The 72,089-nt window shown below is 38.8% G+C and overlaps 1 protein-coding gene across 1 annotated transcript; it reads left to right on the forward strand.

The window, feature by feature from the left end:
• The first annotated feature begins 14,565 nt into the window (after positions 1–14,565).
• On the forward strand, positions 14,566–28,109 carry LOC122638349 (two-on-two hemoglobin-3). The gene is made up of 4 exons (XM_043831267.1): positions 14,566–14,743; positions 14,830–14,963; positions 27,572–27,716; positions 27,847–28,109. Exons 1-4 carry the CDS (start codon positions 14,607–14,609, stop codon positions 27,944–27,946), a joined length of 516 nt encoding a protein of 171 aa, XP_043687202.1. The 5' UTR covers positions 14,566–14,606; the 3' UTR covers positions 27,947–28,109.
• Positions 28,110–72,089: the final 43,980 nt, after the last annotated feature.

Consider the following 72,089-nt stretch of genomic DNA (forward strand, 5'->3'; position numbering starts at 1 on the left):
GAGATGGTTGAGTTTGCATGTTAGTGTGACCACTAGACTCCAAAATAGAAGATGGTGCCTGAATAGGTACCTCTTCAGATTTTGATTCATTGATGAATTTATTCTCTATAAATTCCACATCTTTTAATTCAACAATTATGTTAGAATCCAAATCCAAAAGTCTATATGCTTTTGAATTTTCAGCATATCCCACGAAAACACTTTTAAGTGCTCTAGGACCTAATTTTATCCTTTTAGGATCTGGTGTTCTATAAAAGGCTAAGCATCCCCCACACTTTAAAATATCCAATGTTAGGCTTCCTTCCTTTCCATAATTCATATGGACTTGATTGTATTTTCTTAGAAGAAATTCTATTACTTATATGACATGCAATTAATAATGCCTCACCCCACAAGTTATTTGGCAAACTAGCACCTGATAACATAGCATTTACCATATCAACAAGTGTCCTATTTTTTCTTTCAGCTATGTCATTTTGCTAAGGTGTATAGGGTGCAGATCTTTGATGTATTCTCCCATATTCTTCACAAAATGCAAAAAAATCATTGGAAAAATATTCTCCACCTCTATCACTTCTAAGGATTTTAATCCTTTTATCTTTTTGGTTTTCTACTTCTGCTTTATACCTTTTAAACATGTCAAAGGCTTCATATTTAGTTTTCAATAAAAATACGTGTGAAAATCTTGTACAATCATCTATAAAGGTTATAAAGTATCTTTTTCTTCCTCTAGTTAAGATGTCATTAATTTCACAAATATCAGAATGTATTAATTTCAAAATTTATGAATTTCTCTTAACATTTGGAAAAGGCTTCTTAACCATTTTTTACTGAACACAGACTTCACATTTATTTTTATTTTCATGCTTATAAGAAATTAAACCTTGTTTTGACATATTTTTCATGTATCTAAGATTCAAGTAAGCGAGCATGTCATAAACCAGAAGAACAATCAATCAAGTAAGCAGAACTAAAAACCATCTTATTAATACTGAGCTTGAACATCCCATCAATAGAATAACCCTTTCCCACAAAGACACCCCCCTTGGACAATATCATGTTATCAGACTCAAGAACAGTTTTAAAACCATTCTTACAAAGCACACTAGCAGAGACCAAATTCTTACAAATTTCTGAAACATACAATAGATTCATTAACTTCAATTTCTTCCCAGAAGTAAATTGCAGTTCAACACTTCCTTTTCCCAGGACCTTAGTAGAATTGTGATTCCCCATTAGAACATCTTGTCCTACAATGTCCTCAAAGGTCTTGAACTATATCTTGTCATTGCACATATGAACCGTTGCTCCTGAGTCAAGCCACCAATCTTGAGATTTCACCACACTAGCCATATGCAATTCAGTAATCATACCAATGTTCATCATTGCGACTAGATCTTATGGTGTAGATTCAACAACATTTGCTTTGTCTGGAATACTACTGTTCTTCCGATACTTGCAATCACGAATGTAGTGACCCTTTTTTCACAATGAAAACATGCTCTGTCTTTCTTGTTTTTGCTGTTATTCTTGAAAACTCCCTTCTTATTGATCTTTAGTTTCTTATGAAACTTCTTAACTCTACTTTGTTCAACAGTGTTCACTTTAGAACCAATGATCAAGCCATCACGAATTCTAGTCTCTTCCTCAATTCGTAGATGCTTTTCGAGTTGTTCAACAGACAAATCTTCTGTCATATGAAGAAGTTTCTTTCTATAATCATTCCAACTGGGGGGAAGTTTAGATATAATCGCCCCACTTGGAGTAAATCAAAAACTGTGATTTCAAGATCACAAAGTTTTTCTACTATAACTTGAAGATCATGAAATTGATCTATAATACTGACACCATCACTCATACTGAATTCAAAATATTTCATGGTGAGAAATTTGCTCATATCTATTTTCTCAGTTCTGTATTTCTCTTCAATCTGTTTTCAAATTCTATATGATGACTTGATTGGCTTGTAGTAATCATAGAGATGATCTGAGAGACTATTTAGAATATATCCTCTGCAGATTAACTCATCTTCTTCACGCTTACTTCTTTCTTTCTTCACAGCATTAGTGTCTTTATTAGACGGTTCTAGCAATGGTTGCAACACAGAACTTAGCAAATAAAAGATCTTCAGACGAGTCAACATGAACACCATCTTATCTTGCCAGTGGGTGTAGTTGGTGCCGTCAAAACGTTCGAGTTTGACAAAGTCTGGGGACATCATCATCTTCAAAGCAGCGTTATCTAATCCTCCTTCTATGGTAACAAACTATCTCCTTTAAATTTTTAGGAAAAACTTTGTTTGAAGAAGAAAACTTCAAACTGCTTTGAACGCGATCTTGCTATCTTAAAGGAAATATTTGCCCCACACGACAAAATCACCTTCAGAAATCAACAAAGCAATAAAAATAAAATACAGAACTCCTTTTAGAGATACTGAATTGCAAGAGAGAGAGATATTTCGTTTGAACACAACACTTCTATTTTATAGAAGTGGAGCACCTCTTCTGAATAGACATATCTATTTATTTTGTATTTAGACCATTAGATCAATTGCCATTCGATCTAACGGTCCAGATTAAACCAGAGATGAACTTGTTCATAACAGTCATATCCTATCAAACGTGATTGTAGGATCTTTTAATCCAACAGATCTGATCATTTCCAAAAAATCAACGTACTAGATCAGATCGCTTGCATCCCGTGCGTACGCCACTAATGCCTCTACAGCCCACTGCCCACGCCGCACGTGTACGTGCGTGTGCATGTGCGAACAGCTACGCCGTCCTCGCATATACACCGTAGAATGTCTCCCTTTTTCGATTTAATGCAAGAGATAAAGAAGGTAATATAATAAATATCATTTATAACTCTTGTAGTTTCCAATGTGGGATTAAAACACTTTGCCCAAAATAACAAAGTATTTATTTAATTTCTCATTTTATTGCAATCTATCTAACAAAGAGTCTATCTGAGCATTGTAGTGATTCAATGCCTTAGATTGATCAAACCAATCGAACAACCAATCAACAAAACTGAATGAGTAGGATTGGTCAGGTTTAAGACCCAAGGGGGAGATAAACCAAACAACTCTTGCCAAGGGACAAAGAACAGTAGCATGAAGAGTAGTCTCCTTGTCTTCACCATAATTAAAACATTTGCCATCAACCCAAGCTCTCTTCTTAAGGAAATTGACCCCCACTGCAATAACTTCCTTACAACATCTCCAAATAAAATTTTTTATTTTTGGAGGAGCTTTAATTTTTGAAATTCTATTCTAGAATCAACAAACTCTTGACCTTATAATATTTAATATCTTTGAAAGGATTTTTTTTAGTAAAGAAAAAAACATATAAAATTAATTAAAGAGAAATATTGAGACATTATGAGAAACAATAGTTCAAGTTCTAGTAGTTCTAGCTTTAACAGCCAGATCATGAGCAATTGCAACTACATTTCTAGCCTTTTTGTCCATACAAACTAAGAGAGATTTATCCAGAAGTGATTTAATGTGCCATAAAATAGTAAATGCTTCCCATGGCCATTGATAAGTGTCATGTGCTATCCATTATGTCAGCTCTTCGCAATCATTCTAGATGTTGAGACGTACGTCGACCAATGAGTCTCGTTCTTGAAGACTTTGGAGCAACCTCCATAGCTTTGGCTTCTTACGCTGGCCTTGTGTACCAAAATCCATACTAGCAATAGTGAAACAGTTATTAGTAGTAATAACCGAGGCCCACCATGCCTCCCAGTCTCTTTAACAAAACTACCATCACAGATAATAGTAATAAATGTTGGTTTAGCAAACTCAAGGTTATCTTCATTGATAACTGAGATAACAACACTAGAGAGATGTCCATTGGAGAAATAGATGACAAGAGATTGAGGTCCGAAATCCAACGATTGATATTCTTCAAGATATTAGTGTGATTAGGGTGGAAATTGGTAAACAAACACTGATTTTGAGCCGACCACAAAAAATACAAGTGATAGAAACAATTGAAAGAAAAAATGATTTATCAAGTATGGGTGAAAACCTAGGGTTTAACATATTAGATAATAGGTCAAGAAAGGAGGGTGCTTGGAGATACTCCACTTGCAGCCTCAATAAACTTGCAGTCCAAATTCTTTTTGAAAAATGAGAGGTTAAGAAAAAGTAAGGAGTTGTAGGAGATGAACAAGGCCGTATGAAAGGTGAATGTTGTATGGGAAAAAAATATAGGGGGATGGATTTGAGTTTATTGGAATCAGAGAGCATTAGATTGGGAGGGGGATCGCTGACAGGGTTAGCTGCATGGCTCCTATACTAGCGCAAGGGCATCTAGTAGGGATGAGATTTTTCATTTCACGAAGGATAAAGCGATCATTTCACCCTTAGAAACATGCACCATACAGCCTAACAGCCTTCTTTTTTTCAATTTTCTTTTAGTATGTAACGTGGTAGGGTGAGAAGTTTTAGGAGAGATTGGAGAGATTTCAAATAACCAATAGGAATAGAACATGTATTTATTATTATTATTATTATTATTGTTAGGGTTAGGGTTTTAAGCACAAAGTTGCTTAAAGCATTACACCCTGAGTATCTAGTTTGGAATACCCAGACTGCTGCCTCCAGCTAGTATATATAGGGAAACTAGGGTTTAGGTCAGATGGGCTAATTACTAGATTGCCCCTTACAGCCTGGGCATTAACACAAGTAAGATTATATTAGAACATATGAAGGGATATTACATAAATACCCTTATAATCTCCTCCTATGTTCTACATATATCCATTACACATGTATATGAACCATTGTTCAATCAGTAAATGAATCAATATAAATTGAATAAATTGAATATCAATAATTCAATAAATCAAATAAGAAATAAGTAAACTTCAAGAAATAAAACTAGGGTTTTAGATCAAGACTAAACCCAACAATAAATCCGAAGTTCCACATGCAAGTGGCTAAACCAAAAGAAATAATTAAAAGAAAAAGTCCTTACAATCCATGTGACTTTACTCATCAAGTAAGTCATCGTCATCGAGATCCAGATTCAACCGTTCTCCTCCATCTTCGTCATTTTCTGTAATTTGTCAAATATGAATTTCATAAGATATTATGAATTCAACCATTTGCACAATAGTATCTAGTTCAACAATAAGAACTTAGTACATTTCATATATGGCTGAAGGTAAATCAAAAAATAATAAGCATGATCATCAAGTTTCTTTACAAGAACTCGATCCTATATAGTCTCTATCATAAGGACCATACCATGTTTTCATTTGGAATACTGTGTTCGTCATATCAGTCATAGATTTATGTTGTATCATCAAATTTAGAATGGTACACCATACTATGAAAGACATGTCATCAAATTTGGAATGACATAAAGACTAGCACAATATCATTGAAACATATCAGACATTTTTCATATTCCTTTGTGAAATAACAAAGTAAGGAGACTTCATATGAAAATTTGCTACACCATCAAGTTTGGAATGATTTTACAAACCCCCATACTTAGTAACCTAACTAAGTTATCTGAAACATGTAAACTATCCCGAATGCTTACCAAGGCTAGATGAGATTCGAATAATTCAAAATAATACTGGGTTAGGTTAAGACCTGACTAAATGGTCTTTAACCCCATCTCCCCTGTAGTTTTGAATGTTTGATCTTTGTTCAATCTCTTTGTAAGGGCATTTGTCGTATTATCTTTCGATTTCACATCAATCAAAGTGATAATCCATTGTTCTGTTCTATAATTCAGTATGGCCTGTTTCAGCCTGACATGTCGCCTCTTACCATTAAAGAGTGAGTTATTCACAATCGTCTTTGTTGCTTGATTATCACAGAATATAGATATAGAGTTTAACTTGAAACTCCTCAATGGAATATCCATGATCAAATCCTTTATCCACTCTGCTTCATCTCCCGCAGAAGCTAGAGCATAAAGTTCCGATTCCATAGATGACAGAGCAATACTAGTCTGTCTCTTGGATTTTCATGCTACAGCTGCTCCTCCTAGTGTAAATACATAACCACCGGTGGATCTACTGTCTCCCAAAGCTGAGCATCAAGATGCATCAGAATATCCTTCCAAAGTTGGAGGATGTCTAGTATAACATAAAGCATAACGTTGAGTACCCTTAAGGTATCTCATCAGCCTCGATAGGGCATCCCAATGCTCTTTTCCAGGATTACTAGTAAAACGACTCAGCATGCTTATCGTAAAGGCTATGTCTGGCCTAGTGCAACTCATTGCATACATGAGACTACCAATCAGTTTAGAATAATCTAACTGATTCACGGTGTCACCTGTGTTAGGTTTCAACCGTTTTTTATAGTCATAGGGTGTCTCAATCGATTTACAATCACTGTATCCCCAACTAGAAAGTAGCTTCTCAATGTAATGAGTCTGACTAAGGGTGATCCCTTGCTCACTGAAGCTTACTCTCATCCCAAGAATGGTGTCTACCACACCAAGATCTTTCATATCGAATTCTTTGGACAAGGTTTCTTTAATGTCACTTACTACAGAGAGATCAGAACCTAGAATCAACATGTCGTCTACATACAAACAAATAATCGTGATCGCGTTTGACTCAGACAAAAAATAAAGGCACTTATCCGAGTTGCTGGTTTGAAAACCAAAACTCTTTACTGTCTTGTCAAACTTCTCATGCCACAATTTAGGTGCTTATTTAAGACCATAGAGAGATTTGTTTAATTTACAAACTCTTTTTTTAGAACCTTCCATGACAAACCCTTCAGGTTAGTTCATGTAGAGTTCTTCTGTTAGGTCTCCATTAAGGAAAACTATTTTTACATCCATTTGATACACAACATAGTGCTCAATAGATGCTATGGCAAGAAGAATCCTTATTGTTGCCAAACGACAGACCGGGGAGTAGATGTCAAAATAATCTATCCCTCTCACCTGTTTATAGCCCTTAGCTACTAATCGTGCTTTATACCTGGCTATAGACCCATCCGGATTAAGTTTCTTCTTCAGTACCCACTTACACCCTATTGTCTTGACCCCTCTAGGCAGATCAACAAGGTGTCAGGTCTCATTCTGCATTAAAGAGCTCATTTCCTCATCAATGGCTTCTTTCCATAACAGTGAGTCCCTAGATCTCATCGCTTCCTTATAGGTGGATGGATCAGCCTCTAAATGGTAGGTCACAAAATCCTCACCAAAATTCTTGGGTATTCGATCTCTAGTAGATACTCTTCTAGATTCTTATTCAATAAGCATTGTGGGAGTAGTATCATAAATAATTGGTTCAGATTCCAAAGGTGATTCTGTAACCACTTCAGTCAAACCAGGTAAGGTCAGGCCTTTATCTCTAAGGAATTTATTCTCAAAGAATATAGCTTCTATCACCACATTGATTGATAGATCCAAAAACCGATCTGCAACACTGTCTTCTGCACAACCTAGATATACACAAGTGTTTGTTCTAGTTTCCACCTTAGGTCTCCTAGGGTCTTGTATCCTAACATAAGCTATACAGCCCCAAACCTTAAGAGTGTCATATCTATAGGGATGATTATGCCATAGTTCATAAGGTGTAGAAGTCAGTTTTGAATGTGGTAGTCTATTTAGAATGTGATTTGCAGTCAACACTGCTTCTCCCCAAGAGCAAGAGGGCATGCCAGCTGTCAATAACATGGAGTTTAACATCTCTGTTAACGTCCTATTCTTTCTTTCAGCTATGCCATTTGATTGAGGTGAGTCAAGAGCAGTAGTTTCAAGGATTATGCCTGCAGAGGCACAGAATTCCTTGAACTCTGTCAATTTGTATTATCCTCCCCTATCACTTCTAAATCTTTTTATTTTCAAGTTCAACTGATTTTCTACCCATTCTTGAAAATTTTAAAATTTTAAAATGTTTCATCTTTATATTTTAACAGGTATAAATGACAATATCTAAAAAAATCGTCTATAAATGTTATCAAATACTTTCGACCTCCTCTAGTTGTGTAGCTTTTAAAGTCACAAATGTCAGAATGTATAAGTTCAAGAAGTTAAGTGCTCCTAGAAATCGGTCTGAATGGTTTTCTAGTTATTTTGGTTTGAGCACACACTTCACATCTGTTAAATCTAATTGAAGTGTCTAATAGTAAATTATGAGTTTTAGCTAGTTTGAGCATTTTTCTATAGTTCGCATGTCCTAACCTACAATGTAGTATTTTGGGATCAAGTGAATTATGATTAACCTGGTTTATTGTCTCATTAGCTAAACTCAACCTAAACATACCATTCAAATTATAAGCACATCCAAAATAAAAGGAGTTAGCAGACAATGTTACTCTACCACTACTAAAAGTAATAGACATGCCAGCATCAAGCAAAATTCCAATGAAAATTAAATTCTTTTCAAAATCAGGAAAGATTTTAACATTTTTCAAAGTTAATATTTTACCTGATGATAGAACCAGGTTCGTTGTCCCTTGTTGAGCCACTTCCACGACGTCTCCATTTGCAACAGTGATAGTCTCTACTACTTGAACAACATCAGTGAGCAGGTCCTTGCTATTGCAAACATGACAAGTCGCTCCGAGTCTAACCACCAATCTGAAGATGTACTGGCCAACCCCTTACCCTTGCCAACCATGGCAATAAAGTTAGTAGGCTCAGTCTTGTCCACCAGCATGTGAACTTCCTTCTGTGGTGTGTCAGTGTTCCCTTTCTTAGGACCCCTACACTCAGATGCATAGTGACCCCACTTTCCACAGTTGCGGCACTTGCCCCTCTTTTTAAAATTAGTCTTTTTAGCCTCCAACTGTTGGGGTTCTTTCTTAGGTGGCTTGGACTGCCTAGGATATTTCTTGGGTTGTGAACTAAATTGGCAGATGTCTGTTGTTGTTTCACCATCTCCAAGTTATTCCTGGCTCTGTTCTCATCTTCGATTCTAATGAACCGTTTGAGATCATCCAGCCCCACTTGTGTTTTCTTTCTGTGCATCTCAGTTTTAAAGGAATGCCAGGTAGAGGGTAACTTAAAGATAATTGCACCCACTAAGAATGCATCAACAACATGGATGTTTTCTTGGTTCAATTTTGTTCTCAAGTTCTTAAAGTCTGTTACTTGTGGAAGTATCTCCTTATCTTCTTGAAACTTGAAGTCCATAAACTTGTCAACCAAGTGAGTTTTTGATAGGTCCTCCTCCTTTTTGAATTGGGCTTCTAGGTTTTCCCAAATCTCTTTTGCAGTCTCATATTTACTATAGGTCTCTGCCAGCCTATCTGATAGGCAGTTCAATAGGTAGTATTTGCAAAAGTCCTCATCACTTATCCATTGGGCTTCAGTTAGGTCCGTACAATCAGAAAACTTATTTACTACAGTGTAGAAAATATTGAGGTACTTCAATCCAAACTGAGTCCTCCTTTTCCAAGAACTAAACTCAGAGCCACTAAAGCTTTCCAATTTGATCATCTCAATCGGAACAATGTGTTTCTCCATTATTAAGTGATTTGTTTATATGCCCAAGCAAAAAATTCAAATAAAAAATAAATGCTCAAGGAACAATCACACCTGAGATGGAGAACACTAGATTTATTCGATGGAGAAAAAGATAGTGACGATGCAGTGGCGTCGACAATCGTAATGTGCACCCTAGTGCTGGCAGGCACGGATCACTGGCTGTTGTTTGATGACGGCTGCCAATGCGATCGTTGGCAACTGATGATGGCTACTGGTCATGGATAGCTAATCGAAGCCAAGAGAATGAAAAGGGAATTGAAAATATAAACTGTACTGCTCACGGACAGGCCACTTGAAGTCAAAACAGTGAAAGGAGAGTTCGTAGAGGATCATCTTTTCTCTTTTTTTTTTCCAATCCAACGAATCAAAAACCTTCACAAAAGTTGCTTTTGACTTTCTCTAATCAAATAAATGCTTTGAATAATGATTCTGCCAATACTAAAACACTTGTCCTTTTGATTTTTTAATATATTTTTTTTCAATCAACAATCAAATAAAAAAAGGAACACCATGATTTGTCTCTTTCACAGAATAGTAAAATCCAAATATCGATCAAATAAGAATTGAACAGAAGCGTGATTCCGTATAAAGTAGAAGCTTTGATCGGTGCCGTTGACGAAAAAGAAAACAGTAACCGTGAATCTAATAACCAAAAACCGATCGAGTAAAACTTCAAAGCCGATCAGAAAACCAGAATTGTGAATCCAAAAAATCCAAAGCCGATCTTGATCGCAGGGAAACGAAAATCCTAATGCTTTAAGATTGTTAGGGTTAGGGTTTTAAGCACAAAGTTGCTTAAAGCATTACACCCTGAGTATCTAGTTTGGAATACCTAGACTGCTGCCTCCAGCTAGTATATATAGGGAAACTAGGGTTTAGGTCAGATGGATGGGCTAATTACTAGATTACCCCTCACAGCCTGGGCATTAACACAAGTAGGATTATATTAGAACATATGAAAAGATATTACATAAATACCCTTACATCTTGCACTAGCGCAAGGGCATCTAATAGGGATGAGATTTTTCATTTCACGAAGGATAAAGCGATCATTTCACCCTTAGAAACATGCACCATACAGCCTAACAACCTTCTTTTTTCCAATTTTCTTTTAGTATGTAACGTGATAGGGTGAGAAGTTTTAGGAGAGATTGGAGAGATTTCAAATAACCAATAGGAATAGAACATGTATTTATTATTATTATTATTATTTTTTGGAAGGTAAGTGATGAATTAAAAAAGAAAAAGGGTGCTGTTCTTGTGCCGCATCGCAGGCTGCGTCTAGGCACATGGGGGTAGGCGCAATGACCACCCTGCCCCCCTGCACAGGCTACCCATTTACCTAGGTGCAGCCTGCGCTGCGGCATAGAGAACATTATCCCAAAAGAAAATATCATGAAATAAATGCCAAGACAAAAGAAATAAGACATCAGTTTTAGGTTTCACTCCTTTATATGTTAGCTAATTGGTCAGGGATCACATTTGTTTCTTGGTTGCATAGGAAATACTCCAAGAGACAAAAGAAATAAGACAGTTAGCTGAATCAGCCTTGACTATAACAATCAAAGAGTGTGAATCAGTTTCGAACCAGATACTTTGTAAAATTCCAAAATTTAACAATCTTAACTGTTTCATAAAAAAGCAGCTACCTTAGCTGAGAAGTTTGATGCTCTCCCATGATAACTAGAGAAAGCTCCTTGGGATCTTTCTCACTCATGAAAAATGTTCTCAATACCATATGGGCCAGGATTATATTTCCTTTGACGTATGCATTTATTAATTTTTTTTCTTTCAAAACAAGGTACTTGAATTTGACTCGCATTTATTTTTGTCATATGAGGTTAGTTAACATGTTTGAGCAATAAGGCCATTAGGATTATGAATTGAGTTTAGGAAAAAGTTTTCATACACGGTCGTATAAACCGTGTATGTGAGAGGGTATCTCACAAAGAGTTGGAAAAGTCATAAATCCCTACCCATTAATTAATGCCTTGAAACTCCCACCCTCTCACATACACGGTTTACACGACCGTATATGAAAACTTTTCCCTTGAGTTTATACATGCCCTTAGTTTACTTGACATGCTTTTTACCATTAGGATGACAGAAGATAGATTTTATGGATCCCATGTGATAACATTGCTAATTGGTTAATATAATGGAAAAAAAACAGGGAAGGCTTTAGAATTTCTTCAATAGGTTGTCGAATGGCCTGTGCCTAGACACAGAAGCACGCGAAAGAATCACACTGCCCCCATAAAAAGGTAAAAATCTAGTCCAAGATGATGCTTGTACATGTTCCCATTAGCCAGTATGAGCGTACAAGCTCTAGAGTCCGAGGCAACAATCTCTTTCCTTATTTAATTATTTTAAGTTTATTATTGTATGTAAAAAAGATAGGTCGGACATGTTGGTTGCATACTATGTTTTTTGTTTTTTATTTTTTGCATCAATTTTTTTTTTTCATATTTTGTAATAAAAAAGTTTTAAAGTTAATATAAGGTATAAATTTAGTTAATATAAGGTATAAATTTAGTGGATTTTTAAAAAATAAAAAAATGAGTATAACAATCCATGCAACCTCCTTTTAATATACATGTATAAGGTTTTGGGTACTTGGTTGGGTCCCATTGGTCTAATTGGCCAATACATACTATAAGAGACCGATTGATACTTTCAAACTTCAAATCAAAACCCAACCAATTAATAATTAATCAATGGATATTTTGACTGGTCAAGTTCAGAATTCATATTTGGATTAAAAAATATATTAACCTCACCCTCACTTAGGGGTGGACTGATTGAATTAATCAAATTGGATTTAATTTTTGGGGAAGAGTTCTATGTGGGGAACGATGCACACAGAAGCATCAGCAGGGTGGACATTTTTGTCTTTCATGGGGTAGGGTAGTCATTTTGTCCCCTCTATATCTGGACGTAGGGGCCACACTCCCCCATAAAAACCATTTCCCCCTAAATTTTTTTATCGATTTGGTATTGATTTTGATTTTAAAATTTTTTTAAGAGACCAAAACCGATCACTTGGACCTAAATTAGGAAAAATATGAAAATCTAAAAGGCTGATTAAAGTAGTAAAATTCAATATTATTTTTATACTTTTTATTTATATTTATATTTATATATTTATATATACGAAAAAACAAGACTGAACCAATTTAGAAAGACCAAAACCAATGAGGCTGGTAGCTATTTGTTTTGGTTTTTTTTTTTTTGGGTAAACTGGTCGATCACCTTTGGTCGGATCCAATATATGAAAAATAAAAAACTAACCACCAACCCTTCCCATAAAGAATAAAAAAAAAAAAACAAAAACTTATCCACCATCGTCATCATCATTGTCATCACCATTTTCATCACTGTTGTCATCATCATTACCATTGTCGACATGAGCCCTCTAAATGGTTTTTTTTTGTGTCCCCTTCTGATAGGATCATGTTAGCCGATCACAACCTCTTTAATAAAGGGTGTTTACCGTTTCGGTTATACTTAAACGGTTCGATTCAGTTTATGATATAATAAGTATAAATCGAAACCAAACAGAATACTATTGGGTTTCAATTTTCAAATCAAAACCGATAATTATTTGGTTTACATTATCTAGTTTTTTATTTGATTTGGATTTGAATTTAACATTTATAACACCATATAAAACACATAAAAAATCTAAATCTTTGGGGATCAAATAGGTCTATCCCATAAACTTCAAAACATTTCGATATACAGTTTACCAAAAAAAAAAAAAACATTTTGATATACATAGAATCAGATCTCCAATAGCACAACAATAAACCCATCAATCCACTCAACCGTAATTGCACTCTAAGATCATGCATGAGGAACTTTCATGTGGCCTACAGAAAGCACAATCGTTGACAACACCAACTCAGCCACTAATAAATTCGATTAACAATTCTCGTCCTGATTCCCAATAGACTTAAGGAACGAATCGTTATCACCTCCAATTCCTGTCTGTTCCAATTTCCTCCAATTCCTCACATAGGAGCAGAAATGATCACCTTATCCCCTGCCTGAACACACTACCCAAGGTGGGGTAGGGTGGTCATTTTTGCTCTTATGTGAGGGATTGAAAGAAATTGGAGTGGTCAGTGAATTGGAGGTGATAAAAATTCCTTAAGAAACACGCAACTCTGAGAACAAGGACATTTTGAAAATGACAATATATACAAGGAAGCCACCCTCTCAGTAGAGGACTCTAAGGACTATACCTAATTCCTTGAGTACTATTTTGATAGGATCTCTCATCTTCTAATTCTGATACTAGCTTTCTATCTTTGAACCCTTTAACTGTTGTTTTATTTTGATATCTGACTTAGGCATCAGAGAATCCTTGCAGAGTTGGTTTCGGGCCATTCCTCTGCTCTGTCTTCTGGTTATCTTGTGTGCAGGCTTGAATTAGATTGCTGGGGAAAGATCTTGTCGGCAAAACATTCTAACTGACTAAACAAAAATTTATTCTGTAAAAACCCATCAGATCTGAAAGTTCACAAACACAGTAAACATCTCTTGGAACTCACAGTTAAAGAAGGAAGAACCAAAAAGACGAAAGAGTGAAAAAGGGTTGCACTCGAAATCAAAGAGTTTTCAATTGGATTGATCCATTCAAGGTTAGGTTTGGTTTGATTTGGTTCGATTTGATTTACAGTTTTATTCGGTTCAATACATCGTGGGTATGACCGTATAAGTGTGTAACATTCATTTTCATGTCTTTCTTGTTGTCCACACAATGTCGACATTATGTGCTACACACACTGCAACGGAGTTCAGAATTCAGATACGATACGTTACGTTACGTTACGTCCTATTCTGATTTCCGCCCATAGAAAAAATAAGATTTAGTTAATAAAATTCCGCCCATAGATTTCGAGGTCCTCAAATCTCAATGCCGGAAACTCCTCTGGAAAGCTATACTCTTCCAGTCTCTGACTCTCTGTGAGTCTACGAATTCAGAGGTCAGAGGAGGAGCCAACCACGATAAAGTGCGTGACTTCCACGCGACGCCCACGAGCTCTTAGTCTCACTGCCCAGGCAGAGCCAGGTATAATAAGCCAGTCGCGTGGAACGCATACACTGTGAGTCACCAAGATGCAATCTCTTCAGCAGAAAGCCTCTGAATGGAGCCGAGTCGATCCTAACGATGCCTTTGCGATCGATAACACAAATTTATTCGAGAAACTTGGTCTTCAAACCTTCATTGATCTCTCTACCAATTTTTATAACAGGTTTTTCTCTCTCTTTCTCTTCATCTGTATCTTGTTTTATTGTATTTAATATTTGCTGATTCTTGGTGAAATTTTGAATAAAAAAGGGTTTATGATGATGAGGAAGAAGAGTGGTTTCGTTTGATTTTCGCAAACTCGAATAAAGAAGACGCAATTCAGAATCAGTATGAGTTCTTTGTACAGAGAATGGGAGGTCCTCCTCTTTATTCTCAGAGGAAAGGTAATTCTGTTATCTCAAATTTGTTTCTAGATTCTTATGTTTTGTGTTTGTTTTGACAATCTGATGATATATGGAAAATTGGTTGTGGTAGCAACGAGTGTAGTAATGCTAGAAAGTAGTCTTTGGCAGTTTGTATCAATACATTTAAGAACTGGGCCCTTTCAACTGATTGAGTGAAGTAAAAAAAGATGGAACCCTGGTTGAAATCATGGTTTCTGAACAGTTGTTAGAACCGTCTATAATGATATGGAATAAGAACAGTGCTAGGCATAGGACCAACCAATTTTACCGAATTCTGGCACCTTGCTGTTTTATGACCCTGTCTATGTTTTGCTGTTTGGATAGAAGAGTATGCGACTGATATGCTGAATCTTGAAGCCCATATTAGCTACTTTATGGTCTTCCATTCTAATACATGTAATACCATATTGTTGATGTCCAAAATTAGTTAAATGAAAATGATTATCACATCATTATTCAGTGAGGGAATCATTTAATGCTCAATCTAATGATGAAAGGGTGAGAATTGCTTCGAAGTGAGGGGTGTTTAAGGTGAGTTTATTTCTTCTACTCTTTCAGAATTTCATCGTTTATCTTCTTATTCTATACAGCTTTTGTGTAGCACCCGCAGATTGTGTGCTAGGTGTCCTTGTAGAGGACCTGCAGAGACAATATTCTCATCATAGAATATTTCATCTCAAGAAACTGTCACATCCCCAACGTATGTTTCTAGTGTACACAAGAGTACAAGACATAGACTTAGTTCCTCATTTTCACCATCCACCTTCAACCACTCAGATGCAGCTGTAAAGGGTTTCTTAAACGAAGATTTTTGAGGGTTTGTGGTTACTGGCTGGCAGAAGACCGACCAAAGGTACAGCAAAAGCAAGAAGAAATACAAGGGCCAGGGGGATATTTTGGTGGGTGGTGTTGGGGGGGGGGGGGGGGAATCATTCCACTGGTAAACTTCCATACTGCCATGGGTTGAACTCAATAGATCTGACATCAACCTCATCAATGTCATCGGAGCTATATCGTGCTGCTGTGTACTTCCAATTATACTGGTACACTTCCAATTTGAAAGGAAGACAAACTCACAAGTCGCATAGATCACACAAAATTAAATGAAGAAACCATAGGAAACAGAGTAGAATCAGAAAATATCAACCAAGTACTAAGAAGATGGCTCTCTCAATAGCTTGCAATTGCCAAAAAAGGAAAGCCAATAACTTACATGATCGATCTGCCGTGTAGCAGGTGTGGATTTCCCCTCGACGGCATTGATCAGATCTTCATAATTACTCTCAGGCACTGTAGACCGTTTTTTGGCCGCCCCAGACAATGAAAACCAAACCTTAGGCCGTAGAACAGGTGGGATACCCTTCCTGATGAGCTTCTTCAAGGCAATAGTATTCGAGAGGACTGATACCGTGTAAGCTCTGTACGTTGTGTTTGGAGACAGCAGTCGTGTCTCCAGCTTGCCGCGGATTTCAAGCCAACACACATCCAATAGCTCAGCCACCTCTGAAAACCTGTAACATTACAGAGATGAATCATGATTTATGAAACCCTAAGATAATTCAACACATACGTTGAAGGAGGCCATGAGATTTTCTCGAGAGAAAGACCTGGATTCAGGGTCTGGTCTCCATTTCCAATACGTTGGGGTATCTCCCCAAATAATGGAAAGCTCTTTTGCTGCAATCATATAACACTTCTTCCCACTGCATTTCTCCAATGCAAAAGTCTGCAATAAGACAACAATAAGAACTATGTTGGCTACATCTACGCTATATTACAGATCTTTGTACAGAGAATGGGAGGTCCTCCGCTTTATTCTCAGAGGAAAGGTAATTCTGTTATCTCAAATTTGTTTCTAGATTCTTATGTTTTGTGTTTGTTTTGACAATCTGATGATATATGGAAAATTGGTTGTGGTAGCAACGAGTGTAGTAATGCTAGAAAGTAGTCTTTGGCAGTTTGTATCAATACATTTAAGAACTGGGCCCTTTCAACTGATTGAGTGAAGTAAAAAAAGATGGAACCCTGGTTGAATTCAGGGTTTCTGGCAGTTGTTAGAACCGTCTATAATGATATGGAATAAGAACAGTGCTAGGCATAGGACCAACCAATTTTACCAAATTTTGGTACCTTGCTGTTTTATGACCCTGTCTATGGTTTGCTGTTTGTATAGAAGAGTATGCGACTGATATGCTGAATCTTGAAGCCCATATTAGCTACTTTATGGTCTTCCATTCTAATACATGTAATACCATATTGTTGATGTCCAAAATTAGTTAAATGAAAATGATTATCACATCATTATTCAGTGAGGGAATCATTTAATGCTCAATCTAATGATGAAAGGGTGTGAATTGCTTCGAAGTGAGGGGTGTTTAAGGTGAGTTTATTTCTTCTACTCTTTCAGAATTTCATCGTTTATCTTCTTATTCTATACAGCTTTTGTGTAGCACCCGCAGATTGTGTGCTAGGTGTCCTTGTAGAGGTCCTGCAGAGACAATATTCTCATCATAGAATATTTCATCTCAAGAAACTGTCACATCCCCAACGTGTGTTTCTAGTGTACACAAGAGTACAAGACATAGACTTAGTTCCTCATTGTTGTTTCATTGCCAAGGGTTTATGGATAATCGGGTTACAGATCCAATATTGTCCATTCAAAACAATTATGATCAATCCTTGGTGAAAATAAAGAAAGATCAGCCCAGGATTCTAGTATCAATATCAGATTGGCAATCCAATACTGATAAAACCATTTTCATTGCCCTGTACTTAAGAGACTAATGGAAAGATTTCACGCATATAGGAAAGATCTACATATGGTCTTTATTGATTTATAAAAAGCTTATGATAGAGTTCCTAGAGAGTTAATTTGGCAAGTTTTAGAGAAGAAAAATGCTTCAAGTAATACATGGACATAATTATAAGATATGTATCATGATGTAGTGACTAGCGTAAGAACTGAGGGGACATGGTAGTGAATTCCCAATAACGGTTGGATTACACCAAGGTTCAGCTCTAAGTCCATATTTTTTTGCACTAATCATGGATGAGTTGGCTAGAGACATTCAAAATCAGATCCCTTGCTGTATGCTTTTTGCAGATGATATTGTTTTGGTGGATGGAACAAATATGGAATAAATGCAAAGTTGGATTTATGAGGATTAACATTGGAATCAAAAGGTTTTAAGATAAGAGCACAAACAGAATATATGATATGTAACTTTAGTAAGAATAGGACTGAGAGTGGGGTAGTGAAAATTGATGATAGGGAGCTACCGCAAAGTGATAACTTTAGATACCTAGGTTCAATCATGAATAAAGGAGAAATAGAGGATGATACTGTTCAAAGAATTAGAATAGGGTGAATGAAATGGAGTGGTGCATCTGGAGTGTTGTGTGATCGACGTATTCCTTTAAAACTCAAAGGGAAATTTTATAGAACAATTACACAACTTGCATTGACGTACATGGCTGAATTTTGGGCAGTAAAGGAAAAACATATAAACAAACTTCATGTGGCTGAAATGAGGATGTTGTGGTGGATGAGTTTTAAACTAGGAAAGATGAAATGAAGAACGAACAAATTAGAGCAAACCTGAGCGTTGCCCCTATTCATGATAAATTGTGAGAAACTTGTCTGAGATGGAATGGACATATGCAACAGAGGCCTTTGAATGTTCCAGTTCAAAGAAGTTATTTCAAATTGAATGAGCCAAAAGAGCTAGAGGTAGACCTAAAATAACCATAGAAGAAGTGGTGAGGAAAGACATGTATAGCTTTGGACTGGAATCGTGTATGGATTTGAATAGAGCGAACTGGAGAAATAGGATTCATGTAGTCGACCCCATTTTGTTGGGTTTAGGCTGAGCGAGTAGTTGTACCTTTAGCATGTGTTTTGCAATTTTGAGATGGCTTGGAATGTCACCTTTGCCATCCTGTCTAGCCTTATTCGCATTGCTGAAGCTTGGTCTTCTAGCGGTTTTAATTGGAGAGGCTGAATTTCATGGAGCCTTCCTGCTCATTTTGCCATTGCCAGTTCGGTTGGAGAGGAACCTAAGAATGTTTCATGATAAGTTTTCCTAGGGAGCAAGGCTCAGGGTGAATGTTCTTGCCTTGTTTTTTTGATTTGGCTTCAATCCTTTTAAAATTTGGAGGAATCATTCATTTGCCTTTGTAAGCCAGTTGGAAAACATTGTTTTCTTGAACTCCTTTTTGTAGAACATTTGTTATTGGAGTTCACACCTTGTTTAGGAGCCTTTTGTATCCTTTTCTGGCCTTTTCCCTTTTCTAATTAGGGAAAATTACCTGTACACCCCCTGTACTTTGCTTAAAGTAATAATAAACCCGAGGTTTCCAAAAACCAGCTTGTACACCCCCTTGATATAAAAAAAAACACAAAAGTAACAGTCCGTTAGGAACTCAACGTTAAGTGATGACATGAGATATACTTTGGACATGAAATGACTCTTATACCCTTTCATAACACCCTTAACAAACCAATGACCATTGTCTTCCCCAAACCTCACCTATCAGCCCTGTCACCGTTCGAATAATGAATGAATGAAATCCGAGACGGAAATCAGGTTCACCTTCTCTGAAATTACTCTTGAATCTACGGGGCATGTGGCGGAGGTACCTCATACGACCAGTTCCGGTTGTCTTCTTCCTAATGGCCTTCATGCTCCAATTATCTGAAATCACGATCATAACCAACAAGAGGTAAGAGAAAATAAAACCCAAATCAGAAGAAAAACCAGAACTTTTGAGGTAAACAGGAAAAGTAAAACATGTATGGAAGAGATCATTAGAAGTCTGGCTTACATATCTTAATACGGGCAAGGGTCACCGCAGGATGAAAGCTGCGGTGTCCGCACCTTACACAAAGCGTGAGTGCTTCCTGTGTAAATGGTGAAGAGATGGAGTGATTCGTGGTCAGTGGTGAGTTCTTGCATCACCCGATCTTCATGGGACTACTCCAAAATCAGCTCAAGAGTTTGGTTACGAGCAGAAAGGCGTGCTTAGGATCCCCTACCGTCTCCTCATCTTCGAATGAGTCCTTGAAGCGTTAAAAGATGGAGATGAAACCAGAGACCTTGAAGAGCTCCTCCGCTCTTTCTCTACTGATTTCCTCTATAATCTTCTCTCTTTTTGCTCATCTTTTTTTTTTTTTGCTTTCTTTGTTTAATTTTCCCTTTTCTCTTTTGGGAGATCAGATCTTTGTGCATATATACTCTCCGGCCATGAAAAGGTGGAAGTGAGATTAGGGTAATTTTCCCTTCTAATTAATTACCTTGAAAGCTGTCCTTTATATGAGAAATGGCAGTGTTGGTATTGCTTCCTTTGGTATCTATTGGAGGCTTACTATTTATTTGAATTCTAATTGTAAATGATTATTTTCTTTCTGAAATTGAACAGTAAATTTTAAATTGTTGTACATACTGATTTTGCCTCTGTCAAATGGTAATATATAACATTTAATACTAAAATATCATAGCCATTATGATGGGAAAGTACTGTTAAGATCCTCAACTTATGGCTGTCAACATCTATTCTTTTAAGCCTTGGGATATTCTTAAATAATAAATTTAGTGAAATTATGGGGGAAAAAGTGACGTTTAAAAAGGTTATTAGAGGAACAGAATGAGAAATCAAATAATGTACAAAAAAAAAAATGTACAGCTATTGCTCTTGAATGTTATTTCTGTTAAAGAATTTGAGCCTAGTCAATTTTTATGTCATATTTTTTTTTTTGTTAAGGGGATTCTTCAGTTATCCATTGAAATGAATCCAACATGATTTTAGCATGTTGTTGCAAAAATTCTGGCAGGGTATCAGTTTGGACTGAATTTATCTCCATAAATTTGATTTAGAATTGGAGTTTGTGTAGAGGAGCTTGGTTGGAGCTTCTAAATGATTTTCAGTGGGTTTTTCTTTTTTTGATAGAAATGATTTTTCAGTGGCTTCAAAGTTTGGTGTTTGCAGTAAACCCCTGGAAGGTGTGAAGTTTCAACTCAATCTGCTTGTGATTCTTAGAGCCCTGCAAGTGTAGTGCAGATTTGGTAGACCCAAAAATCCTCTCGCCCATATTTGATGATTTGAAACCTGATCCAATTATAGTCTACATAAACCTCCACTCAAATACTCTTTTGCCTACATCCCCTCATATCCATCAACTGGCCTTCAAGGTCCAATCCAGCTCGTATGTACCACCATGTGGCTACCATTAAACAGCTAAGCCAACCACATTACATATTCCATCATATTGAAAGTTCCAGCTTCCCATGTTTCTTCACCATCATCACTCCTTCCAATTGTAAAAATCCTAAGACCTCATTTTAGGCTCCCTTAAAAATAGAAGAAAAACATAAATCTCAACATTGATAAAACTGATTCTTGGTTGAGAAGCTCTAGGCTCTAACAGATACAGCAATTGAACCCTTTCCTTTGACATGTTTGGATTCAAAACCACGGTGGTCTTGCTTCATCTTCTAAATGGAGGCCCACCATACAATTATGTGGTTATGGCCATTCTATATCTACACCTTATCCATGATCTTATGTGAGGATGAGCAGAGGCTGATACGACCTGAAATAAAACCACCACCCTTGTCGTTTTGAACCATAACTATGAATTTCTTATGGATTGCCCAAAGCATTTGCCCGTCTCTTTGAAACTCCTTTTTTTTATTGAAAAGAGATCCTCCACCATAATGTCCCACTAGATTGACAAGAAATGTGTTGTGCCGGTTATCCCTGTGAAGGGTTCTCCATTTATGCATCAGCCAAGTCTTTGTCTCTCAGAAAGGTATATTTCAAGTCTATGAGATGGTTGACCTGTCTTGTTTGCTGATTTGGAACCTTTAAATACTGCATTTTGCCTGACCATCATTGCTCTGCATGGGGAAATTTTCATGGTGCTGACTTTTGGAAAAGTCATACTGTAGGTTTATTAGATGGTTGAACCATGTTCTGTTTCCTGCAATGGGAATTTTGGATAAGCCACATTTTGCCAGATAGGCACTTGTGTCATGCACTGATTTTAGGGGAATTTTATGGTTGGTATTAATGTGTTGTCCTGGACATGCCAGGGATTCAGGGAACCTCTTCCAGCGGTAAAGTTATTCCCCTCTGCTCCACTATTCTCTTAGCACTGTGACATCTGAGATACACTAGAAAGTTGGAAGGACGAGACGGGAGTGGGTGGGGGTGTTACATTTGACAAGACTATATTATCATGTTTATACTATTTATAGTCTACCTGTTTTAGAGTTTCTTCTACATGCTCTTAGACATATTATGAGGCATTCTTGGAAGTCACTTTAACCAGTGGTGGGAGGAACACGGTTGTTGAAGATGCGTTCACTACCGTTTCACCTAAAAGCTCAAACTGTTAGGGAGGAGCAGCATCAATGTATACATTAACACTCCCCCGCATGTGCAGGCCAAGATCCCATGGTCCTTGCACGTGGAGCTCACACGGCATTTCCTTCACATGGCACAGAGGAAGAAGAAATGTCAGGAAAACTCTTCCGATGCACTTCCTAGGAGTCGAACACTTGACCTCCCTGCTTTGATACCATGTTCGCTACCCTTTCACCTAAAAGCTCGAACTGTTAGGGAAGGGCACCATCAATGTATACATCAACAAGGTGATTCTCAGCTAGTCATTCTTGGCTTCAACTCACCTTTTGTTGGGCCTTGCGTTTGCTTTATCTTATTATGAGAGCCAGGTTTATGAGCTCTCAAGTGGAGCTTTCCCTTTCTTGGAGGGATGCAATCTGCTAATTCCCTAGCCTCCCTAGCTGATGAAATGGCTGTGGGGAAGGGCGACTGCAGATGCTTTGTATTTGGGTTCCTATCCTATATTCCTATGATATCCTATCGTATCCTGGAGCCCCTCATTGAGAGTCCTAGCCTTCAGCCTTTGTTGTTGTATTTACACCTTGTAGTCAGCTGTTCTTTTGGAATAATATACATTTGTTACTTCTCCCCCCACCCAAACCAAAAAAAAAAGAAAAAAGAAAAAAGTTTGTGAGGGTTTCATCTGCTATAATCAATTTCTAATCTCTTAACCACAATCCCTTGTGGATTAACGCTGACATGTAAATGATACATTATGAGAATCCTGAAATAGAGGTAATGTATATGTTTAGAGTCTTGAAATTGATTTTGATGCTGGATTTTGTGATGGACACCGACTTGGTAAAGCAAGTATCCTATTGTGATAAGTTTCAACCTGATTTCATGAGTTCCCTATTGTTTGGTTAAATTTGTGTATTCCTGGTTGTTTCATGGGCAAACAACAACAACTCAACCTTATCCCAACTAAATGGGATCGGCTACATGGATCCTTGCCCTCCAATCAGCTCTATTCGAGGTCATACTTAATACAAGGCCTAAGATATGCATGTCTTTCCTCACCACTTCTCCTAAGGTCATTTTAGTTCTGCCCCTGGCTCTTTTAGTTTTCCTTCAATCTGAATTAAATTGCACCTCTGTACTGGGGCATCCAAAGGCCTCCGTTAAACATGGTCATATGACCACCTCAAACAACTTTCTTGTAGCTTATCATGTATCAAATGTACTTTAACATAAAAATATGAGATTATATTGTATCAACTGTAACTTTAACATGTACTTTCTTTTTCCTTTTGTTGAGAATGGGCCCTTGTGCTGTGGGGGTACAAGGGTAGTTTGGATAATTTACCATGAACAGGGAGATTGTCCCTATCTTGGTATCATAGTTTGATTCCACCGTTTTATGTTAGTTTCCTAGTTAGGGTTAGTTTCTTATAATTTTTAGTTTTTTGGTTGTCAAGGAATGAGTTTCCTATTTTGATGTAATTGGTTATTATTATAAATACAAACTGTGAGAGAGGAACTCAGTGCATCGAGTTCTCTTCTTTTCTTCCCCATCTCTTCTTCTTCTCTGGTTTTTCCTTTTCTTTTCAGGATTCCTAACATGGTATCAGAGCTGATGCTTTGAATCGATCTGGTTTCAAAACGTTGCCGGTTTGAGAGTCGTTTAAAGGTCTCCGTTATGGTGAGCAGCCACAGACATGCAATGATTCTGTTGGAGAAGATGTTTTTCGTTGGTGTTGTTTGAATTGAACCAGACTGCTGGTTTATTGTCTTGTCCGTTACGGTAAAAAATAAATAAATAAATAAATATTCCATAACCTGCTGCTATCACTGAAGTTGGTTTCCTATTTTGATTTCTGTTTAAACACCCATCATTTGGAGGTTTCATACCTTCTGGTTCATGCTAAGGGTTTCTGTTTACTGTTTAGTTCGTTCGATTTACTGCTACGGGTTCTTGGCGTGCTAGTATTGCTGATCTGGGTATCGATTGCACCTGTGATATGCTGCTACTGGTTTTCCGCCTTGATTGCTCCTGTGATATGTGCTTGGTTACTGCGAGTCTCCTGCTTTGATTCATTGTCTTTCCCCTCTGGTTCACGCTGGAGGTTGGTGGGTTTATATGCTGATTGAACTCGTCATTGTCACTGCTACTGTGGGGTTCGATTGCTTCGATTGATGGAGTTGAAGGTGTCTTCTTGGTATAGTGGTATTTCTGTTGCAATCCTAATAGAATTCTTCGTTGCTTCCTTTGATTTGATCGACTCTTGAGGTTGAAGATGGTACTGTTGGTTAAGTAATCTTTAATTCCTTATTTCTAGTTCTGCTTCTTCGTTTATTCACTTTGGTCCTTATTTTATTTCCTCTTTCAAGTTTATCCCTAGTTAATAATTGGTAATTCCCCTTGTATCCTTTTCTTTAATCTATCAAGTGACCCTCCTCTGATGGGTTAATTACAGCCATGCCATCCCCTTCCCAACTTTGAGATGTTCACAATTCTGTTTGGCAATCCCATTTTCCCCCATGTCTCTTATGTCTTGTTTGGAAAATCATCTTGACCCTTTGGTTCCTTAAGTGCTGTTTGGTAGTACCCATTCCTTGTGCATTAAATTCTGCTTAGCTTTTCAGCTTTAGGTCCTGTTTGGCTGATGTTCTATTACTATTCTCTAGGGTCCAAACCTTTGGAATGCTTACAAGATTGCCATTGATTTATTTATTTGGCTATTTCATACAGTTGGATGGGCCCACAAGCAATCACCTCGATTATATTCAAGTCTGTGCAAGTTCATGGTTATTTGACTATACATGGTTGGACTGGTCTGATCCTCTTTGACATTAGTTCCTGTCTTATTTGTCCACATGTAATGCTACACGTGAGGGGGAGATTGGAGATTATCTTGGTGATTATTAGTGCTTGTGGTTATTGCGTTGCTCAAGAATTATTTGGAAAATTTTCTGATTTATCTGGCCATCAACATGATGTTTCTACATGGTTGAAGACTTATTTGCTTCGGTTACTCATTCTTGAAGAGTATTTTTATCTATACGTGTCATCTGCTCGTATCCACAACAACATTAAGAGTTTGTGTTTGGTTTAGCAACAGTACAACTTTTATCTACTTGGTCCACGGCTGCCTTATGCCGAGTGGTTTGTCAGCAACCATATGCTGTCTTTGTGTGGTCGGTCAGCAACCATATGCTGTCTTTAATTAGTCGTTCAGCAACCAGATGCTGTCTTTGTGATTTGGGTCCACATTCTACAAGCACTGAGGTGATGTACAAGTACCGCAGTAGTACCTCTGAGACAGTAGCCTTTTGTGAAATGGTGCCTTTGAGAGAGTTGCGAGATTCTTCTTGTGATGTAGCTGTTGAAGCTGCACTTTTACTTGTCTTCTTTGGGAAGATGCTTATCTATTACCTGTCTTCCTTGGGAAGATTTTGTGATGTTGATGTTACTGTTATATGATCTTTTGATATGGAGTTCTCTACCGCTTATTATTGCTCGTTGTTGTTTGGTTCTATTCGACACGGTTTCTTTTACTTACTATTGCTGATTAATGGTCATTGTGCTTGAGCTGGTGATGGGTTGCTGGGTAGTGCTACAATTGTTACCTTGAGCTTTTGTTTCAAGCTGGATTTCTTTTTGCTGTATGTGTACTCCAGCTTGAGGGGGAGTGTTGAGAATGGGCCCTTGTGCCATGCGGGTACAAGGGTAGTTTGGGTAATTTACCATGAATAGGGGGGATCGTCCCTATCTTAATTTGTTTCCACCGTTTTATGTTAGTTTCCTAGTTACGGTTGGTTTTTTATTATTTTTAGTTTCTTGGTTGTCAAGGACTGAGTTTCCTATTTTGATGTAATTGGTTATTATTATAAATACATACTGTGAGGGAGGAACTCAGTGCATCGAGTTCTCTTCTTTTCTTCCCCATCTCTTCTTCTTCTATCGTTTCTTCTCTGGTTTTTCCTTTTCTTCTCAGGATTCCTAACACCTTTGTACTACCTTACATATATTGTGTAAATTAGGGTCAGGCTCAGCTCAGGCTGGGTAAAGGTCAGCCCAGTAAAACTTCAGTTTAGGCACCAAAACCTGAGGCCAGGTGGGCCAAATTTGGGCTTGTCTGCGCTGGATCAGCATCAGGTTGACCCAGCCCAACTGAGCATACAAAATACAAATAAATCTTTTTGACAAAGTTACAAATCCCAGACCTGACTGGCTGAATCAATGATATGCCTAGAGAGCAGGCTAGTTGGTCATGACATGTGCTGAACCACAGTGGACAACAATGGGGTCTTGCTAACCAGGGTAGTCCAGGCCAAACTAGGCTGTCCTGTACTGTGCCATGAAGAAATAAGGCTAAAAATATTTGGGATATGTACACCCATGCATGCATGAGGGCTGTGATGAGATTTAAAAGGGGTTGGAAATGAGAGTAGGATTTGAGTAAGAAAATTACAGAAGAAGGAGGTGGAGAAATAGAAGAAATGATGGTCAATCTGCAGGGATTTCATTATAGCTGTTGCAATTTCGGTGTGTAGTTGCATCACTTGCATGGAGTGGTCACCAAAAGGGAAGATCAAGGATGAAACATTTACCCATTGTTTTTACATTTTGGTTCTGTCTCAACTAAGCATCCTAACTGGTTTTCCAAGTGTATATGTATTTGAGTTGCTGAGTTTATTGGGTTACCAATTTGACCCACCGTTGAATGTGGTTGGATCAACTTGCTCTTTTTATCTTTTTTGTTTTTTTTTTTGGGTGTCCAGTTTTAATTATAACAGTGGGTTTAGTTGATTGAGTGTTTTCAGTAGTCTTAAGAAAACCTTTTGGGTACCTTTTTTCTCCAGAAATAAAAAAAGATCTTTTGAGTTTGTAAGTTGGATAAAAATGTTCACTGGTTCAAGTTGCCTCTGATTTTTTGGGTATCATGCGAGTAATTAACCACTGATTTGAGTCAAGAAGGACGTGAGTTTGTATCCTTCATCTCCATGAATGTTGGTAAACTGTTATTATTTATTACTATAGTTTTTTTGATGAAAAATATTTATTACTAAAGTTCGAACCAACATCCTTATATATTCCTATCCCAGTAACATGCTGACATGAAGAGCTCTTCCATTTGGTGATAGGTTAAAGATATGGTCAAATATAATGGATGAATTTTATCTTTTGCAATATGGTCACAAATAATGGATAATTTTTATATTTTGATGGTGTTTGGCAGGTCATCCTGCCCTGATTGGACGTCACCGGCCTTTCCCCGTCACACATAAAGCGGCAGAGAGGTGGTTACACCACATGCAACAAGCATTGGACAGCATCTCAGAGATTGATGCAGATTCAAAAATAAAAATGATGAATTTTTTCAGGCACATGTTCATCCCCCCACTCCATCTCATTTCATTGATCCTCGTATTTACTTGGTCTATCTTTACTCCACTCTTCATTTATTCTCCTTTTCCTCTAAAATAACATGTTTTTTTTTTTCTTTTTTTTCAGGCATACTGCATTTTTTCTTGTTGCTGGTGATGAGTTGAAAAAACAAAACCAAGGAGTCCCTCCCTGTAAACATGGGGCAAGCAAGCCAGCTGCTTCATAAATTTTTAACTGTGGAATCTTCTCATTCCCACCACACATAGACAAGATAAGTTACTGTAATTTATCCTACATTTTCATATCTTAAACTTGTATGATGGAAAACATAATTCATAATCTTCCCCATCAAATAAGTTTCAGAAGCTTACATATTTCCTTTTGCTTCCCTCCTTGAATTGTAAGGGTTCTGCACTACCAAAAATGCATACCTGTTTGTGTATTAGCTCAAACACTGGAACTGTTCCCTCTTCCAACCCCATCCAATAATGTTTTGGAGAATTTAGCTCGTCTCCAGGGAGGCGAGCGCCCAGGGTGTTGCCAGGGGGCATCCAGTGGTTGAGCTGTGCCGCACACATCTTGGCGCACACCTAGGGATGTGTGCGGCACAACCCAATTGCTGGCAGCGCCCTGGGCATTCCTTGCTCCCTGGAGATGATCCTGATCTTGTTTTGGATAGCGTGGGCTCCTTGGAGAATGGCCCTCACACAACTCATTGTGAAGACTTTGATGGGAAAAGTACATTTCAGAGGGAGTGCCTGGTGAACTTAAATGAAGTGGTTAGGCCTTGTGATTGCTTATAGATGCTTGGCCGGTGGGTTTGGTGAGGGAAAGAGAATTTACTGGTGATTGATGAATTCGGCTCCCTTTCGAAGTTGCAAAGGAAACAAAGGAAATGGGAAGTGAATCAGATTAATACGAAAGTGGAAATTTTTGTGCTCAAGATCTCGTGTGATGATGTTATTAGCTCTAAAATCTACTAAATTAGGTTATTAAATTTCATTTTATTTTGTAATCAAATTCCATTGATTTAAAAGATAAATTAAATTTTACATCACGTTAGTTCCACCTAGGGATGTAAACGGTTTGCCTTGGATACGGATCGGATGTGATTGGATCTGGATATTCCTTGACCGAATACGGATACCTTTAGACGGATTTGGATGTAGATAAAATTCGGATTTTCGACCTTCAGTTTATATCTCTGCTTTGAGTAACATCAATCTTCCCACTAGCGGATACAATTCTCTCAATCCATATCTCTTAGATCATAATTCTCTTTTCTTCATATTCTAAAACTTGTTGAATTTTCAAAAAATGCTCAAGATCATTATTTAATTAATTTTTTATTATTAAGTATTCAAATTTTTTTTTAGATGGATTTTTTTATTGGAGTATTTGGATATTTTTTTCGGTTATCTTTAAACACGGATGCAGATTAGATTTGGATTTTCGATTATCCATTTACATCCTTAGCTCCACCTTGTGTCTATCTCCTGCTCCCTCCTATAAAATGACATATCTATCTTTCTAACGTGGGAGGATAGAAATAGACACATGAGGTGCTAAAATAAGTTATGTAATCGGATAGGGAACTCAATCTTATTTATTAAAGGGTGCGTCTGTTTGTAACCAAGCCTTTGTAACCAATTTTCTTTTGCCCCTTTACAATGATGTGGCAGTTATTTAAAGAGTCTAAATATGTAAATTCACAAGATCTTTCATAATGTCAGTTTAAAGGATAGTTTGGGAAATTCTCAACATCTGTACATTCTTTTTCGCAGCACTCCGGCTCGAACTCTTCTTCCTCGTTTCCGACATTGCAGCGTTTGTGGGCTGGGGGTGGGGGACATTTTTTTTTTCCTTGGATAATTATCCTACGTCCTTTCAGAACTTCAGAAGAAATCACTTCTGGGTGCAGACATTCAATTAGGCTATCCAAGTCCATAAGAAAATTGGAACGTTGTTACCAAGTTTTCCTTTCAAAAGCAAATCACAAAATTCCAGAATAAGATTCCGGCCTTCGACTTTTACGATCTCTATCACCCACGATCCTCGCAGCGTTTATTGGTGTGTTGGGCTTCTTTTTATCCTGGGCCCTAGTGCTGCTCTTGGGATTCTCAGTTCCTCCAATCAAGAATTTTGTAGGAACCAATTTCCTCAAATTCTCATGCTTCTTTGACTCCCTTCATTCAACGGCACCACCCAGACCACAAATCACTCCTCCTAGAATCCTTCCTTGTTTGACCACAAGGACTTGGATTAGGACAGACAGTAGAAGGAAAATTAGTACTCCCCACTTCGTGGTTCTCAAATTGGTGTTCGAACCACATCTTTGCCAAGGCCCTTAAATTGACGAATTGGATTGGTCTTCCGGTCGCAGTCGCGATTCTTCCATATCCCAAAGGGTATTCTTTATCCATTTAACCCATTGTATGTTCGGGTCACTCCCTTACCCGAAAGAAGTCCCAAAGCCTGCCATCTCTCGCCTTCCCACGATTCTTGTTCGATCTCGGAGCGACGATTTGAGCTTTAAAACGAGCTTCAAATCAAATTCTCCTTCCCCAAAGTCAGTTCTTCTCCTACCGAAACCCAACCGATTCTATCAGGCAAAGAAGTTGAGAAGTCGCAGAAAGCAACACAAAAAAAGAAAAGATCGAGACCTGTTAAGAAAAAGAGGGACTTGAGCAAAAGCTTATCAGACCTTGAGTTTGAAGAGCTAAAAGGGTTCATGGAGTTTGAAGAACTAAAAGGGTTCTTGGATCTGGGTTTTGTTTTCTCTGAAGAAGATAAAGATTCAAGTTTGGTTTCTATCATTCCTAGGTTGCAGTGATTGGGGAAGAAATCTGATGAAAAAGAGAACCATTGACGAATCTGCAGTTTGGTTTCTATTATTCTTGGGTTGCAGAGATTGGGGAAGAAATCTAATGAAATAGAGACAAACCATTGACGACTCTGCAATTCCAAGACCTTATTTTTCGGGGATCTTCAGAATCGAATTAGTGAAAAGAACCCATTAATGAATTGGAGATTTCCTACTTCCGGTAACGAAATCGACATAAAAAATCATCTCAGATGTTGGGCTCACACACTTGCATCCACTGTTAGGTGAAGAGATATGGTCTACGATTTTCTCCTCTGTTTTCCCCTATTCTTATCTGATCTCTCTACCAAACAAACCCAAAGCAAGCTTCTTTGTTTTACCGTATTTGGTTCAACAATGTAATTTTGTTCTCCAATTTACTTGTACTATGAATAAATTAAAAAGTGTGAAAATTCTATAAAAATTTTGCATTTCAATTTTGAGATCTTATCACTGCTCAATCAGTGTATTTAATCGAGATAGGGTTTCCCCTGTGTCGCAGAGAGAAGATTATCCAAGATCTCCGAGTGCAAAGAATCTTGTTTTACTTCCCCTGTACCAAGAACAAAAATGGGCCATCGCCGTCGCCGAAACCCTTGAAGAAGATGCATTGGCTGGAGTTCAAACATGGAAGATGCAATGGCTCGACTTCAACCAGGAAGATGGAGGTTCGCAAAAGAGGAAGAAAAAGACGACCGAGTGTTTTGAGGATTTTGAAATTTAATCGGGTCGGGTTGGGTTCGTCAAACGAGAGGGTGAGGAGATCCAAAGAGGATTTATTAGACTCTCTCTGGAATGACTGTTGGATGCACCCCTAGCCAGGTGGAAGGATCTTAGAGGGGTGCTGGACGGTCCAGCTCCCGCCACGGCTGGACAGGAGCCAGATCCGGACAAAGAAGGGGAAGAAATCGTTTGCAATGGCAGGTTCCTGGGTTCTTGGGAAGCTATCCCACCGCCGGAGATGCAACATCTAAATCTGCTTTGAATGACTTTATTACCCCTCAAATTACAGTTAAGACTGTAGATTTTTAATTTTAATTTGGTCAGATAATTGTACATTCAATGAAATGACACTTTAATACCCACCCAAACAAAATAGCAGCCATCTGGTGTACGGTAAAAAAGATTTAAGTTGTAACCACCCTGGTTATGAACAGCTTTACCCTTTATTAAATAGGAAAAAAAAATCTGCCTGGATGCGCGCCCCAACGTTCAGGCACATACATAGTTCTAATTATTTTTTTTGGAGAAAGAACACCACACGGTCTTGCAGTTCATGTCGCCCCGCGCCTTGACACAGGGATGTGCAAAATGACTACCACACTCCTGATCATTTATGGGGTTCTAAGGGGATACGATTGTCATTTTGCGTCCTTTGTATTAGGGCACAGGGGTGGCATGAGTTGTCCGATCGGGTGGCGTTCTCTTTCCCTATTTTTTTAACCAATTTATTCTTTAAAAAAAATATATATTTCTACTTTCTAGTCTTTTTTTTTTTTATAAAGTTGTTTTCACCCTCACCTCTACAACCAAGGGATGAAATCTTTCTTTGAACGTCGAGGGTGGGGGTGATCCTGCCGATGAAACCTTTATAACGAGGTTCGATTTGCCATGTAAAGATTGGGACAACCAACCTATATTTGAGAAAGAGGAAATGGAGTTGCGATTACCACTTCTATTGGAGTTGCCACTACTATTTGATTCTTTATATAAAAGTAAGACGTTTTCTTCACTAGGTCTTGGATCGGAGTTTGTAGGCTGTTAAGCTAGCAAACGTAGGCAACATAACAACCTGACTCAGGGCAAAAAAAAATCCAACCTTGATCCGCCCCTTAGGGCTGGGCCGAGCTAACCTTGATTGGCCTTGACCATGGGGGGCGGAAGGGAGATGCATGGGCTTGCTAGGCTAGGAAGAAGAAGAAGAAAGAAGAAATACGAGGAAGAAGGACAACAAAAGAACCAAAAACAAAAAGAAGAAAGAATTGGAAGAAGAAGATAGGGTCAGATTGGGCTGGGCCTAGTCCTCAACCCTTACCCGGCCCACCCTGACTCAGGACCAAAAATTCTCAATCTTCACCCACCCTTAGGGCTAAGATATCTCAACCCAAGTCCTGTTCTAGCTCAGCCCAACTTGCACCGACATAAGGAGAGAGAGGGGATATCGACCGAATGTACAACAACGCAAAAAAAGGGCTAGGGAATAGTGATCAATCATGATTAATGAGACATTGAGACAGCAATAGAGCACAGATTCTTATCTGATTTATGATCGTTCCAACAATTGAACCCTTCCTTAATATTTTTCTTGTAATATTTGTACTTGTTTTATTTATCCTCGAAATCGTTTTTTATTTTTGTGGAGTTCGGAATCGACTAGGAAACTTTCCAGATGAAAGTTCGGAATTCGGACTCGATTAGGAAAGGCGCGTCACCGACCTTCCACCGCCAACGTATAAAAGCGTAAAATAGAAAGTCTTCATTGACCGTCCGATCAACTCCACTGTTTAAAATCTGATCCGTCCATAAAAAACCTCTCCGCCTATAAATACCAACCCTTCCGACCGTTGCTCTTATATTCGTTGTCTTTCTGTGGTTCCTGATTTCTCTTTGATTGATTCCGGAAGATGTTGATTCGATTAGGAATTCATGGATGGTTATTGTTTCTACTTTGCTGTTCAGGATCTGATAGGAATTGAAGCTCGGATTTTTATGTTTGGGTCGACTTTATTGATGCTTGGATTACTAAGAGTTTGATAGAAAGGGTGTCTCCATTGGATGTTGCGATTGGATTTATCTCTGATTTAATGATCTTTAAATCAGTTTTGAGATTTTATTTTGATTTTCAGCAGGTTTAACGGTCTTTAAATCAGCGTTAAATCATTTAAATTACTTCTTGTTCTTATTCAGGTTGGCTTGTGAATCCAGGACTTGATTTTGAGTGGATATATGCTGCATAGAATGACTATAAAGATCTGTACGGTGGTTCTTCTTACCCAATCTGAGAATATAATCTGTTGGTACCCTTATTTATTACGTCGTTGTTTTGTGGGATATTAGACCTAATGGTTTGGTAGATGATGTTACATTCTGGCGCGTACAGAGATCTGATACATGGCACTTGATTTATGATTATGTGGTTAATGATATTTGCCGAGGGAGACTGGGGTCATTGTTTTTGAAATATTTGAGTAGGTTTACGGCATTGGGTAAAGATTCTTTGAACATTTAGGGTGATGTTTAATTTTTTAATTTGTTTCTTTAACAGCCTCCAGATTGGGTATGGCCGTATGGGATCCCAGAATGAATGCGGCGATGATATGAGGTTCCGGTGGTTCTTTTGAAATTTTGTTGGGTGTATTTTGCTTTGATTATTGGTACACCGCTCTGTTGAAGCATGGAATCTGCTGTTCTGAACCTCTAGGAATGTGGATGGATTTCGACATACGTGCTGTTTGCTAATTCTACAAAGGATGACTTGACTTTTCTCCCGCTACTTTCCCCCCTCTATTCTTCATCCCGTCCCTTGATTATGATTCTTGACATTGAATTTTACTAATTATGTTATAATTTTCATGTTTAATGGTTTTCCATATTCTTTGATATATGAGTGTTTACATAGTGATGCACAAATAAACATAACAGCGATGCACATAGAAATATAACTTTTGACACCAGATTGAAGATTATCTGGTTATAGAACAGTATTAATAGCTGAGGGGGTCTTTTTGAGGACTTCAGACACATCCTTGATTCCACGTTTTTTAATATATTTTGGGTTGAATTATGATTTCTTAATGATATGATCTTCAATTGGCAAACCATTGAAATTGTTTCCTCTATTAATTACAGTTTTTTTTTTTTTTTTTTTTTTTTTTTGATTCTATACTTTGTAGACTCTTAACTGGTGCAATATTGAATATGCTGCTCCTTTAGGAATGGATGAGAATATGAGATTGAGAATAATAATAATGGTTGTTGGCGTGCTCCTATGATTTAGGGACCTTTCTCCTTTATTCCCCCTCTTCTAATGTCCAGTTTTGTTTTATTTGAAGGTTTTGCATATTTAATGCTTGTCTTTACTCATGTGTATATTTGATGGTTTTAGATTTGATTTCAAAGTTCATTAACTTCTAGACCTTTATTATGTCATTGTGTGCCTCATGTATGGGGATTTTTTGTTGCCTCTTAACAAAATAAGTGGATTTATACCATAAGGAATATGTCCTTTTTGTTTTCCATGTTTCTTGTTTTCTCTGGTTACTAGATTGGTAATAATAGTTAGAATATCAATTAGGTTTTAAAATAATGGTTTGAACTTGGCATATCTACAAGATAACTTTGCACCAGTGGATTTCTTGAAATGGTTCCTAGTTTTTTTTTTTTTTTTTTGTTTTGTTTTTGTTTTTTAAATTACAAATATATTTCTGTTGATGTAGTGCAATATTTCAGGTTGGGATGACAAGTTTGTATTTTTTATTTGCATTGAAGGGAACTTTCTTAGTTTCATAAGCGACTCCACTATTGATTTTCCTCTGCACCGCCCTTCATTCATTCTCTGTAGTTTTGTCACCATAAAATTAAAGGGACAAAGTTCATGGGTTGAAGTTTGATTCAGCAATTATGCTCGTAACTGTTGATTTTTCTGTTTGAAGTGTTCAATTATAGGGGGGTTTCAATATGATTTTGATTTGATTAATCTCTGATTATTTTTTAGGCAATTATCAGTTTTTCTTTTGATTTCATCTGGTTTACTGGTATTTAAGTCGGTGCTAAATCGATGAATTTTCTTCTTTAGGGATGGTTGTGAATTCAGCACACTGCTATGGGTGGATATGAGCTGCATTGGAAAGAGTATAGCTTCCTATATTGCCATTCTTCTTCACTAGTCTTTGATTTTGGTTTGTTGGTGCCTCGACTAGTTACTGATGTTTTTGAAGCATGCCAATGATATTTCTTCTTGAGTCATTGGTGGCCCTTACTCCCTGTGCGGATGCTTTAAAATTTTTTGCAATATGTAATTGCTTTGTTGTACAATAAAACAATGGTTTGGTCTACGATGGGGCATATGTTTTAAAGTTGATACATTCTGAGGCATGGCATTCAATCGATGGTTGTGCAAGGTTGGCTGAGGGCTCTTTTTGAGGAGATTTGGAACTTCTGTGTTTGACAAGGTTAAATGGGTGGTTTTGGAGTTGGATTATGAATTTTGTATTGTTTATTGATATTAAGTATATCTCGGTCATTGGAAGTGGTTCCTCTTCAGGTAGATTAATTTTGATTTGATTAATATTTGATTATTATTTAGTCAATTATCAGTTTTTCTTTTGATTTTCATCTGGTTTACTGTTATTTAAGTCGGTGCTAAATTGATGAGTTTACTTCTTTAGGGATGATAGTGAATCCAGCACACTGCTTCGGGTGCATATGAGCTGCATTGGAAAGAGTATAGCTTCCTATATTGCCATTCTTCTTCACTAGTCTTTGATTTTGGTTTGTTGGGCTGGTTACTGATGGTTTGAAGCATGGCAATGATATTTCTTCCTATGTTATTGTCGGCTCTTACTCCCTGTGCGGATGCTTTAGAATTTTGTGCAAGATGTAATTGCTTTGTTGTATAATAAAACAATGGTTTCGTCTATGGTGTGGCATACATTTTTAAGTTGGTACATTACCATGCATGGCATGTGTGAGGTTGGCTGAGGACTCTTTTTGAGGAGATGGAACTTATTTCTGTTTGACAAGGTTAAATGGGTGGTTTTGGAGTTGGATTATGAATTTTTTATGGTCTATTGATATTAAGTACATCTCGGTCATTGGAAGTGGTTCCTCTTCAGGTAGCTTGATATATTGAACCTATATTGTAACTTCTACATTCAGATGTCATGTTTCAGAATTGTTCAAGATTTTGAAAAAGCTGGCTTCCTTGGAAGTTCTGATTGGGTTTATTTTGCCTTGGTAGTTATCTCATAGTTCTCAAGTTATTGAATGTTCTGATGAATACTTCCTGGTGTTGCTCCAAAATACGTGGATATGTACTACAAAAAAATGGGTGTACCTTTGTTATGTCCCCCTAGTTCGCTTCCTCTGGTCCCCCTTACTTTGTGGAGGACTTTTCTAGTTACTGGATGTAGTGGTTCTCAGTTTTTTGAAGGTTTGCTAGTACTGGGCACTATTACCTAGTAACATCTCAACAAGGTGTTCCATTTTCTGTAGTATTGCGATGCAAGTATGTCCCCCTAGTTCACCTTCTCTCCTCCCCCTTACTTTGTGGAGGACTTTTCTAGTTACTTGATTTAGTGGTTTCTCGGTTTTTTGAAGGTTTGCTTGTACTGGGCGGTATTACCTTGTAACATCTCAACAAGGGGTTCCATTTTCTGTATTAATGTAATGCAAGTGCGTTTGAGATGCGAGACTGGCTGTATGTGTTCGAGATGCAATGCCCGAATCACTTGTGGGTTTCTGTTTAAGGAGCTTGGTGAAAGTATTTCATTCTCTCTCTAATTTTATGTTCTCTAAGCAGCCTTTATTTTCATATTTGGTTTAATTTTATCAGTTGTTTTATATAACTGAATATAATTTGATGGTGCCCTAATTTGTCAGTTGTCACTAAGGTTTTCATGTGTGCAAGACATCATTACTTTGTGGAATATGAAACCTAATTTTTCATATATGATTCTTGGAGTGTACATTTTGACGAGTGTAGAGATCCGGTGTATGACACACGATTAATGGTTACGTGGTTTAATGAGATTGGTTGAGGGGACACTCTTTTGTAATATTTAAATTTAAATAGGTTTATGGGTTAAGTTATATTCGATTTTGTGACATTAAAGATGAAGTTGAACTATTGGATTTGTTTCCTCTTCAGGTTGGGACTTGGATCCCTGAATGCTTATTGTTGGGTTTTGCTACAAGGAAGAGTTCCCGTCGGACGCATAACTTTGATGCTTTAAAATTGTACTAGAGTTGGGGAAATGAGGGCCCCCTTTGAAGTTTTTGCTTGTGTATTCTGCTTTGGTTATTGTTACACCAATCTGTTGAAGCATGGCATTTCCTGTTCTGTTCCCTTTAAATGAATGGATTTTGATACATACATTAACAGCTGTTCGCTAATGTTACAAAGAAGGCAAGTGACCTTAATCCCTCTTACCTTTTTCCCACCTTCCTTTCCCTTAATGTTGAGGAATTTGTTTTGAAGACTAATGCTCGTGGTTATGGAATGAGATACAGATTTGATTTTTCTTTCTACTTATTTATCCATTTTTTTTAAATTTTAGTGATTATGTTACAATTTCTTAGTTTTCCCGCCTTCCTTTCCCTTAATGTTGAGGAATTTGTTTTGAAGACTAATGCTCGTGGTTATGGAATGAGATGCAGATTTGATTTTTCTTTCTACTTATTTATCCATTTTTTTTTATTTATTTTAGTGATTATGTTACAATTTCTTAGTTTAATGCCTTTCCAACTTCACTGTTCATCTTGACCCATATGTGAATTTTGTTTGTTTTGACCCCTTTGGTTACTTCATTTTTGCAATGCAATGTCTTGCTTTTTTCGCTATGAGGTCTAATTGTGTGTGTTAAGAATGTATGTCGAGCATCTAGGAATAGTGTCTCGATTAAAATATTTCCTGTTCTAATTGAGATTCCTCTTATGCTCACTTTTCTATTTGTAATTAGGCTTAGTCCTAGTTAGTCTATGGTTAGTCTAGTCCTAGTTTGATTTCCTATTGTAACTATGTTTCTATTTTGTGATTCCTTGTAGGATTAGGAATCCTCTCTATATATTCTGATTTAATATAAATAAAGACATTGTTGTGGGGGTGGGGGGGGGGGGGGGTGCTAGTTTGATCCAACAAAACATCTCTAGGCAGTCCTCCTTCCCCTCCATCATTTCTCTCTCCCATCACTCTCTGTTCTCTGTTTTTATTGTTCTATTCTGTTACATGGTATTCTGATTTAATATAATTAAAGACTTTGTGGCGCTAGTTCGATCCAACATCTCTAGGCTGTCCCTCCTTTCCCTCCATGTTCTCTCTCTCCTATCACTCTTCTTTCTCTGGTTTTATTTTTCTAATCTGTTACAGTTTGATTTATGATATAGTGATTTCTTAGTGATGCACAAAAGAAACTTTACGGCGCTAGTTCGATTCAACTTCTCTAGGCAGTCCCCCCTTTCCGTCCATCTTCTCTCTCCCTCTCTCTCCCATCACTCTTCTTTCTCTGGTTTTATTTTTCTAATCTGTTACAGTTTGATTTATGATATAGTGATTTCTTAGTGATGCACAAAAGAAAACTTTGCGCATGACACAGGATTGAGCAGTGAATGGCTAATGAGTCTAGTTGAGGTTGTCTTCAAGAGGACATCAAATTCATCCTTGTTTCCACATTTTAAGTAGATTTTTGGGGTGAGTTATGATTTCTTATTGATATAATGGTCTTAAAGTTGGCGTTGAATATCTATAGTTGGACTATCCTACAAGGTCATGCAGATGTAATGCATCAGAGTTCAAAAAAGGAGGTTTCTTTCAAATTTTGAATGGATGTTTTTTTGCTTTGTTTAGCTACAAACTAATTGTGGGATCTCTTTCTGAATCTATATTTTTTGGAATCTAATTGGTGCAGTATTGGATTCACTGCTCCTTTAGGAACAGATGGAATTGGGAACGCGATATTAATGGCCGTTGGCTCATGCCCCAGAATAATGAGTGACCTTTCTCCTGTCAACTTCCCCCTTTCTCCTCCCCCTTTTTACTGTTCAATTTGGATTTATGAATTTATTGTTTTGTAGATTTAATGCTCGTGATGTGGCATGTGGCATGTGGCTACGATTTGATGCTTCTTAACACGTATGTAATATTATTTGAACTTTGATAGTTTTAGTTTTGATTCCATAGTTCATTGGTTTTTAGAGCCATCTTAATAAGTTATTGAGTGTACCTTGAATAAGTGGATATATACCCTGGGAAATATGTGACTTTTTTCATGTTTCCTTTTCTTAGTTCTTCTCCTTCCCCACCCTTCAGTTTTTTTTTTTAAGGAATTGTCTTGTCTAGTTATTGGGTCAAATGGCTTCTCAGTTTTAACAAGAACTGCTTGTACTGGGTCGAACTGTAACAACTCACCAGGGTGTTTCATTTCTGTAGAATTGTGAAGCAAGGCTGTGTGTGTGTTCAAGATACGATGCCTGAATCACATTTTGTTTCTGTTGGAACAGCTTGGTGAGATGGATTTCATTTTCTCCCTGATTTTATGTTCTCAAAGTAGACTTTATTTCTGACGGTTCAATTTTATTGGTGATATATTTCTAAAAATAATTTGTTGGGTGGTGTCCTTACTGAAGGTCTGATGTGTTTGGGCCATCCTTACTTCGTTGGATATTGAGGGCTACTTGTTTGTTTTATGATACTCTCAGTGTACATTCTGATTGGTGTAGAGAACTGATGCATCATTTTTTTCTGTTAGGTTGGGTCTTGTATCCTGGAATACTTATTGTTGGATTTTGCTACAACGTTAGCATTGGACACATAGTTGTTATGCTTCAATATTGTTCTGAAGTTTGGAAAAAAAGGGTCTCCTTGGAAGTTTGGTGGGAGTATTTTGCTTTGATTATTGCTATACCAATCTGTTGAAGCATTGAAGTTGCAGTTCTGTTGCCTTGGGAATGGATGGATTTTAAAATAGAATTAACAGCTGTTTGCAGTTCTGTGACCTTTCTCCCTCTACCTTTCCCCATTATTTCCCTCAATTTTAATTATCGACTTAGAAATGGTTTTGCAGACTAATGCTTGAGATTGTGCCATAAGACACCGGTTTGATTTTTCTTTCTCCCTATGTAATGTCCCTTATTTAATTATAATATTTTTTCGATATCTTAGTTTAATTGTTGTCAATTTACTTTATTCTCTGTGCTTCTACAGGGATTTGTTGGTCTCCCTAACGAAAGAAGTCGGCATAAATGACAGTGCCTTCTCTTATCCCCTTAGTTTTACTCCCTTCCTTCCCTAGTTTGTAAGTGTCTTGTTTTTCTCTAACAATATTTAGAATTGATTGTACGTCTTTTTAGTTGTCTTTAAAAAGGTTTTAAGTTGTTAAGTATATTTTTTGTTTATGGTTGGTTGCGATTCCTAGACAGGTATGGATGTAGGTGAGTGGCATAAAATGAGGATACCTTTCTATAGTGACCCATCTATGAATCTTGTTTGTTTTTGCCCTGATTTTGGTGCTTCGTTTTTCGCAATGCATTATGTCATTACTTTGTTGGAGAGGAGGCCTAATTTTTTGATTTATGATACATGATGTCTATGTAGTGGGATGTACATAGATACAAACGCATGACAGAGTATTGAGGAGTGCTGGATGGTAAGTGAGACTAGCCGGGGTGTTTTATTTTCTGTAGAATTGTGAAGCAAGGCCATATGTGTTCAAGATGTAATGTCCAAAGGATACGTGGTTTCTTTTCAGATTTAGTTCAATTATATCGGTGTTATACTTTTGAATATAATTTGTTGGTACCCTTATTTGTTGTTGAGGTTTTGATGTGTGCAGAACGTCATTACTTTATTGGAAATGAGACCTAATGGTTTGGTATATGATATTCAGTTTGTACATTCTGATTAGTGGAGAGACATGGTGGATGACACTTGATTGATGATTATGTGGGTCAATGAGATTGGCTGAGGACGACATTCTTTTGAAATGTTTAACAGGTATGGGGTTGATTAAGATTTGTGTTCAATCTTGTGATACTAAATTTGGTGTTGAACTGTTGAATTTGTTTCATCTTGTGGCACCAAATTTGGTATTACACTTGATTGATGATTATGTGGGTCAATGAGATTGGCTGAGGACGACATTCTTTTGAAATGTTTAACAGGTTTGAGGGTTGATTAAGATTTTTGGTCAATCTTGTGATACTAAATTTTGTGTTGAACTGTTGAATTAGTTTCACCTTTTGGTTTGATTTTGGATCCCGGAATGCTTATTGTTAGGTTTTTGTGGAAGGATGAGTTTTCTTCGAACATGTAGTTGTCATGCTTCAAAATTGTTCTTGGGAAACAGTGGTTCTCCTCGAAATTTTTTCTGGGTGTGTTTTTCTTTATTATTGTTACACCGGTCTGTTGAGGCATTGAATTTTTGTATCTTTTCCCTTGGAAATACATGGATTTTCTGTTGCCTTCTTACAAAATATTAGTGGACATATACCCTGAAGAATCTTAAGACTTTTTTCTTCTCCGCCACACTCACAATGTTAAGGACTAGTCTAGTTTGGATTAGTTGGCTTCTCAGTTTTTAGAAGAACTGCTTGTACTGGGCAGAACAAGATAACATCTTACCAGGGGGTTTCATTTTGTGTAGAATTGTGAAGCAAGGTATTTTTTTTCTCTCTCTAATTTTACTTTACCTAAGTAGATTTTATTTTCTGATTCTGTTCAATTTATCGGTGTTATATACGGATGGATATGTGATAGTTTGGTATATAAATCTCTCGAGTGTACAATCTGATAAGTGTGAAGATCTGGTGCATGATGCTTGATTGATGCTTATGTGGTTAATGAGATCGGCTGTGGCGGATGTTCTTTTGAAATATTTAAATAGATTTGTGGCTTTGTTTTTGTTTGATCTCGTGATGAAAGTTGGTGTTGAACTATAAAAGTTTTTCCTCTTCAGGTTGGTTCTTTCAGCCTGGGAGGCTTATTATTGGGTTTTTCTATGAGGATAAGTTTTTGTCAGCCACATAGCTGTCATGCTTCAAAATTGTTGAAGACCCCATTCTTGGACACGAGCTGTCTTGCTTCAAATTCTGGAGTTTGAGGGGATTCTCCTGAAATTTATTTTTGCTTTGTTTATTGGTACTCTGGTCTTTGAAGCATCGAATTTGCTGTTCGGTTCCCTTAGGAATAGGTGGATTTTGGAACGGTTTTAACAGCTGTTTGCTAATATTTCAAAGGACAAGTGACATAGCTGGCCTTCCCTCCCCCACTTTCCCTTCTTTTTCTCATCCCCTTTCCCTTAGTCGGGACAATTTCATTGTGTGCCTCATGTATGGGGATCTTTCTTTTGCCTTTCAACAAAATAAGTGGATTTTTACCAAAAGGAATATGTCCTTTTTGTTTTCCATGTTCCTTGTTTTCTCACTTCTAGTTGCTTTCGTAGTTCATAATGCTTTATTTGGTTACTAGATTGGTAATATTAAGTAGAATATCAATTAGGTTTTAAAATAATGGTTTGAACTTGGCATATCTACACGATAACTTTGCACCAGTGGATTTCTTGAAATGGTTCCTAGTTTTTTTTTTTTTAAATTACAAATATATTTCTGTTGATGTGGTAAAATATTTCAGGTTGGGATGACAAGTTTGTACTTTGTATTTGCATTGAAGGGAACTTTCTTAGTTTCATAAGCGACTCCACTATTGATTTCCCTCTGTACCGCCCTTCATTCATTCTCTGTAGTTTGTCGCCATAAAATTAAAGGGACAAAGTTCATGAGTTGAAGTTTGATTCACCAATTATGCTCGTAACTGTTCATTTTTCTGTTTGATGTGTTCAATTATAGGGGGGTTTCAATATGATTTTGATTTGATTAATCTCTGATTAATTTTTAGTCAATTATCAGTTTTTCTTTTGATTTCATCTGGTTTACTGGTATTTAAGTCGGTGCTAAATCGATGAATTTTCTTCTTTAGGGATGGTTGTGAATCTAGCACACTGCTACGGGTGGATATGAGCTGCATTGGAAAGAGTATAGCTTCCTATATTGCCATTCTTCTTCACTATTCTTTGATTTTGGTTTGTTGGTGCCTTGGCTGGTTACTGATGTTTTTGAAGCATGCCAATGATATTTCTTCTTGAGTTATTGTCGGCCCTTACTCCTTGTGCGGATGCTTTAGAATTTTTTGCAAGATGTAATTGCTTTGTTGTACAATAAAACAATGGTTTGGTCTATGATGGGGCATATGTTTTTAAGTTGATACATTCTGATGCATGGCATTCAATCGATGATTGTGCAAGGTTGGCTGAGGGCTCTTTTTGAGGAGATTTGGAACTTATCTCTGTTTGACAAGGTTAAATGGGTGGTTTTGGAGTTGGATCATGAATTTTGTATGGTCTATTGATATTAAGTACATCTCCATCATTGGAAGTGGTTCCTCATCAGGTAGATTGCTTTTGCCTTGATTAATCTCTGATTATTTTAGTCAATTATCAGTTTTTCTTTTGATTTCATCTGGTTTACTGGTATTTAAGTCGGTGCTAAATCGATGAATTTTCTTCTTTAGGGATGGTTGTGAATCCAACACACTGCTACAGGTGGATAGCATTGGAAAGAGTATAGCTTCCTATATTGCCATTCTTCTTCACTAGTCTTTGATTTTGGTTTTTGGTGCCTTGGCCGGTTACTGCATGCCAATGATATTTCTTCTTGAGTTATTGTCGGCCCTTATTCCTTGTGCGGATGCTTTAGAATTTTGTGCAAGATTTAATTGCTTTGTTGTGCAATAAAACAATGGTTTGGTTTATGACGGGGCATATGTTTTTAAGTTGATACATTACAATTTATAGCATTCAATCAACGATTGTGTGAGGTTGGCTGAGGGTTCTTTTTGAGGAGATTTGGAACTTATCTCTGTTTGACAAGGTTAAATGGGTGGTTTTGGAGTTGGATTATGAATTTTGTATGGTCTATTCATATAAGTTCATCTCCGTCATTGGAAGTAGTTCCTCTTTAGGTAGATTGCTTTTGATTTGATTAATCTCTGATTATTTTAGTCAATTATCAAATTTTCTTTTGATTTTCATCTGGTTTACTGGTATTTAAGTCGGTGCTAAATCAATGAATTTACTTCTTTAGGGATGGTTGTGAATCCAGCACACAGCACACTGCTACGGGTGGATAGCATTGGAAAGAGTATAGCTTCCTATATTGCCATTCTTCTTTTGTAGTCTTTGATTTTGGTTTGTTGGGCAGGTTACTGATGTTTTGAAGCATGCTAATGATATTTCTTCTTGAGTTATTGCCGGCCCTTACTCTCTGTGCGGATGCATTAGAATTTTGTGCAAGATGTAATTGCTTTGTTGTATAATAAAACAATGGTTTTGGTTTATGATGGGGCATATGTTTTTAAGTTGATACATTCTAATGCATGGCATTCAATCAATGATTGTGTGAGGTTGGCTGAGGGCTCTTTTTGAGGAGATTTGGAACTTATCTCTGTTTGACAAGGTTAAATATGTGGTTTTGGAGTTGGATGAATTTTGTATGTTCTATTGATATTAAGTACATCTCCGTCTTTGGAAGTGGTTCCTCTTAGGTAGATAGATATCTTGAACATATATTGTAACTTCCACATTCAGATGTCATGTTTCAGAATTGTTCCAGATTTTGAAAAAGCTGGCTTCCTTAGAAGTTCTGATTGGGTGTATTTTGCCTTGATAGTTATCTCATATTTCTCAAGATATTGAATGTTCTGATGAAATACTTCCTGGTGTTGCTCCAAAATACGTGGTTATTTACTACAAAAAAATGGGTGTACCTTTGTTATGTCGCCCTAGTTTTCCTCCTGTCCTCCCCCTTACTTTGTGGAGGACTTTCCTAGTTATTGGATTTAGTGGTCTCAGTTTTTTGAAGGTTGCTTGTATTAGGCACTATTACTTTGTAACATCTCAACAAGGGGTTCCATTTTCTGTAGTATTGTGATGCAAGTGTTTTCAAGATTCAAGGCGGTATGTGTTTGAGATGCAATGCCCAAATCACTTGTGGGTTTCTGTTAAAAGAGCTTGGTGAAAGGATTTCATTTTCTCTCTAATTTTATGTTCTCTAAGTAGCCTTTATTGTCAGATTTGGGGTTTAATTTTATCAGTGTTCTATAACTGAATATAATTTGATGGTGCACTAATTTGTCAGTTTTCACTAAGATTTTCATGTGTGTGAGACATCATTACATTGTGGGATATGAGACCTAGTTTTTCATATATGGTTCTTGGAGTGTACATTTTGATGAGTGTAGCGATCCCGTGTATGACACTCGATTAATGGTTACGTGGTTAATGAGATTGGCTGAGGGGACATTCTTTTGTAATATTTAAATAAGTTTAAGGGTTAAGATTATATTCACCTCGGAGCAGGTCAAGGATGACAGACGCTGCCCCTGTCGAAGATGTTGTTCCTGTCGAAGTTTCCTCTCCTTGCTCCGGACAAGATGCCGATCCCCTCTGCCCCCTGATGCTGGCACCTTCTTTGGGAAAGCTCCCCTTGGTCTCTCGTGACTTGGCCTCTGGTCCCTCGATAACCCCTGGAACCAAAAGCCCTCTTTTATCTGGTACTTGTCCCCTGCCAGTCGACGCTGCTCCAGTGGGGCCCCCCACTTCACTTTCTAATCATCCCCTGGTCCAACCCTCTTTACCTGCTGGACCCATCCTCGGTTACCCTTTGGCTACCCCGTTTGCTTTGACGGGTCACTCAACTTCTACCCATCCTTCCCAGAACTCCCTTCCTGGATCTGGGGCAGGTCAACCTCTTAACCCGAATCTGTCGCCCGATATCCCATCTTCCTCGCCCCTTTCGGTTTCCAGAAATCACCGCCATCCCCTCACCTGTGTCTCCCCCCTTGGCAGATCCTATTCGCGACGCCATCATAGCGAAACTTGTTCTCGCTCTGTGCTGGCTTGTCTTCTTGAGTCTTCGTTGCCTCTGCTACCCCTCCCTCAATGATTCTTGGCTCCTTTTGGAACACTCGAGGGTTGAACTCCCCCTTGAAACAAGCTGCTGTCTGCTCTCGTATTTGCTCCTCTCGAGCCTGCTTCTGTTGCCTTCTTGAAACTCATATCAAAGAACAAAATTCTCTCAAAATTCTCTCCTCCATTGCCCCTGGTTGGTCCTTGATCTCCAATTATTCCTCCCATCCTAATGGCAGAATTTGGATCATCTAGGATCCAACAAAAATTTCTCTCTCCCTTCTTTCCTCCTCGGCTCAGTTCTTGCACACCTCCTTCTCGGACTGCCAAGGCTTTTTTACCTTATTCCTTACTATGGTCTATGCCCACAACTGCCCTGCCCTTCGTGCCTCCTGATGGGCTGACCTTCGTTCCATTGCCTTCCTCATTACCAACCATCCTTGGGGCTTGGGAGGTGACTTTAATGTCATCCGTTACAGCAATGAAAAGAAAGGGGGGGGGGTCCTGTTGATATGGATGCTGTGGATTCCTTCAATGAGTGCATTGAAGACTTGGGGATAAATGATCTCAGTTGGGCAGGCTTTCCTCTTACCTGGTCCAATAAAAGAGCTGGTTCCAACCGCATTGCCTGTAAGCTGGACAGAATCCTTGTCAATGAAGAATGGCTGACTTCTTTCCCCTCCTCTCCTGCCTATTTTGACAACCCAGGTCTATCCAATCAGTCTCCCATCTCCCTAACCATCCAGCCCTTCTCCTTTGGCCCTAAACCTTTCAAATACTTCGACATGTGGTCCTCTCACCCTTCTTTCGTCCCCCTTGTCCTTGAAGCCTAGAACAAGCCTGTTTTCTCCTTCTCCAATCCCCTCCTTGCTTTCTCCAAAAGACTTAAGAATGTTAAGGCTGCTCTCAAGGACTGGAACCACAATGTCTTTGGTAACATTACTCTTCTGGTGGCTGATTGTAAAGACAAGTTGGCCTCTATTCAGCTTTGGTTACAATCTGATCTTCATAATGGCCCTCTTGTTGTTGAAGAGAAAGAAACTTCTATTGAGCTCTCTACTTTGCTTGCTAGGGAAGAAAGTTTTCTCAAGCAAAAGTCTAGAATCAAGTGGTTGAATCTGGGTGACTCGAATACTGCCTATTTTCATCGGTCTGTGAAAGCCAGAGCCAATGCAAACTCCATCTCTCAGCTCTCTAGCCCGGATGGCTCCCTTGTCACTTCGGTGGATGGTATCAAGAACTTGGCTGTCCAGCATTTTAAGGACCTTTTCACCAACCATCAGGTGAACCTTTCCCCCATTCCTGATCATCTGCTCAACAAGTTTGTTGCCCCAGAGCTGCATGCTTCCCTGTCTGCCATCCCTACTGAAGAAGAAATTATTGAAGCAGTTCACTCCCTCAAGGTGAATGGTGCTCCGGGTCCCGATGGTTTTAGTATGGGATTCTTTCTAGCTTGCTGGGATATCATCAAATCCGTCCTCGTTGATGCCATTAAAAGTTTCTTCTTCAACCCCGGTCAGATCAAGAGCATCAATCACACTTTTCGTTGTCTCATCCCTAAAAAGGAAGGGGTAAATGTTATGAATGACTTCAGGCCCATAGCCCTGTGCAATCTGCTTTACAAGTTTATAGCCAAGATTCTTGCTCGTAGATTAAAAGGAGTTGTGGATTCGCTAGTCAGTGACAACCAGTCTGCCTTTATTCATGGTAGAAATATTGCGGACGACATCGTCCTTTGCCATGATATTGTGAGAGGGTTTGACAGGAAAAGCCATGCCCCCTCTATCCTTGTGAAGATCGACATTCACAAGGCTTTTGACTCTCTCAGGTGGGACTTCATTGCCCATGTCTTGACCAAGATGGGGTTCCCTTTGATCTTTGTCAGTTGGATTACCTCTTGCATCTCTTCCACTATGTTCTCTGTCCTGGTGAATGGTAGCCCAGCTGGTTACTTTGGAGCTTTAGGTGGGGATTCATTGCCCATGTCTTGACCAAGATGGGGTTCCCTTTGATCTTTGTCTTGGATTACCTCTTGCATCTCTTCCACTATGTTCTCTGCGGTGAATGGTAGCTGGTTACTTTGAGCTTTAGTGGGATTCGCTAAGGCTGTCCGCTTTCCCCTTACTTGTTTACTTTGGCCTGGAAGTCCTCTCCGAGAGATATCCGGATATCTATGATCGAGATACTCATCTCGTCGATGCCCAAGTGCAAAGCTCTCAAGCTTACTCACTTGGCTTTTCTGACGACTTGATGTTTTTCTCCAAGTCCTCGATCAGCTCGCTTGAGTCTATTATGCTTTGCCTACAGCATTTCCATGAGCTCTTAGGTTTGCGCATCAACCCGGCCAAGTCTCTGCTGTTCTTTGCGGGAGTGCCTGAGTTAGACAAACCTGCCTTCCTGGAGAAATCTGGTTTTCTTGAAGGGCATCTCCCAGTCAAATACCTGGGTCTCCCTTTGATTCCGGCGAGGCTTTCTGCTCACCACTGTACCCCTATGCTTGATCTCATTAGGAAGAAACTCTAGCTCTGGGAAGGCAAGCTTCTATCCTATGTTGGCAGATTGGTTCTCATCAAATCAGTCCTGGAATCGTCTTATATTTATTGGTCCAGCATCTTTGGGCTCCCCCAATCAGTTATTAAATCTATACAGTTCCTCATGGCCTCTTTTCTATGGAAGGGTAATGATTCTGCTAGATTCCTGCATCCTATCAGTTGGGCAGCCGTGTGTCTTCCAAAAAAAGGAGGAGGGCTTGGTATCCGAAGAATAAAAGAAGTGAATTCTGCAGGTATCATCAAGCTCATTTGGAAGATAGCTTAAAGCAGAAAAGTATATGGGTTGATTGGTTATATTCAGGTCTCCTCCGCAAAGACTCTATCTGGACAGCCTCAGCCTCCTTCGACTCCTCTTGGGTTTGGCGTATGATCCTTGCTAGTCGGCATCTGGTCCTCCATGTCATTCGCTCCAACATTGGTGATGGGTTATCCTCTTACTTGTGGTTGGACCACTAGCACCTTATGGGAATTCTCCTCCACTTGGTCACCCCGAGAACTATTTATGCTTCTGGTCTCAACAAGCTCTCCTTAGTGGCTGATATCATTGACCAAGCTGGCTGGGCTGCTCCTCCTAATTCCTCCTCCTCCCTAGGACTTATATGGAACGAGCTTCCTTCTATTTCAAGAAGGCCTGCTCCTAGAGGTGATTGTGTTACTTGGAAGACCAACAACTCTTGTTCTTTCTCTTCCAAGGCTGCCTGGAATCTCATCCGGCTGTAAGGCCCGCTGGTCCCGTGGCGCAAGCTTCTTTGGTTCAAGCATCATATCCCTCGGCACTGCTTCACCGCCTGGCGCATCTTCAACAAATGTTTACCAACTCAGTCTTTTCTTCGTTCCAGACAGATCCTTGTTTCTCCTGCTTGCTGTCTCTGTTGGAACAATTCTGAAGACTTGGATCACCTCTTTTTTGATTGCCCTACTGCCACTGCCATCTGGAAAGGAATCTTGTCCAAGTGTTGGCCTAGCCGCAGAAGAATCCTCCCTTTTTCAAGGGAATGGATCTGGATCGACATGACCTTCGCCGGCAACTCTATTTGTGACTCGGTCGGCAAATTAGCTTTTTGTGCTACTCTCAACCACATTTGGATGGAGCGCAATATCAAGAAATGGACCTCCAACTCTCGCTCTTTCCAGAAGATTTGGGATTCCATTTCCTTTGAAATCAAAGCAAAGTTATCGCTAGCTCCTCCTTCCAGTTGTTTTGACACCCCAAGGAACAGGCTCATTGTTGATTCCTGGGGCCTTTCAAATGTTTCTTTTGTTGCTTCAGCCGGCCGCTAGCTAAGCTAGGGCTTGGATTTTATTATTCTTTCTTCCCTTCGGGGCCCCTTGTTTCCCTTTTCCCTTTTGGTAATGAAATTCTTATTCACCCAAAAAAAAAAGAAAGATTATATTCGATCTTGTGATATTAAAGATGAAGTTGAACTATTGGATTTGTTTCCTCTTCAGGTTGGGTCTTGGATCCCTGAATGCTTATTGTTGGGTTTTGCTAGAGGAGGAGGGTCCCCTTTGAAGTTTTTGCTGGTGTATGCTGCTTTGATTATTGTTACACTAGTCTGTTGAAGCATGGAATTTCCTGTTCTGTTCCGTTGAAATGAATGAATTTTGGTTTCTACATTAACAGCTGTTTGCTAATGAATTTCCTGTTCTTCAGGTTGGGTCTTGGATCCCTGAATGCTTATTGTTGGGTTTTGCTAGAGGGGGAGGGTCCCCTTTGAAGTTTTTGCTGGTGTATTCTGCTTTGATTATTGTTACACTAGTCTGTTGAAGCATGGAATTTCCTGTTCTGTTCCGTTGAAATGAATGAATTTTGGTTTCTACATTAACAGCTGTTTGCTAATGTTACAAAGAAGGCAAGTGACCTTTCTCCCTCTACCTTTTTCCTGCCTGCCTTCATCCACTTTCTCTTAATGTTGAAGACTAATGCCCGTGGTTGTGGAATGAGACACTGATTTAATTTTTCTTTCTACTTTTTTATTTTAGTGATTTTTACAATTTCTTAGTTTAATGTCTTTCCAACTTCTTACCTCATTCTGTGCTTCCTCTACTTGGTCTTGCCAGTGTCCCTAACAAAATAAGTGGGTATGTACCCGAAAATTGAGTGTGCCTTTTTCTGATCTCCTTCGTTGTACTCCTTTTTTTCCTAGTTCATAAATGTCTTGTTTGGCTAAAAATCTTGTTCGGCTAAAATAGTGTTGAGAATTGCTGTACCTAATTATAGTGGTCTTTAAATAGGTGTTAAGTGGTTGAATATGCTTTTTTAAGTGTCGGTTTCGTCTAGAACATGGTTATGGACTTATAGGTGTACTATCGCGGGGCAAAAAATGAGGATACCTTTCAATAATACTGTTCATCTTGACCCATATGTGAATCTTGTTTGTTTCGGCCCTGATTGGTTACTTCATTTTTGCAATGCAATGTCTTGCTTTTTTCACTATGAGGCCTAATTGTTTGTGTTAAGAATGTATATCGAGCATCTAGGAATAGTGTATCTCAATTAGAATATTCCCTATTCTAATCGAGATACCTCTTATGTTCACTTTTCTATATGTAATTAGGCTTAGTCCTAGTTAGTCTAGTCCTAGTTTGGTTTTCTATTTTAGCTATGTTTCTATTTTGTAATTCCTTGTTGGAATAGGAATCCTATCTGTGTATTCTGATTTAATATAAATAAAGACATTGTTGGGGAAGGGGGCGCTGCTAGTTTGACACAACATAACATTTCTAGGCAGTCTCCCTTCCCCCCCATCTTCTCTCTCTTCCATCACTCTCGGTTCTCTTTTTTTATTGTTCTAATCTGTTACATAGTATTTTGATTTAATATAAATAAAGACATTGTCGGGGTGGGTGGCGCTAGTTCGATCCAACATCTCTAGGAAGTCCCCCCTTTCCCTCCATCTTCTCCCTCTCTCCCCCATCACTTTCCTTTCTCTGGTTTTATTTTTCTAATCTGTTACAATTTGATTTATGATACAGTGATTTCTTAGTGATGCGCAAAAGAAAACTTTGCGCATGACACAGGATTGAGCAGTGAATGGTTAACGAGTCCAGTTGAGGTGGTCTTCTAGAGGACATCAAATTCATCCTTTTTCAGCAGCATGTTTTGGATGACTGGAATGGAAATGGATTCAAGGTCATCAACTAACACGGGGTCTGGGATCTGTCACTGGAAGATCCGCTATTGCAGAATCCATGGGGTAAACTCTGATTTGACTCACTCGGGCATTATTAGGGAATCATTCACTGATGATAGTAAACTATTGGTGATGTTGCTGTAACCGGGTAAACTGCTGGACTAATTAGCACGCTACACTAGGTGGTTAACGCTACTTAGGTGGCTCACTGTCACTGCTGTTTTCACTCATTAGCCCTAGCCCCACACAATTAAGTAGATTTTAGGGTTGAGTTATGATTTCTTATTGATATAATTACCTGAAAGTTGGCATTGAACCATTGAATGTGGTTCCTCTTAAGGTTCAGTTTGGAATCTTGAATATCTACAGTTGGAGTATCCTACAAGGACATGCAGATGTAATGCTTCAGAGTTCGAAAAAGGAGGTTTCTTTCAAATTTTGAATGGATGTACATTCAATGGTTCAATGCCTTGTTTAGCTACAAACTAATTGTGGGATGTCTTTCTGAATCTATATTTTGTGGACTCTTATTGGTGCAGTATTGCATTCACTGCTTTTTTAGGAACAGGTGGAATTGGGAACACAATATTAATGGCCATTGGCTCATGCCCCAAAATAATGAGTTACCTTTCCACCCTTTCTCCTCCCTCCTCCTACTGTTCAATTTAGATTTATGAATTTATGATTTTGTAGATTTAATGCTCGTGATGTGGCATGTGGCTTTGATTTGATGCTTCTTTACTTGTATTTAATATTATTTGAATTTTGATAATTTTAGTTTTGATTCCAAAATTCATTGGTTTTTAGAGCCATCTTAAGTTATTGAGTGTGCCTTGAATAGGTGGATATATACCCTGAGAAATATGCGATTTTTTTTATGTTTCCTCTTGTTAGTTCTCCTCGTTCCCCACCCCTCAGTGTTTTTTAAAGAATTGTCTTGTCTAGTTATTGGGTCAAATGGCTTCTCAGTTTTTACAAGAACTGCTTGTACTGAGCAGAACTGTAACAACTCACCAGGGTGTTTCATTTCTGTAGAATTGTGAAGCAAGGCGGTGTGTGTTCAAGATGTGATGCCTGAATCTCATGTGGTTTCTGTTTGAACAGCTTAGTGAGATGGATTTCATTTTCTCAAAGTAGACTTTATTTCTGACGGTTCAATTTTATTGGTGATATATTACTAAAAATAATTTGTTGGGTGGTGTCCTTATTTGTTACTGAAGGTCTGGTGTGTGCGGGACATCCTGATGAGTATAGAGAACTGGGGCGTCCATGCGTGACAGTATTGCTGTTGAACTATTAATTTTTTTTTTGTTAGGTTGGGTCTTGGATCCTGGAATACTTATTGTTGGATTTTGCTACAACGATAGTTTTCATTGGACACATACTTGTCATGCTTCAATATTGTTCTGAAGTTTGGAAAAATGGGGTCTCCTTGGAAGTTTGGTTGGAGTATTTTGCTTTGATTTTTGCTCCACTGGTCTATTGAAGCATTGAAGTTACTGTTCTGTGCCCTTGGGAATAGATGGATTTTAAAATTGCATTAACAGCTGTTTGCAAGACTAGTGACCTTTCTCCCTCTACCTTTTCCCATTATTTCCCTCAATTTTAATTATTGACTTAGAAATCGTTTTGCAGACTAATGCTTGAGATTGTGGCATAAGATACCAATTTGATTTTTCTTTCTCCCTATTTATATCCATTATTTAATTATAATAATTGTTTCGATATCTGAGTTTAATGATTGTCAATTTACTTTATTATCTGTGCTGCTTCTACAGGGATTTGTTGGTCTCCCTAACAAAAGAAGTTGGTATATACCAGGTGCCTTTTTTTATCCCCTTAGTTCTACTCCCTTCCTTCCCTAGTTTGTAAGTGTCCTGTTTTCCTAAAACAATATTTTGAATTGATTATACCTCTTTTTAGCGGTCCTTAAAAAGGTGTTAAGTATTTAAGTATACTTTTTGTTCATGGTTGGTTGCGAGTCAGTCCTAGACATAGCTATGGATGTAGGTGAGGGGCACAAAATGAGGTTCTATGGTGACCCATCTGTGAATCTTGTTTGTTTTTGCCCTGATTTTGGTACTTTGTTTTTTGCAATGCGATATGTCATTGCTTTGATGGAGAGGAAGCCTAATTTTTTTTATTTATGATACATGATGTTCATATATGGTGATGTATATAGAAACAAACGCATGACGGAGGTTTGAGGAGTGCTGCTTGGTCAGTGAGACTAGCCGAGGTCTTGAGGACATCAAACGAATCCTTGTTTCCACATTTTTTTAGTAGATTTGGATATCTTATTGATATAGGAATGTTAAAGTAGGTGTTCGAAATCCTGAATATCTGATGTTGGACTATTATAAAAGGACATGTGGATATAAGGGTTTAGAGATTGAAAAAGGTGGTTTCCTTGATCAACTCTGAACACTTTGTGGGATCTGTTTCTGATTCTATATGTTGTAGAATCATACTGATGCAGTGCTCCTTTAGGAATTGATTGAATTGAGAACAATAGTGGTTGTTGGCTTATCCTTCGTAGAATGGGTGACCTTTCTTCAATTATATGTTTCTTTCTTTTTTCCTTTCTCCTTTCTCCTACCCCACTTCTACTGTCCAATTTGATTTCATGACTTTTAGTTCTGCAGATTTAATGCTAGTGATGTGACAGGTTGCTCCGATTTGATGTTTCTTTATTCGTTTTTGACAGTATTTGAACTTTGATAGTTTTTATTTTTTATTGGGTAAATTACATGTCAGGTACCCATTTTTTATGAAAAGGTTGTTTTGGGTACCCAATATTTGAAAACTGATGTTTGGGGTTCCTTTTAAGTTAGTCTCTCTAAAATGATCTAAATTTCCATATTTATCCATCTCAAACCCCACCCCTTCACCTCCACCTCCCAACCACTGGGCCATCACCATCGCCTCAACCTCTGCAACCCCACCCCGCGCTGCCCTTCCCTTCCCCAAATCTCCACTAAATCCTTCTTAGATCGCTTCTCAGAAGCCAAACGATGCATCCAGGACAATCTGGATCGTTGTCGTCTCGTTTCCAACCCAGAATCCAAGGCTCGTTTGAAATCGGATCTGGAGAAGGTGTCCATGTCCATTGCCGAGATTGAGAAACTTGTCTCTGAGAAGTCCTATTTCTTGCCGCCTTATGAAAATTCGTTCGTCTCTTAAAACCATTTCTGAGCTGAAAGAGAGTCTAGAAAATGCAAATTCTAAGTTGTTGCCTAAAAATATATTTGCTTTCAGGAATAAGGGGACAGAGAGATCAGAACAACGCAACTGCCACAACCACCTCCAACCCACTGCTGCCTCCACCATCACCACCACCTGCAACACACTCCCTCTGCTGTCCTCCGCCCCCCACCCCCAATCAAATACTAAAAACCCATTACTGTAAGTTCAGTTCTTGTTTCAAGGTCTAACGTAATACTCAAAAGCTGTAATGGCCACCACAACCCCCCACCCCCAACTGAGAAAAATGAGAACACATCCCCATTTAATGCATGATGTGTAGCCAGTCTCAACCAAAAGGGGCGTAAATCAGTAACAACTCACTGCTTCTGAAATTTGGCTTATTCACTAGCAAAGAACTAAACATGAAAATAAAAAATAATCAAATACCCACAACATCAAAATGTTCCAGTACATAATTTATAGAAGAAAGTGAAGTTCGAACCACCGAACAGGGCAATAGTGGATATTTCAGAGCGAGAGGTAATTACACGGGTCCGGTGGTTGCAATGATTTTGGGAGCTTGGTCAGCGGAGAAGTGGTTGAGGAGCATGCCCGGTTTTGCATGATCAAGGTTGATGAGGGCATATCAAAATGGATCCCTGCAATGTTCTTGCTCTACCACCGTCGTTGACACTACGGCCAACGTTCTCTAGGAGCTTCTCCTCAGACACCCTTGACGATGATTGAGACGATGGAGGGGTGGGGGGTTTTAGAGAGATAAATTTGGAAATTTAGTTCATTTTAGGGGAAGAATAACTTAAAAGGCACCCCAAACATCAAGTTTAAAAAATTGGGTACCCAAAACAACCTCTTCATAAAAATTGAGCACCTGAGGTGTAATTTACCCTTTTTTATTCCAAAGTTCATTGGTTTGTAGAGATTTTTTATGTCATTGAGTGTGCATCGTGTTTGAGGATTTTCTGTTGCCTCTTAACAAAATATGTGGACATATATTATACCTCGACGAATTTCATGTTTCCTCTCCCTAGTTCTCCATTCCCTCCCCAGCTTGTCTTGTTATTGGATTAAGTGGCTTCTTAGTTTTCAGATGATCTGCTTGTACTCGACAGAACTACAAGATAAAATCTCGCCGGGGAGTTTCATTTTCTGTGGAATTGTGAAGCAAGGCCATGTGTGTTCAAGATGTAATGCCCAAATCACATGTGGTTTCTTTTCAGATTCAGTTCAATTATATCGGTGCTATACTTCTGAATATAATTTGTTGGTACCCTTATTTGTTGTTGAGGTTTTAATTTGTGCAAAACGTCGTTACTTTATTGGATATGAGACCTAATGGTTTGGTGTATGATATAACGTTTGTATATTCTGATGAGTGGAGAGATCTGGTGGGTTACACTTGATTGATGATTATGTGGGTCAATGAGATTGGCTGAGGACCACATTCTTTTGAAATATTTTAATAGGTTTGGGGGTTGATAAAATCTCGCCGGGGAGTTCCATTTTCTGTAGAATTGTGAAGCAAGGCCATGTGTGTTCAAGATGTAATGCCCAAATTGCATGTGGTTTTGTTTCAGATTCAGTTCAATTATATCTGTGTTATACTTTTAAATATAATTTGTTGGTACCCTTATTTGTTGTTGAGGTTTTGATGTGTGCAAAACGTCATTACTTTATTGGATATGAGACCTAATGGTTGGATTACACTTGATTGATTGATGATTATGTGGGTCAATGAGATTGTCTGAGGACGACATTCTTTTGAAATATTTTAACAGGTTTGGGGGTTGATTAAGATTTTGGTTCAATCTTGTGATACTAAATCTGGGGTTTAACTGTTGAATTTGTTTCATCTTGAGGTTTGGTCTTGGATCCCGGAATGCTTATTGTTGGGTTTTTGTAGAAGGATGAGTTTTCTTCAAACACGTAGTTGTCATGCTTTAAAATTGGTCTTGGAAAAAAGAGATTCTCCTCGAAATTTTCGCTGCGTGTGTTTTCTTTGTTATTGTTACACTGGTCTGTTGAGGCATTGAATTTTCGTATCTTTTCCCTTGGAAACAGATGGATTTTCTGTTGCCTTCTAACAAAATATTATTGTATATATACCCTGAAGAATATTAGACTTTTTTCTCCTCCGCCACCCCTCTTACTATTTTAAGGAGTAGTCTAGTTTGGGTTAAGTGGCTTCTCTGTTTTCAGAAGAACTGCTTGTACTGGGCATAACAAGATAACATCTCACCAGGGGGTTTCATTTTCTCTAGAATTGTGAAGCAAGGGATTTTTTTCTCTCTCTAATTATACTATACCTAAGTAGACTTTATTTTCTGATTCTATTCAAATTATTGGTGTTATATGTGGATATTTTTTATATAATTTGTTTGTACCCTTATTTGTTACTGGCTTTTTGAGGTGTGCAAGATGTCATTACTCTGTGGTATGAGACCTGATGGTTTGGTATATAATTCTCTCGAGTGTACAATCTGATGAGTGTGAAGATCTTGTGCATGACACTTGATTGATGCTTATGTGGTTAATGAGATCGGCTATGGCGGATGTTCTTTTGAAATATTTAAATAGGTTTATGGTTTGATTTTTATTCAATCTCGGGATGAAAGTTGGTGTTGAACTATTAAAGTTTTTGTTGTAATATAGGTTCAGGGGTAATATTGTCCTTATACCTATAGTGGCTAGGTTCATTATGCACATGTTAAATGTGTTAGGTGTGGTAGGTGTGGCAGGTAAGGATTGAGTAAATCATTCCATATTTGTAATATTCTGAAGTTATAAATAAAGGCTTGGCCTCTGTCTCATAGATAAGCCAGATTCACGGATTTCTACATGATAGTAGAGACAAATAATCCGGGAATATGGGACGTAAAGTTCTTTCTGTTTTGATCTACCTCTAGCAGCACCACCGCCCTCCACCACTTCCATCAGCAGCACCACCACCCTCCGCCAGCCTTCACCAACCCTCACACCCTTCCGCCACTCTCCCGCGTCCTCTCTCTTCTTTCTTCCTTCTCGCAGGAGCTTTTCCCAGCCTTGCCAATCTACTTTTGCACCCCTTGGTGGTGAGTTGACTCCCACCAAGGGCCTTTTTTCCTGCAGAATTTGAAGTTCGATGTAGTAATTTTTCTGTAGCTTTTTATCAAGTTTATGCAGTAATTTTTCTGCAGATTTTTTTGGTTATTGACAACTTATCTTCGACCAGCAACAATGCCTGACACTTCTGAGATCACGTCATCCTCTTCTGGCCTCGACGGCACGTCACAACGTGATTTTGTTCCGTTTCTAGCCAGCCCTATTAAATTAAATGGGGCCAATTACCTGTTATGGTCTCGTTCTTGTTTGTTTGCTAATCGGTTCCCGTGGTCTCTCTGGCTACATCACCGGAACCTCTGTCAGGCCTACTGAAACTAAAGCTGCGCAAGATAGGTGGGTGAATTTTAATTTTCTGGTTATGTCATATCTGGTCAACTCCATGGACCAAGATTGCCGGACGCTACCTTTTACTTGATTCGGCTGCCAAGATCTGGAAGACAGCCCATGAACCTACTCTCAAGTGGGGCATTGCTGCCCAGTGTTATGAACTTCGTTAGAAACTCCACTCCACCAAGCAGTTAGAGCTGACCCTCTCTCAGTATTACAATAAAATGTGCACGATGTGGTAGCAGCTTGATTTTTTGGGGACCTTTACTGCACTTGTGACGTTGACACCACTGCTTTCCGGAAGTGGGAAGATGGCTTACGGGTGTTTGATTTTTTGGCTGGTCTCAACATTGAATTTGATCAGATCCGGGCCAATATTCGGAATCGTGATCCCCTGCCAACTCTTGAGCAGGCCTATGCGATTCTTGTAGCTAAAGATACTCGCCGAACAGCCATGATTACTCTTGTCACTCAGGAACGATTGGCCCTACTTTCTGGTTCTCAGCCTAGTTCTTGTGGTAATTCTTCCCGCAGTTCTAGTGTTACTAGTGATCGCCCTCCTATTAAATGTGATCACTGTGGGAAGGAATGGCATACCAAGGATCGTTGCTGGAAGCTTCATGGTCGCCCTGCAGATACCCGTGGACGTGGGAGGGGTGGCTCCAATCGATCCAATAATGCCCGGGCAAACTAGGCATCTACTGAGGAGCAGGCAACTACTGATCTGTCTCTTTCCCAAGTGGTTGAAGAACTTCAGCATCTCCGGACTATGATGACTCGGCTGGACACCTCTTCTTCCGGGCCTCCTTCTTTGGCTGCTTCTGTTGTTTCCTTGCCATCAGATTCCACTATACCTCACTCTTCAGGTATTTCATTTGGTGGGAATTGCACCTCGGTCATACCTGACTCTTGGGTTATTGACTCTGGTGTAACCGATCATATGACAGGTTCTTCCTCCCTTTTCTTCAATTATTCTCCTTTATGTGGTCATAATAAAGTTCGGGTTGCTGATGGGTCTGTTCAGTGCACTCCTTCTCTTTGTCTTTCCTCTATGTTGCATGTTCCTAAATTCTCTACTAATTTATTATCCATTAGTAGTTTAACTAAGGACTTAAAACTGCAAATTAATTTTTTTCCCCAATCGTTGTTTATTTCAGGACTTGGTAACAGGTCGTACGATTGCATGTGGTAAGGTGATTGGTGGTTTATATGTGCTTGACAGTTCGCCGACAGCTTTGACTTCTTAGCCGTCCTCTTCTGCTTCTACATCTGCGTTATTGGAATTAAATAAGTGGCACCACCCTTTGGGGCACCCACCATTGCAAGTCTTATCTACTTTATTTCCTAGCTTATTTAAGCAATGTAATCCAAACAATTTTTCATGCGATGCTTGCACTTTAGCAAAGCAAACTTGGAATGTTTACCCTATTTCTGACAAAAGAAGTATGACACCATTTGGATTAATTCATTCTGATGTGTGGGGACCAGCCCGATGTGTTTCTACTTTTGGTTTTAGATGGTTTGTTATTTTTATTGATTGTTTTAGTCGCACCACATGGGTATATTTGATGCATAGCAAGACTGCAAGAGCGATGTTTTTACTTGTTTTCGTCTGTTTCATAAGATGGTTCAAACACAATTTGATGCTAAGGTGAAGATTTTACAGTCTGACAGCGGCAAGGAATACATGGATGGCCATGCTTTTCGCACGCACTTGGACACTCATGGTATTATCTATCAGACATCTTGTGTTGATACTTTGGCTCAGAATGGTGTAGCTGAGCGTAAGAACAGATACTTGTTGGAGGTTGCTCGCTTACTTATGTTTGCCATGCATGTTCCCTCACGTTTCTGGGGTGATGCTATTCTTATAACTGCATACCTGATCAACCGTCTTCCTTCCTGAGTCATCGATGGTCGCTGCCCATTAGAGGTATTATTGGGTTCGTCTAATTTTATTGTTGACGCCAAAATTTTTGGTTGTGTGGTGTTTGCCCGAAACCAACATATTAATGGGATATTTGACCCCAAAGGTCTTCGGTGTGTCTTTGTGGGTTATTCTGCTACCCAGAAAGGGTACAAGTGTTACCACCCCCCTACGAGAAAAACATTTGAAATAATGGATGTTGTCTTTCGAGAGTCTGAAGCTTATTTTGCACCACCGGTACCTCTTCAGGGGGAGATTCCAAATGATGAAGATGTACCTTTGATTGCTCCTCTAGATGTAAATATGCCTACTATAGAGGATGTGTCAGTTAAATTGGAAGATGGGATTACCAGTCAAGAACAAGAGCAAGGACAACAGTATGAGCAGCCTATAGTCCAAGGGGAGTCTAGAGAATCAAAGGAATTGAAGACATACTAACGTGGGACTCACTTCCCTCCTCATGGAACTGAGCACAAAGAAACCACCACCACTGCTCCCACACAATCAGCGCCTGCTCCAAGTCTTGCTCCTCACTCTGGTAAGCCTATTCCTATACCTGATCCCAGTCTTGATCTTCCCATTGCTGTCCGGAAACCAAAGCGGAGCTGTACTCAGCATCTAATTTCCAATTTTGTTTCTTATAATTCTTTAACTCTTGCATTCCATGCCTTTGTTTCTTCGTTATCCTCTGTTTCCATTCCTAAAAACTGGCAGGAAGCAATAGCCGAGCAGAAATGGAAGGTAGCAATGAATGAAGAGATGCTTGCCCTGGAGAAAAACAAAACTTGGGACTTGACAGTTATTCCACCAGGAAAGAATCCCGTTGGCTGTAAATGAGTCTTTGTTGTGAAGCACAATTCAGACGGGTCAGTAGCGCGATACAAGGCGAGGTTGGTTGCAAAGGGGTTCACACAAACCCATGGAATCGATTACCAAGAAACCTTTGCTCCTGTTGAAAAAATGAGCACAGTTAGAGTCATCATCTCTTGTGCAGTAAATCAAGGCTGGACTCTCCAACAGCTTGACGTTAAGGCTACCCAACTCGATGGATAGCTAGTGCACCGGTGAGATTCATGTCAACCATGCCGGGTGACACCCGAGTTAGGTGAGTGGGTTCTGGGTGACTTTGTTGGGTTTGAATATATATAATAAACAATTCTTAAGCATGCTATTATATAAATATAAGTATTGTGCGCATTGCATTTTATTCAAATGTGAACACATGGAGAGCTAGAAGAAGTCTATATGGAAATCCCTCCTGGCTTTGCTACTCCAAATACCCAGGGAAAAGTATACAGATTGAAAAAGGCCTTATATGGTCTAAAGCAATCACCCAGGGTCTGGTTTGGTCGATTTCACAAAGCCATGATTGCCAATGGCTATAAGCAAAGCAATGCTGACCACACGTTGTTTGTGAAGAAAATGGGACAACATATCACAATTCTACTGGTCTATGTGGATGACATAGTGATCATAGGGAGTGATACACAGGAAATTCAGAATTTGAAGAATTATTTGGGTACAGAATTTGAGGTCAAAGACTTGGGGCGTTTAAGATATTTCTTGGGAATAGAGGTTGCTTATTCAGCTAAGGATATATCTCTTTCCTAGAGAAAGTATACTCTTGATCTTCTGAGTGATACAGGGATGCTCGGGTGTAAACCTGTTGATACCCCTTTGGAACCTAACACACACTTAAAGAGCAAGGAAGGTGATCCGTTGGATAAAGGTACTTATCAGAGGTTAGTAGGACGGTTGATATATCTCTCTTATACCCGACCTGACATCACATTTGCAGTAAGTGTTGTAAGTGCAGTAAGTGTTGTAAGTCAGTACATGCATGACCCTTACTCATCTCACATGGAGGCAGCCTACAGAATTCTGAAGTACCTAAAGTCTTCTCCTGGAAAAGGAATCTTATATTTTCCCCATAGTTATCTTCAGATAGAGGCCTATACTGATGCACATTGGGCTGGCAGTCCCGATGATAGGTCAACATCCGGATATTGTAAATTTGTTGGAGGAAACTTAACTACTTGGAGGAGCAAGAAACAAGCCGTGGTTGCTCGGTCTAGTGCTGAGGCATAATTCAGGGCCATGGCACAAGGGGTCTGCGAACTTTTGTGGCTCAAGGGGCTTCTTCAAGATATAAGTATGGCTGTTGATCTTCCTATGCGACTCTACTGTGACAGCAAGTCAGCAATCAGAATTGCCTATAACCCGGTCCAACATAATCGTACCAAGCATGTTGAAATTGACCGACATTTTATCAAGGAGAAGCTGGAGCAAGGAGTCATTTGTGTTCCATTTGTTCAGTCTTGTAACAAATTGGCTGATATTCTCACTAAGGGAATAAGTAGTAAATTGTTTTGTTTTGTTATTAGCAAGTTGGGCATGTTTGATATGTATGCACCAACTTGAGGGGAAGTGTTGTAATATAGGTTCAGGGGTAATATTGTCCTTGTACCTATAGTGTCTAGGTTCATTATGCACATGTTAAATGTGTTAGGTGTGGTAGGTAAAGATTGAGTAAATCATTCCATATTTGTAATATTTTGAAGTTATAAATAAAGGCTTGGCCTCTGTCTCATAGACAAGCTAGATTCACGGATTTCTACAATTTTTCCTCTTCAGGTTGGTTCTTTGATTCCGTTATGCTTATATAGGGTTTTTCTATAAGGATAAGTCTTTGTCGGCCACGTAGCTGTCATGCTTCAAAATTGTTTAAGATCCCATTCTCGGACACGAGTTGTCTTGCTTCAAAATTATTCAAGAGTTTGAGGGGGTTCTCCTGAAATATATTTTTGCTTTGTTTATTGGTACACTGGTCTGTTGAAGCATCGAATTTTCTGTTCGGTTCCCTTAGGAAATAGGTGGATTTTGGAACGGTGTTAACAGCTGTTTGCTAATATTACAAAGGGGCCCCAGAGAAAAGCCCATTTTATAGCTGGGTTTTACGTGCAATACAGAAGGGAGAGCTTTCTTGTAAACCTATTTGTTTTGTACTACTTTTTCTTATTGAGTGGATGTACGTAATTTTCCCTAAATTTTATTCTTTATTTTGAAATGTGTTTGCAGAGATTTTCGCATGAGACACCAATTTGATTTTTTTTTTATTATTGTTTCTCAATTTTTTTAGAACCCCGCCAGTGTTTGCTTGCGGTCCGAAGCCTGGATAAAGGAGGAGGGTTGGTGTGTTAGGTTGGCAGGCGGCATCGGAAGAAACCTTACCCGAGCCCTTTTACATGGATTCTAGAACCTTACCGACCCTATTTTGTTGGGATAAGGCTGAGTTGTTTTTATTTGTCAAATTTTTAATTTTACTAATTTTTTTTTTGTTTCTTTTTATAATGCTTTTTCAACTTCTCACGTTAGCGCTTCTGTAGGGATTTTTTTGCGTCCCTAACCAAAGAAGTGGGTATATACTCAATCTATTTACTAGTTCATCAGTGTCTTGGCTAAAACAGTATGTAATTGAATATACCTGATGTAGATCCTGGCCAAAAGAAGAAGCAGAAGAACCAGAGCCAGCTGGCCCTTCAAATCAGGTCCTTTCTGGCCAGAACAGGACCAGTTCGAGCCAGCCCATCAGTACCAGATCGAGCCAGCCCAGAAGGGCTCCTAGAAGCTGCCCAAAGATGCTCCACGATTTTGATCGCCTTTACCAGTCAACTAGGATTGCTGCACCTTTAGTTACTAAATTTACTAGTTTCTAATTCTGTTCCTTGCATGTTGGTTGAATTAAAAAGCCTTAGCAGTTTCTAATTTTAGTTACCTTCTATTTTAGTTGGCTTTAGTAGTTTCCTATTTCCCATTTTCTATTTTTGGATTAGTTTCTATTTTAGAAAGTTTCTAATTTCACTGTAAGTTTGCCTAAGCTTATAGGCCCCATTTTGCAAGGAAGGATCAGATTTTGAAGAATAGAATTTCAGGCCATGTTAGCCATTGATTATGGGAGAATATCCTTGTTTCAACAGTTGGGATAGCTATGGTTGAGAGATCCATGCTGAGAAAGCCATTCCCTTACCCTCCTCTACACCGACTGAGCCTCCATCTGCTGTATTTTGTAAGTAAATGCTGCAATTGATCACTACTGAAGTCCAGAAGTTGTTCTCCAATCAAGTTCTTGACTGCTGCTACTGTTCATCATCAAACTAAGGTTCGAAGTACACCTTTGCAGATGTGTGTGTGCCCTACTTACTGCAACAATTGAACCTGCTCTTCTCTGGAACCTAAGTCCTGTTCCAGCAGAGCTTTTGAGGATTGAACCAGAACAACAGGAAGCCTTGTGGCTGGCTAGAGTGTCTTGCAGTTTTAGCCTTCTAATTTCATTACCAACTCAGATCTCTTCTGCTGTCCATCAGAATTGAACCAAACTTGCAGCAAGTCTTCACCCCATCAAGGCCTGCTCTCTATCCTCAGTGGAGCCCGAACACTTGTGTTGGTTTGTGAGAAATCCCCTGATCTTCTATTTTGGTGTCACCTTCATATCTCACTCTCTAGCAATTAGAATTGGCTGAAATTTTGAAGAAGGTTCTTGTCACTTGCATCTACATTCAACCTGAATTTGACACAGTTCTACAGGCTGGCTTGGTTTGAAAACCCTAACCTTTTTAACTCTGTCCTAGTTGTTATTTTGATTTTTTTTGTGGGTTATTTGGGACTAGGTAATCTAGTCTTCATTAATACCTATTGTTAGTAGTCTTGCTGTAGTTCTATTCTTCTTGATCTATTTGTAATTTTGCTTTTGTTTCTATCTTGGTTGGTTACTTTGGTTTTGCAATGTAAGATGTCATTGCTTTGTTGGATGAAAGGACTAATTGTTTGATTTTTCATCCACATAGAAACATAACGCACGACACAGGATTGAGGAGTGCATAGTTGAAGAGACTAGCCAAGGGGGTTGAGTTATGGTTTCTTATTTATATAATGATCTTAGAATTGGCGTTGAACCACTGAATCTGTTTCCTCTTTAGGTTGAGTTTGGAATCTTGAATATCTAAATTTGGACTATGCTCCAAATACATGCATAGATATACTGCTTCAGAGTTTGAATCGCGGGCGCGGGGGGGGGGGGGGGGGTTTGGTTGGGTTCCTCTAAATTTTGATTGGATGTACTTTTGCCTTGGTTAACAACAAACTTGTTGCAGGATCTATTTCTGATTCTATATTTTGTGGACTCTTACTGGTGCGGTATTGAATGTGCTCTTCCTCCAGGAAAGTATGAAATCGAGACCAATATTAACTGTTGTTGATTTAAGTGAATATACCCTGAGGCAAGGATTTAAGTATAGGTATCAGAGGGTTTATTTTAAGAGATATATTGTACTGTATCGTATCATATGAGAGAGGCAAGACAGACTTAAGATATTTGTATGGAAATGGTCAAGAAATACACGTATGTGCTTACGATACGTATAAAATATAGTTCTGAATAATAGAACACTTTATTATGAAATATGCAAATGTATATCAGCTTGATGTATGGATTTGAGTCGTTTTTACCTATCTAGTTATGCTTAACCCAAAAAAAAAAAAAAAAGTGTACAAAGAACAGAGATTTGGGCACAAAAAAAAGAAGAGTATTGCAACTTGACCACTTTTTCCCCCAAATCTATTTTCATTCATGATTTGAACACCAAGTCTCCTACACTTGTTGAAATGGTATAGATTAGAGTTGTTTTTTTTTTTTTATGTTAGATGATTTCTTCCAACACCTAAAACAAGGTTGTATGCAGTGCACGAGGCGGGCCATTGTGGGGTCTGAGAAGGGTCTTAACGTACTCAGCCTTACCCCTGCTTTTGCTAAGAGGCTGTTTCTACACTCTAACCCATGCCCACTTGGTCACAATGGAGCAACCTTATTGTTGCACCAAGGCCCGCCCTCATTTCTTTCAACCATAGTACTATATCTCGCGATATATCGGTATCTCGGGCCTACCGAGATATCCGAAATATCTGAGATATCGTGAAATATGATCGAAATATTGTATTTTTTCTGCAATATTTCGGGGGTCCATCTCGGGGGGTATTTGGCCATATCTAGGCCTGAAACTTCATGGACAGCTTTATTTAAGCTTAATAAACACATTTAAACCATAAAATTGTAAAAATGTGAATTCAAATTGGTGTTTTGGGCTTGCACCCTTGATTGACATACGGTCGCCGACCCTAATGTATAAATAGTTAAATACACATAGATTAATGAAATCACAACTTAAGTTACAAATTATAAGTGCTAAACTGCTAATAGTAGTTGCTGTGCCTCCCTGGATCAATCCCACCCATGCCTCGCTGGAGTCGACGTTCATTGCTCTCTGTTTGAAGGACATATGTGGACCACGGTATAGAATCAGAGAAGAAACGAGTGTAGTCATCCACAAGTGTCACGTAAATGGAATCATCAACATACTGTAGGTAACCTATCCTAGGATATAAACTAGGGTTACATATGATGTTGGCGCCGGCGCAAGAGGCGATGGCATTGGCTGCATGTATGGCTGGTGAGGTTGGTAGCTAGGTCCGCTAGGGTATGCAAAGATGTTATCTACAAAAGATGATCCAGTATGTCCTTGGGACTGGGACTGGTAGTCATAGTCCCTACCCCACTAAACTGCCCATATGATGATGATCCATATCCATATCCATCGTAAGGTTGTGATGCACCATAATTCGATACCAATGGAGTGGTATGTGCGTCAAAAGATGGGGCATGTCAATGTCCAGTCGGTCCTCCCTCCCTATCACCCATACTCAAACCACCAACAGAGCTAGATAGGTTATCAATGTCCATGTGATCAGGTTGCAACTGTGTTTGTTGATCCCTATGCTTCCTGTTGTATGTATGTAGGGGGTCTCTCGAGGGTGGGGGTGCGGGGGCACGTGCGTGGTCCGTATTTTGTGTGGCATGATCAAACTGTGGCTCTCCAGTGAATCGGAGTAGCTCTACATGTGCCGTATCCTGGGCCTCCTGGCCTACCACATAACGCTCTCGCATGCCGTCAAATTCTTCACCAACATCACCACCACCAGCATTTCCACCACCAGCATCACCATCACCACCACCAGCATCACCATCACCACCACCAGCATCACCATCATCACCATCATCATTTGATGACTTACAGCAGTCTTCATCATCAGCAACATTGCCACCAGTGGGCTGGAATGGTATGGGTGAGGCTTCCCTTGGTGTATCTGACCCTCGTCAGCCATATACTCGTCCACATCAGCCCTAATCTCAGAAGCTATCATGGGGTCGGGCCTACCTCCCTCCTCATCCAACACTGGCTCACCTCTATCCCTCACCCAATCCACAATAGGGTCCTCATCGTCTGAGTCAACTTGAAAGATGTCAGCTAGATCAATGGTGCCCCTCTGTCCCTCATGTGTTATGCGTATGTGTTGCAATTTCAGCCTCAAGTTGTAGTGCACATACACCATGTCAGATAAACGTTGAGACCCCAATCTGTTGCGCCTCTTGGAGTGGATGAGTGCAAAGGTACTCCAGTTCCTCTCACAACCAGATGCAGAACATGTTTGGGCAAGGATTTTAATTGCTATTCTTCTTAAGTTTTCAGCCGATTCCCCAGACAACACCCACCATTTAGCTGCATTACAAGTTTACAACAAAAAAGACGTGTCAAATGTTGTTTCAAATTTCAATACATATGTAATTTAAAACTTTAAAGAATTATCAGCATCACCACGTGCTCTGCCTTGTATCGCAGCCTCAGTTCCAAAACTTCCTAATGCATCCCTAAATACCTTGATCTACACCCATGTGGAAAATTAGTAAGTACTTCTTCACTATTTATTTGAAAGCATCAATAAGTTGAGTTTTCAAATGAACTCACTTCATTGTTGCAAATTGCTTGTAGTGCACCATCCGCTCCAACTTCTTCACTACTTGTTTCACAAGATCAATAAGTTGAATTTTCAACCCAAGCCTATTGTTATATTGATACTTAGGGTTCAAGTAGTATCTTGAAATATGACATATAGAATAGAGGTATTGTCAAATGCATAGGTAATTAGTAAATAATAATACTATGAATTAGTAAACATAAAACAAATTTATTCACCACCTTATGCGGTGGATGAATAAGTTGATTCTCCCATGAGCATTTATGATATCTAAGAAGTGTTTGCTCATCTCGAAGACCATACTATAGACACTATCTTTCATCAAGTCTATTGCAAGATATAGGACTGACATGGTTGGGCCCTTCAGAGCGGAGTCGAACATGTAGAACTTTAACTACGGCTCTAAAACTTTCACCACTTTGCTTAGTTTGGTTCGAAGTCCTCGGATGACATCGTTGCTTGTGCTTCCCTCCCATTTGCGAGTCTTGGAACCCTTCCATTCAAACCATTCCTCGAAGCAAACATGCTTCTCCCCTTCTTTGTCTCGAGCTTCTTAATCTCAATCACCCCTCAATAGATTGAGTGCATAGGAGTGGTTGTATACAAAGTTGGTGACTTGTTTTGTACTTTCAACCACAGTCTTCACTAACTTTAACTTTCTCATATCTTTTAACATTAAGTCAATGCAATGGGCTGCACAAGGAGTCAAGAAGAGCCGGTACTTATTATTGTTCATCATCTTTTCACCGGCCAGCTTGAAGTTACTTTCATTGTCCGTTACAATCTGGACAACATTCTCAATACCCACATCTTTTTCCACTACTTCCTTTAACAATCTGTAAATATATTTTGCATCCTTTATCTCTTTGGATGCATCCACAGATTTGAGGAACACTGTCCTCCCATCATAGTAAACCATGAAATTGATGATGGACTTTCTTGTAGGCCCAGTCCATCCATCTGCCATTATAGTCACCCCATGTCTCCCACATATTCCTCATCTCACTAATGTACTCATCAATCTCACTCTTTTGTTGAGGTAGATAAACATTCATTACCTCATATGGGGTAGGGCCCTTGAATCCTGGGCCAACCTCTGCAATGGTATCTATCATGGTATCATAATGGGGGTCTTGTGCAGTGTTTGCTGGGATGGTATGGTATAGCATCCACTTAACTATTGATTCTTTAACCAATCTCTTCATCTCCTTCCATGCTCCTTTGATTCTGGGTTGACTGCTTCCTTTCTTCTTATGCAATTTAGGATCAGATTTTGATGGTGGTACTGGTACTGGTACTGGTAGAGGTGTTGGGGCTGCCCTCACACTTTGTGATCTTTTAAAAGGATTCAAAGTTCTAGGACCTCCAGCCGCCTCTCTACTATCCCCTACTCTTGTCTCTCGATGATCATCTTGAAAACTTACTCTACTCCTTGAAACATCCGCCTAAAATCCTAGCCTCCTCTGCTATTTGTATGTCATCAGATACTGCAATGTCATCATCATCAGAGGAGTCATCATCATTGTATCGTCTTCCTCCTCCCATCGAACTCCTCACTGTATCCTCAAGTTATTCTCTTATCATTTGCTTGTCAGCCTTCCTCTTCTTTCTTCCCCTCAAACTATCACCAATCCCCCTGGCTACTTCAGTAGGGACCATATGACAACCTACAACATCTTTAGATCCTCCAGTCAGATGTTGTTTAAGTTTACTGGACCCACCTCCCATAAATTGCATGTGACAATAGTTACATATAGATTTTCTCTTATCCCCATCAATGGGAGTACCATGTAACCATGCAATGTCACCCCTATGCTGACTGGTTGGTCTTTCTTGTTCCCTCTGTTCTCTTTGTTCCCTCCGCCCCCTTTGTTGACTACTTTCCCCCACCTTTTGCTTGCCCTTCGCACGTTGTCTATCATGATCCGCCATAATGATACTTGTTTACTGCAATGTAAGTAACACAAATAATTAAAAAACTTAATGTAGATGCACTTCAATTGACACTTTTAGATTACTAATACATTTGTATAGTTATTTAATATTTTTCTCCTAATCCTTATATTTTTCACATAATTAAATCCAATTTTTTATATATAATGTTAATATAAGTATTGACCTAACACAACAAAACCAAAAATTAGTAAACATAATATACATGTAATGCATCTCAAAACATATAGAAATAACTTTCATATTTTTTCATTATTTTTTAAACTTAAAACTCATATTTTTCCTTATTTATTTCTGTTTTTTTAATTTTTTATATATTTTTCTTAATTTTCAAAAATGAAAAGAATTATTTAAGAGCAGAAAAATAAATCCGACATTGTGAAGCCGTAGATCGGCCATTGGTGTCAAGGTTCTACTTATCTACTTATCCATCTAAGCTATATTACCCCTGAAAAAATCGATCTCAAGGTTCTACTTATCTATTGTTGCTGATTTTTGGAGGCATTTATTCCTTCATTACTAGAGGGCTTTCATCCTTTTTTTCAGCCCTTAACTTGAAGGATTTTCTGGGTTTCTCTTCACTACAGCCCCATTTTGTGATTTGGGGTTCTTTCCTGTCTTTATAGGTGACACTATGGATTCGACTGCTACTTCTGTTGCTGATGGACAAAGCAAGTCAGATTATCATACCTTTCCTCCTAATCCAATCAAGTTGGATGGCACTAGTTACTTGCTTTGGTCTAGGTCTGCTTCCTTTGCCATTGTTGGCCGTGGCCTTACTGGTCATAATACTGGAACCAGTGTTGCCAACCGAGATTGGAGCTGCTCAGGACAAGTGGCTTGCCAACAATGGAGTTCTTATGTCTTATCTGATCGGTTCGATGACTACAGATCTGCAGCATAATTTTCTTCTCCTTGACACAGCCTCAAAAATTTGGGTTCTTTGCAAGGAAACCTATGGACAGCTTGGCAATGATGCCTAGGTCTATGAAATCAGGAAGAAGGTCCTTCACACTACTCAGGGAGAGTTGATAGTCTCCAAATACTTTGCTACTTTGCGCAGCCTTTGGCAGCAACTGGACCACTTTTCTGACTTTCACCCAAGTACTGCTGCGGATATTGCTTCATATAAGAAACATGTGGACAAGATCCGAGTTTATGATTTTTTGGCTGGTTAAATGTGGAGTATGATCAGATTTGGGTTCAAGTGTTGGGTCACAAGCCTTTTCCCACACTTGAGCAATCCTATGCCTTTGTCTCCTCTGAAGAAAACCATAGGGCTGCCATGTTGCACCCTCTTATTACTGACAGATCAGCTCTCAAGGCTGCTGCCCAGGCCTCTCTTGCACCTAGTGGCACTGCTTCTCTTGGTGATTCTACTACAGGGACTGTTGTTTGTGAGTACTGTCACAAACCCTATCACACCAAAGAGAAGTGCTGGAAACTTCATGGGAAACCGGCTGACTTTGAAGCAAAAAGGGCTGTTAAGACAAAGACAAAGACAAAGACCAAGGCCCATCAGACTGAGACTGTTATTGCAGCCCCTGCTACTGACACTGGTCTATCCCAGGATGATCTGTAGGCATTCCTACGTATGCTAAGGTCTTCCGCTGCGGCTGCCTCTACTACATCAGCTCTTGCCAGTTCTTCTGCTCCTTCAGGTTCACACTTTGCCGTTGAGGTATTCCATTTGGAGGTCATTGTGCTTCTGTAGCTTCCCATACTTGGGTCATAGATTCTGGAGCTACAGATCATATGACCGGTTCC

The sequence above is a fragment of the Telopea speciosissima genome, chromosome 8 (assembly GCF_018873765.1).
Source record: "Telopea speciosissima isolate NSW1024214 ecotype Mountain lineage chromosome 8, Tspe_v1, whole genome shotgun sequence".
NCBI classification, from domain to species: domain Eukaryota; kingdom Viridiplantae; phylum Streptophyta; class Magnoliopsida; order Proteales; family Proteaceae; genus Telopea; species Telopea speciosissima.

Coding starts and splice junctions, on each gene's coding strand:
- LOC122638349 (XM_043831267.1), top strand. CDS start 14,607: ATGCAATCTCTTCAGCAGAAAGCCTCTGAATGGAGCCGAGTCGATCCT. Junction 14,744..14,829: donor TCTACCAATTTTTATAACAG/GTTTTTCTCTCT, acceptor TGAATAAAAAAG/GGTTTATGATGATGAGGAAG. Junction 27,717..27,846: donor AAAATGATGAATTTTTTCAG/GCACATGTTCAT, acceptor CTTTTTTTTCAG/GCATACTGCATTTTTTCTTG.